The sequence below is a fragment of the Vidua chalybeata genome, chromosome Z (assembly GCF_026979565.1).
Source record: "Vidua chalybeata isolate OUT-0048 chromosome Z, bVidCha1 merged haplotype, whole genome shotgun sequence".
NCBI classification, from domain to species: domain Eukaryota; kingdom Metazoa; phylum Chordata; class Aves; order Passeriformes; family Viduidae; genus Vidua; species Vidua chalybeata.
In genome coordinates this window covers 65,681,339-65,753,279 of record NC_071570.1, presented here as the reverse complement: position 1 = coordinate 65,753,279, position 71,941 = coordinate 65,681,339, and the positions used below count along the sequence as shown (strand labels likewise).

Sequence of the window (71,941 nt, the reverse complement as noted above, 5' to 3'; positions counted from 1 at the left end):
CAAATACTGAGTTAGCTGGAGGATGGACAGCAGCTTGCATGTGCCATTTGAGAGAGCTGCTGATAACCAGATGAAGCTGCTTTTGACAAAGGGGTAGTTTTCTTGCACAAAGGCATGAGAAGAGAGCCTGTCCTGCCCGTGCAAGATTTGCTGTGAGTCTGCACACGATTTCTCTAATAAGTTGAGACTGAGAAACAAAGAATCAGAGAGGTGCTTCTGAGAGCTGACCATACATAAGACAGGCATATGGCTATTTTATGGCTGTGGGTGAGCACCTGAGGCTTCAAAACATGCAGGAGAAAAAGATCTTTTTCACAGATAAATTAGGGAGGAAAAGAACTATTAGAACCTATCATAATTAACAGAACTTGAGCTACCTGCTGAAGTAGCAGAGAAGGCCTTTTAGTTGTCATTTACTGTCTGCAGTGGGCATAGAGACAATGACACCTGACTGAAGCTTGCCTCCTAAGCACAGTTACAGTCCTGCTCACTGCCTCCACGACAAAGAAAGAAGCTGAGGACACCAGTACAAGTGATCCTCACCTCTGTTTGACCCTCCCTACCGTTCCACTGACTTTGATAATGGCAGAGAAAGAGCCTGCAGACAAAATGTGCTCACAAACCCAGTTTTTTCTCCTGCCAGCAGAACTGGCGATCTGGATATTACCAGCCTCAATTTCCTAAAAAATCGAACCTCTGTTCGAGATTCATCTGAGCAGGAATTCTGAACAATAGACAACTCCTTGTTATTTGTACTGGAGCAGCACTGGGGGTTTGGATGGAGCTCTCTGACCATTCTCAGCTGCTGGAACCTGTGTCCTGGAAAAGCAGTGAGTGGCGAGCTGAGGAGCTGCCCAGCCAGAGTCACACAACACTTGGAGCTCCATGGTTTCACACAGATCACTGCCCACTGGCAGTGAATCCAAGCACTGAGACCTTCCCCACCAGCCTGAATCAAAACCTGGTACAGACAGATTCCTCCCACCTGCCATTCCTTCTTTTTCACAGATGCCTTTTGTTCTGAGAGCAAACTTTGTCTTCTGGTAGCAGAATACAGAATCAGCCACATGACCAATTAACCTGGCAGTCTCAGTACTTATTCAATATTTAACAAGCATCATTTCACATTATGTTTTCTACAGTTCTTATTTTTGTTTACTGCAATGGTGTAGTAGCAATTAAATTATTATGTCTGTTAAGTGATTAAATAAATAAAATTAAATATTTTGAAGCATCATTCAAGAATGAGTATTATTTGTCTTCTTGGGAATGTTACGCAAGTGTGCAACCATGCAGATATGCATTAAATTAATCTTATTAACTACCAACATATTATTTATTTACTAAGAATGTGATAAATTCTGTCATATTACATATCTGAAAAAACTATCGTTAACTAGCACAGATCACCTCAGTGAAACAGAATTAAGAATAGAATATTAGCATAGTTTTTAAGAGTAGAGTCAATTATAGTAGAATTAGAATTAATATGAGCTGTAATTTTTAATGATACGGAAAACAATCACAGAGGAAGACACTTGAATGTCCTGTATAACCTAAAAAATCTACTAAGTAAAACTTCAAAAGATGTTTAACAAATACATTTATGACAGAATCCATGCCACTGAGGGATGTAAAAAGTTGTTGATCCAGATGTTGCTGTTTTCCCAACACCGGTAACTGAATTTACAATGGATAAATTGAGAACAGGCAAAAATTACTCATCCAATGTCTACATACATCTTGAGCAATCCATGATTCTGAAAGTCAGGAGAAATCCTACCACCAGAAATGGTTAGCTTCCTATCTTATTTAATGCCAAATGGACTTCACTTTTTTAACTTCTCTTATCTATTTTATTGTTCATATCAGGGAGACATAGAAAGATATTTGAGTACCACAAATGATAAGGGATGAGCTACAACTATTTAATCCATAAATATTTTAATCAGATAAATGGCTTTTTTTTTTTTTTTTTAACCTAAAGGACTGTTTTTTGGATTTCTGAAGAAAAATATTCTACCATACATAAATTCTGTTGAACTAAGAGAATTATTTGGGCTCCCCCCTTCAAATGTTATTTAATATCCCTGTTGTTGACAGTGTCAAAATGGTTTTGTTAAAAAGAAGAACAACAGGGAAAAAAACCCTACTAATGGAATACTTTTTCTTATTCTGTTTGCACCTGTGGAAAGTGCTTCCCAGGAGAGAAACTGGCACAAAACACTTTCCATGAAGACTAGTGTGTATGGGATTAGACACGGTCAGCTATCTTTTGCCATCCTGGAAAGGAAACAGCAAATAGGTTATACTTTACTTTTCATAAGAACTGAAGTGATAATTACAAATTTCTTTCTTCTAATAAAGTATAGAATTCAGAGTCAACTTTGCAACTGAATTAATTAGATCTTATATATTTACAATGGGCTTTTTGTATTAGTTTTTTTAAGACGTGAGCAGCAGTTTTGCACTGAGTATTCATAAGTTATTGAATGCTATACATAAACTGTGAAGTCTAACATCAGGAAGCAATACCATTTAGAAATAATATTACTTTAATACATCTGGTTATCATCTGCTCTTTTACCCAAGTCAGCATTAATAATAACCAAACTTTTGAAGAACAGATATTATTTTTTAAAATTAATTTAATAAATCAGACTTAAAATGAGATATAAAATGAATCCTCACTTAAAACCATTATAAGAGAAAATCTTAAATTTCCTCTAAGTACCCTGAATGAGAAAAGTAAGTTAAGCTTCAGGAGAAAGATCACCAGATTTTAAAAATGTGTACATATACTACTATCAAAAGGTTCTTTTAAGTTAACAGCAGGCCAAATGGAAGCCTATTGAAATAATAATGTTTGCACCAAGATGTCGAAGCCAAAAAAGAACCTGGTCAGGGTCTGAGACAGCAGTGACGTTTCTGGAGCTTCGATGCCATCTGCTGTCCGGGTAAAAAGGGTGCAGTGATCCCGACATCCACACAGCACTTTTCCATTCCCACATGGAAAACTGACCACGGGCTGGCCCTGCAACTGCCGATTCCTAACAAAGTGACAGCAGAATTAGAGAAAAAAAAAAAAAAAAAAAAAACAACCCCAAAAAACACCCCCAAAAGCTTCTTGGAACTGGGCAGCTCTCCAGGGAATAAAAAAAAAAAAAAAAAAAAAAAAGGAAGAAAGTAGGATGTAAAACAATAAAGTAACATCTCAATTCCATGCAAAGAGGGAATAACTATTTCAAGAAAGAAGGAAGTGGGCACCAACTTCACAACTTTCAAAAAGGTTTCTCCAGTAAGATTCCTTTCAACACAGTAGCCTCTCTGCTTGGGTCCTAAAGTTAGGACAGAAGTCTTATCTTTAAACAAGACTTACACTTCAAAGATGAGAGACATGAGAAGAAGCTACAACAAAATTGCAAGTACAGATGGTCTAAGATTTACATCTTAGTTGTAAATGGCAGGAGACTGACAAATAAAACTCCAGGGATAAAAGATTCCAAAGGACTTTTTCTCATTTGAAGGCTCACAAAAGTGAGATTTCTAGTCTATTTTGTCTATTTACCAGTTTTGTGCTGTGCAAGTTTGGACTGTTATGTGACATTCACAAAGCGGTAAGGTTTCTGTGATACTCCCATTCAGAGAGCAAATGGCAACGACACTTGGCAGAGAAAAATGAGGCAGTGCAGTAAGTGAGCAGTAAGATTTGGGAATCTCCTACCTGAAGCAGCTGTCAGATACTTGAGAAGTGCATGTTGATGCATGAGCTAACTATTTTTCCCAACCCAATACAGTCAATATGTGCATAAACATGTGCATAAATATGTGCATAAACATGTGTGACAAAAACAGCACTTATCATATTACAATTAAATTTTTACTATAGGCATGAACAACATAATTGTTTTCCTTGGGGCATGCAGACCTGAATCTTCATTTTAAGCCAAATAATCTTCACTGAGTCTTGGCTGTGGAGTTTCCTGCTCTTTTGGAGGGTCCTTTGCCCTTTCTTTCTTTTTTTTTTTTTTTTCCTCCAGCAGGATGTTGGGAGTGTGTTCTGCAAAGCTGGAAGTCTCTGATGAGATCCCAGAATGGCCTGAACCATGGCTACCAGCTGAAGCAATTGTGCATGGCTGCTGTGCTAAATAGCTGGGGCTAATATCACTTGGGTTTCCATGCACAGGACACGTCCTCTGTCCTATTCTCAGCAGGTAGAAGAGGTTTAATCCATCCTGAGTACATTGGGTGGCATTTGTACATGGATAAGCATGTAATTCACATGAGCTGCCTGTCTCTTGTGCTTCAGCTGGAAACATGAAAGCCCCATCCTTTATAAGAAGCAGCACACTGCTGAGGGTTGTGGTTATTTGGGCCTTTTGCCTCTCAATGTGAAGTGCTATTGAATATGTACTGGTATTGCTCCACTGCCAGGTTTTTTTCTGTTTTCCCCATTATTTTTTTCTGCTCCTTTTTAAAGTGTGCACTTCTATGGAAGCAGGGTCCTTTCAGTCTTTCACAGCAACCATGCAACAGTGATGCTCAGGAGAAAGAAAAATGTATAACTCCTGATAACGCTAACTTTAATTTCTCTTCTCAGTGCTAGTTAACTTGGACAACATAACCTCTCCACTAGGTCTCACCAAAGCTTGGTTAAAGTCTGCTTGCTTTGCCTACTCTGATGTTTACCCTTTATACCCAACTTGAATGTCTTTATGCTTAGGTTTTTTTTAAGTTCTTACCTCAGCAAATTATCCCTTTCAGGCCTCTTGCACTTCCAATAATCTTATTTGTATGTGACAATTGTAGCAGAAATTAAGTGCCACTGTAACTACCAACATTTGTAACCTGACATGCAAGTGAACTCTGCATAAATCCTGAAACAGAATTGCTGTTGTTTGGTTCTCTTCTTCATCTCAGAAGACACCATTTAGCCAAGAAAGTATGAAGACAAACCCAGCAATACCGATCAAGTTTGATTTTCCCCTTCACTGAACCTGTTTTCTGACAAACAATTAGTGAATGACTGTTACTTCTCGTTCTCACTGGCAGTAATTTAATTTACTCTTTCATTTTAATTTAAAAAAAATATTGTGAAGCTAATTTTCAAGTCATTGCACTTTGCAGAGTCTGCCCAATGGGAGAGGATTGAGCCACATACAGCTAAAATCAAAACCATTAGCTGATCATTTATTTTGGGCAGGATTAGCAGGCAGGCCTCTTTACCCCCAGTCAGGCATCCTACCCACCCCTCTGAACCACTTCTTAAGTTTGCAGTTGGAAACTGCAGAAAAAGAAAAAAAAAAGATTTTAGCCAGTTGGGAGTAAAGAGGAAAAAAAAAAGCTACTAAATCCTGAGGAAATCAGCCCTCTGTTTTATTCATATTTGATTTCACTGGTAACCATGGGAAACTGGAGCCAAACCTGGTACCCTCTTGTGTACTGCAATCCCTCACTACAGTGCAGACAGAGACAGAACAGCTGCAATGGAAAAGGTCATATCAGCGAAAGGTGGCTCAGTTAGCACTAGAAAAAGCTTTACCTGAGAGGTTCAGTAGGGATCTAACCCTAAATAAGAAATGGCCAGGTGGACTTGAGAGACTCTGCAGTGCTGATTAGGAACAGCACCCTTGGACATGGTATTTTGCAGGGAACTGGTATGTGCAGCCTGAGCACATGAGTCCTGTGATAAGCTGGGTGTCAGAAACACACAATACACTAACTGAAGATGAGACACTGCTGTGTGCAATGCAGCCTAAAGCATGATTCTGGGCTTTGGGAGAGAGGGAAGGCTCCTCTGAGCTAAGAGACCACCGCTACCTAGAAGCTGAATATTTTTTCCCCATCAAGGTTGACATGTAGAGGGAACAATCTGTTCATCTGTTTTACATTTCAGCCTTTCACAACTCTGTAACTATTCTGTCTGCCCTAGCTCAATTGTTTGCTGAACCTTGAAATCTGGCTGGTAAGTAGTGCTCAACTGGAATGCGTACTGCAGCCAACTAAGAATCTGTGCAGATCTCTATTAAAGATAGCACCCAGCACGCTTCTCAGCCACCTAATGAAGCAAAGCAGTGCTTCCCTGTGAGCCTGCTGCCCCATTAGCATTCAAGCACTTGCTGTGGCAGTTGTGTGTAAATGTTTGTGGATTCCTTCCTAAAAAATGACATTGACAACGTAAAAGGGAAGTACAGAACAGGGATATATGTGTGTGTGTGTGTGTCTAGGTGTGTGTATCCACTTGAGTCTTAGGAGTGTGTAGGCACAACAGCATTATTCAGCCCAAGTCATCTGAAGCAATCCAAAACATAGTCTTGAGTACCAAGAGCCATCAAAAAATACTGGATATTCTGCTGATGCCCTTTGCACAGACAAAACATTACCCACATAACTCAAGGTCATCTGAGAAATAATTAGCATTACTGGCATGAACGGTGATCAGTGCCATCAAGGTACAGCAGGTTAGGAGCTGACTTCAGAATAGGGAAGAATAGGGAAAGCAGGTGCAGAGACAGTACCTTATTTCAGGAGTAAGATCTTTGAGAAATTCTCTGGGGACTCACTGTGAATTTCCTTAAATGACAGTGTTGCAAAATGTGGAAACACCTTGCAGAAACTTAGGTGTATTAGCTCAAATTTAAAGACATTATCTATGTGGAAAAAGATGTGCCTCTGAAAAGTGGAAGAAAGTATATAAATGTAAGCAGCATAGACTCCAAACCCTTGTTTGGCAACAATAGTAAGAATTTCTGTGAGATCAGTAGTTGAAAACTGCTGAAAGAGACAGGAAAGTGTGTGTAACTGTGTCCTAAATGTATCAACATGTCACTAAGAAGACAAAGCTGTGAGAAACTCAAGCGGTTCCATAGGGCAGGTGCAAAGCAAGATCCAGAAGCACAAACCACACCAGCGAGATGCTGCATAGGCTCCAGCTCAAGTTCAAGAAAGACTGAATCAACTCAGAAGAACTGCAGAGAATGGCAACTAAAATATTTGTGAGAAAGAAGGCAAAACTACAGAAGTTTGGCATATATAGTCTCACAAAATGCAAGCTGAGAGTAGTACAATTACTGTACATGAATACAAATGAATGCTGAAAACCTGAGTGGTCGTGCTGGCTCAAGACTAAACAGGTTTAAACTGATCACAAACACATTATACAGGAGACATGAAGACATTCAGTTACAGGAGAAGCAGTTTCTGACTCATCATAATTAATTGGGAGAATCATATGGAGTAAAATACCTTGAACAAAACAACAACACAAAACCAACAACAAAATCCCTGATTTTATTATGTTTTAAGATATTTCTAGGAAACGGAGTCATATTTGATATGCTGACCCTGTCTCATATTCCTGCATTCTACATTTGAGATAGAGCACAGTGTGGGGGACAGAACTACAGTGCTTCGGGCCATGGTTGAGTTTCTGGTCCCTAGAATTGTTTCTCCTGGAGAGATTCATCATCCCTGGCACCTGCAGCAAGGGAAAGACCATTAGGGAGATTCCTAGAAGATGTCAGGGATGACACAGATGTTAGATGTACCAGCTGGGATTATGGTTGTCTGAATGTGCTTCCTTAAAAATAAGGAAGAACTGGTCAAGGCATAACTGTAATGATCCAGACAGGGGATTTCAAGATCTTGGGCCAGGGTGAGGAATAGGAAGGCCAATAGCCTTGAACCTCACTACAGAAATCTGTGACTTACTCAGGGAAGAGGTAGGTGTGAAGCAGCTCTTATGGGAGCCAGGTCTTGTGGGGCTTGAATGGCAAAGGACCTCAAAAGAAGTCCTTGCTGACACTCAAGGATAAAACACAACAGATATTTTAGGCGGCTGACCTGGCTAAAAAGAGAATTCATGGCAGAGCAATGCCAAAAACAAAAAAAAAAAAAAGTAGGAATTAGGAGAGGTTATGCAGAGGTGCAGAGGTGTAATCAGGAAAACCAAAGCTAAGCCAGGGTTCAAGAAATGCTTCTGCTGCTATGTAAGAAGTAAATCAGGTAAATAAATTATGACAAATTTGACAGCAAATGCAGGCAAAAATGAGGTACTTGGTGCCTTCTTCCTCTCAGTTTCCACTGACACTGCTCACAGGTGTTTTAACCCAAAGGCAGGGATGAAGAGGAATAGAGTACACTCAGCTCAGGGGTCTCCTAGAAAATCTTGTCTTATACAATTCCATTGTCCTGAGTGGGATTCGTCTGAAGGGGGTTGAGTGAGGTGGCTGATGACAGTGTGAGGCCGCTCTCTGCCATTCTTGAAAGGTTGTGGAGCCTGAGAGAGGTCCTTGATGATTTATGTGCACCTAGAAGGCACCTAATGATCCTATGATTCCCACGGCTCCATCAGGTCACTCTGTCTGGGGCAATGAACTCCAGGCACGTGAGATAAGAAGGTTCATGGGGTAGTACCTCGTGTCTCCCTGGGAGGCTGCAGTGCAAAGTTCCACAGGTTTTTCCCACATCTCAGCACTTCTGGCCAGCCCTCTGGGCTCCCCCAATTCCTCCCACAAGGAGCTTTTCATAGACTCTTGGAAAGGTTTGGGTTGGAAGAGACCCCTAAAATAACCTAATTCCATCCCTCCCCTCCATCCCCAAGAGCAGGGATGCCCTCCACTAGATCAGGTAGCTCTGGGCCCCATATAGCCTGGCCTTGAATGCTTTCATACAGAGCACTCACAGCTTCTCTGGTCAAGTCTGTGTCAGGACCTCACTATCACCTGAACTAAGATTTTCCTCCAAATATCTGCCCTCATTCAGCTTAAAGCTATTCCCCTTTTATCATTACATGCCCTTGTAAAAAAAAATCTCTCTTCAGGTCTCTCGTAGCTCCTTTAGGTACTGGAAAGTGCTCTAAGGTTTCCTTTCACTTCTCCAGGCTGAACAACCTCAACTCTCAGCCTGTCTCTCCTTACCACAGGTGCTCCAGCCTTCTGAGCATCTTCGTGGCCTCCTTTGGACCAGCTCTAAGAGGTCCACATCTTTCTTGTGCTGGGAAATCCAAAGCTGGATGCAGCTCTCCAGGCAGAGTCTCAAGAAGGTAGGGTAGAGGGGAATAATCACTTCCTTTGACATATTGCCTCCATTGCTTTTGGTGCAGCCCAGGGGGTAGTTGGCCTTCTGGGCTGCCAGCCCACATCACCAGCTCATGTCCACCTTTATATTCCACCAGAAGAACTCCAAAGTCCTTCTCCACAGGGCTTCTCTAAAAGAATTCTTCTCCCAGTCTGTACTCATGTCTGGGATTGCCTCAGGTGAAGCACGTGGCACTTGGACTTGTTGAACCTTACTGGGTTCTTTGGGCCCCATTCTTGAGCTTGTCCAGGTACCCCTGGCTGGCCCCATCCTTCAGGGGTGTCACCAGCACCCTCAGCTTGGTGTCAGCTGCTAGCCTGTTGAGCTGCTCTCCCTGTCTGTGTCACTTCTGAAGGTATTGAAGACCCCCAGTCCCAGGACACAGCCCTGAGGGACACCACTCATCACCAGCCTCCAGCTGGACATGGAACCATTGACCACAATTCCCTGTCTGTGTCCATCCAGCCAAATCCTCCTCTATTCAATCCTACACCATTCAAACTCAGGTCTCTTTAAAAGCCTCGCAGAAATACAGGTGGATGACATTGGTCAGTCTTCCCTTACTGACCATTGCAGTCATTCCATCACAGAGGGACACGAGATGGGCAGGGACAATTTTCCCTTAGAGAAGCCATGCTGGATATCTTAGAACACCTCCTTGTCTTCCATGTGCCCTAACATTGCTTCAAAAGGATCTGGTCCATGATCTTCCCAGGCACAGAAGTGAGGCTTACTGGTCTGCAGCTCCCTGTGTCTTCCTTTCTCCCAGTTTTAAAAACAGGAGTAATGCTTCCTTTTTTCCAGGCTCCAGGGAATTACCCTCACAGCCATGACTTTTCAAATGTGATAGAGAGTGGCTTGGCAACATCAGCCAATTCCCTCAGGACTCTGGGATCTATCTCATCGGGCCTCACACATTTGAGTGTATTTTCTCTCCTATCCAGGGCGTGGGGAGGTGGGCCAGGGTGATCCCCTCTGCTCAGCACCCACCAGGCTTCACTGGGGCACTGTGTCCTGTTTGGTGTCCCAGGTAGAACTGACAAACCAGAAGGACTCAGGGGAGGCCACTGGAACTGTGAGACTGAAATAATCACCCTGAGATGAGGGTCTGTGGGGCTAGGGCTGGTTCAACATGGAACAGAGAATAGTTTGGGGCAGTTCACAGCACACCCTTGTGCCTGTGGGGATGAGATCAAGCGGATGGGGCTAGGGTCTTCCCAGGGAAGAACACTCCCTGGCAGGAGGGCAAAAGACAGTGACATCAGCAGAACCTAGAGAAGTTCAGCATACGGTTAGAAGGGGAAAAAATGAGAATAATTATGCACTATAGCAGGAGCCAGAGGAGGCTGTGGGGTCTTTGGAGGTTTTCAAAGTCTGGCTGGACAAAGCTCTGAGCTTCAGGGTCTGAATTAATTCCGAAATCTATTCTTCTCCTCCAAGTAAAAGTTTGGGGTAGAAGCTACTCATATCTGTGCCAACTACAATGCTTTTGTGGTCTGTGACCTACAAGTTGGTGTTATTTTACACAAGGCTTTATGTAGACAGAATAACTACACATCCAAGTGAATTCCTGTTGAATCCAGAGGGCTCACACTCCCCAGCTGTCAGGTTACACATATGCTAGGAAAGCAATGTACTGTAGCATCAACATTACTCCACAGCAGATGGCCTGTAAAAGCTATGAACACTGTGACAAAAGCTTCAGAGCACAGTGTATTGTTCTCTTTTATATGCAGTCAGTACAGAAAGCAACATGTTGGAAAGTGCATGCTCAAAATCAAGTAATGTAAAAATCTATAGTCAGGTCACTGTAGGAAGATCTGTTTTGGTGTTTAATTCCTCACATCACACTGGAAAAGATTGTTTTGTGTGTGGCTGTTCAGTTTAGGCCAAATTTGTTTATATGAGTTTTAACTGCATTTTGATTAAATTAAAACACTTTCAGATAACCACAGTGATGACTGCAATATGATTAATGACTCACACAAAAATAAACTGATCTAATTTACTCATAGTAGGCCCAGTTAGACCTGTAGAATTTGATTCACTATTTTTCAGATAAATATTATTCTTGGAATCGATGTTCCAGACTAATTGCTGACGATTCCTGACGTCATTTTCCTAGAAGCTTTTTATAGAGCACTCAGCAATCCACTCTGTAACTGCTCAGTCCCATCCTGAAGCTGGGAAGATTCACCCTGTGACAACTGCCAGTAGTAATGGGCTGCCCTGGATGGCTGCAGTATGGCTCATGCAATTATTGGCCTTGCTTTGGAATATTCAGCTGTCTGGCCTTTCCACAGCAGCTCTGCAGAACCACGGGAGGACAATGTACAGCTTCCGGCTCCCATTTGTCCTTGTTATTACAGGACAGACAGAGACACAGACAGACAGAGACACAAACAAAGCCTAAATATTAGAATAGTTGGCAAAGAGTCTCACTATGAAACCCTGTAACCCCCACCAGAGCCACAGCAGCCCCTCCTGGTAACAGACACAGACATCAGATAACTGTCTTCAGAGGCATTTGTCAAATCCCAATCATTTTTATTCCCTTCCCTTTTAGCTGTCTGGCTGTCTGAGATTGAAAAGCAGGATGTTTTCCATTACCATCTGTGTAGCAGTTGTCTTCTGGGCAGTTTTCCTTATCTCCTGTTAATGGGCCCCTCAATGTCTTGCCACATGACTCAGAGGTAACTCCCTCCAGGAGCCGTTTCTGTTTAACAGGTGATCAAGGACCCACCTCATGACTCAGAATGACATCAGCCCACTGTGAGATGCTCTGCCCAGGGGGGAGGAGCTACGCATTCCCACCTAGATATATTCTGGGATTTTTGGGCAGAGAGGCAGCCTTCCCACAGGTTTCCAAGAGGATACAGCTGGGGTTTCTACTGGATGACTACACCTTTTCTACAGGACCACTGCTCCAACAGAAATGACATCTGCCACTCCAAGAGGACTGCAGCCACTCCGATTTGGACTGCTACCAATATGCTGGCCAAAGGGGTGTCAGGTTGTATTCTGACTTTGTCAGTGGTTTTCCTTTTGTATTATTGCATGTATTTTGTTTATTTTCCCTTTTCCCAATAAATTGTATTTCTGACTTGGAGTCTCTCACTGGTTTTGCTTTCAAACCAGAACACTGGCACTCCAAAGAAACCAGTGATAAAATAAGGAAACTTTACATGAGTAAAAATATTTTTTCACTCCCAGATAAACACTTCTGAAACATAGAGAATTCAATACCTCCCTCTCCTAGGTAGTTTCTGCACACAGAGATTTAAAGAGTTTGATTCCAATGCTAGTCAATAATATGTTCAGGGCACTGACACTGCTGGGATAAGCTTCCAGAGTCACTAGCCATGGCTGTTACAAGCCTGGAAGAGGGCCTCTTCTCTGAAATGCTTGGGGCAAGAAGCACTATGCAACCTGGTACTCAACTTCAAGTCCCATTTGGCCTTTCTTGGCAAACCTCATTTCCTGCAGTTGCAAAATGACACTGACCAGACGGTAAGGGAGCATATAAACAAACAAACAGATACATAAAGTGGTTAGATTCCAGCTTCAAGCCCAGTGCTGTTGTGAAGCTGGACTATGCTGTAGGAATAGCTCCTGGAGGCAGCATGCCTTGCAGACATGCCCTGAATTGAGATTCCCCTCCTCACCCCTTGTCCCTCACTTCCTTAATAAATGGTATAAAATAACAGTGATTTCAAATTAAGAAGTTCATATACTTACTATAGCTATTGCTCCTAAATCTCAGAATAGATGAAATAAAAAGCTTTGCACGTGAAAGGGAACTTTTATTACATGTTTAAGGAAAATTTGCAGATTAGAGTCAGCTGATAAATCTTTTGCGGGTTTCCCCATACTTGGTACTGATTTTACTGATGGAAAATATCTAAATATTCCTAATACAATTACTACACCCATATATTTAGCATAATAAATATATAAGCTTGTCAAGTTGATAGTCTAATGCACTTGCCATGCTGTTCTTTTATAGTGAATTCCAAGTATTCTTGGCAGCTGTTTGAGTGTCAATCAGGCTAAAAAACTAACAACAGAAAAGCAATTGCTCTCAAAATAAAAGACCTCAAGTATGAACCCTGCATAAAAGAAATTTTAGTCCCTTTTATTGGTAAAGACTGGATTTAATTTTGATTTCATACTAACATTCCACCAGTATGTGCAATAAAACTGAACTGTAGGTTCTTGTCTTCAGACTCCAGTGCTAACATCCATGGTGTCCAAGGACTGACAGGAACTCTAATGGAATTTTCCATGCTTCTGAGTGTGCTGCTGAAAATGCACCCAATGATTTCCTTCATCCAAGGCAGTACCACTGCTTCAAAGTGAGATGTCTCTAAATCTGAAGGATCCAGCCCCTTTTGTTAACCATTTTTTTTTTCAGACCATGAGGCATGGAGACATGAGAGATTACAGATAAATCCAAAGAAAAGCAAGATCGAGACCCTCTTTCCCTGCAGCTGGTAGTGGCTGAAGTGGTTACAACCACCTTGCTGCATGTAACCACTGTCACCATGATCACTGCCTAATACCTCACTGTCTAATTAGCTGATTAACCTGCACAGCTGATCTTTACTATCGTGAACAAACTGTGTGAAGCTGCCTCAGTGTTAGTCCTGCACAATAAATGAGGATGATTGAGAAGCATGGTAGCAGTTTCACAGCACAAGTAAACCCCCAAATTATTTCTGTACCAAAAGAAAAAAATGCTGCCAACAGGAGGCAGATAAAGCTCCAGAGTGCCTGTAGAATAAGATTAAGGATGAATTAATGAGTTACTGCAAACTGGAATCTAAGTAGAAGTTCACCTGCTCCAGAGATGTGCCTGCAGTTGGTTCAGCCTTCACAAAAAGACCACTGGTGTTCTCAACTAATTTGTGATACAGGGAAAGCCAGTGGGAGATCTGCATGGAGAAGTGTGGAATGGCAGAGACCAGTCAACTCAATGGAAAATCTCACCCTAATGGCAAATAAACACTACAGCCTAGGATACCTTGCATTAATTAATTTTTATTTCATGTCCACAACCAGTCGGAAAAGACTGCTTTTGAAGCATTTTTCAGGGATAGGTCACTTATTGTGAAATAAGTGTGAAATGCTTCCTTTCATTAAGGATAAGGTCATATTACTGCCTGTCAATGGCAGTGCTAACTTCCCTCACCTCTCCATTACCAGCAGGTGCTCTATTTGATCCCAAGCCCCTCCAGGCAGTGCTGCCCTTCTGGAGCTCTTCTAGGTCTACCTTTGTAACAACTCTTCCTAACCACCACCAGCAGCTCAAAACCTTGCCTCTCCCTTCCATTACCTCTGTTATCCAGACTGACAAGCATCTGCCTGGAGTACTGCCCTCTGCACGCCTCCTCCCAGTTCAACGCAGACAAAAAAAATTGCTTTCTACACCTTCAGGGCCTGTTCAGGCCACTTCTGTCAGTGCTCTTGTTTTTGAAAAGCCCACCTCAAAAGGTCTGAAATGGAATGTGCTGCTTTCTTGCAAGCACCATTTCACACCTTGCTTTCCTAAAGTAGTTCTTTGGGGTGAGAGTCACCTTCATATCCTTTATTTGCCATCACTCCTAGAATCTGGGTAGGACTTGTAAAAAATATGGCAATGATAAAAATTATGGCCTTAGTAGCTGTCTTGGTTTGAAAAGACAGGAGTCTGTGGAGGAAGGCAAGGGCCTCCTGTGAAATGGAAAAGGTAAACCCCTCCCTCCGAATTACCACAATTTCAAAATAAAAAGGCTCTCGGGAAAAGATATGGGAATGGGAATAACAGTTCTTTACTAGGAAAAAAAAACTAAATTAAAAAAAAATGTAATTAGTACAAACAAAACTACTGATAGAGTCAGAAACCTGACACCCTGAGGAGTCAGGGTGTTGGTGATAGTCCAGTTAAATGGTGGCTGCTCCTCCTGCTCCTGGAGTGGCAGATGAAGTGCTGCTGAAGTGATGATCCCGTAAGAAGGGTGTAGTTTTCTCTGAAGGTCTGGTGGTAGAGTAGATGGGCCTGGTCTTCCTCTGGGAATCCAGTGAAGAGGCTGAGCTGCTGTCTCCAGAAATGCTGATTTTATGCAGGTAGGGATGCTTGGCTCCTCCCTCTGGGTGGAGCATCTCACAATGGGATGATGTAATTTTCTCAGTCATGCAGTGAGCCGTTCAATGGCACATTAACAGAAGATATCTCCCCAGAGGGAGACCTTGTTCTTGGAAGAGATAAGAAAACTGCCCAACAGAATATACCTGCCCCACCTCCGACAGATGGCAAATAGAATATATGCTGATCTTCCAAGCCAGGACAGTAGCATACCGACACCTAAGACAGTGGGATAACCCAGGTAACAAAGAGGGTGTGTGTACTTACTGCATGTTAGTTGCTGCAGAGGTTGAATTGGCTTCCCAAGAGCACTGACTCGAGTCTTTGCCTCAGTCTTTGCCACTGAAAATCACAGAAATTCTTCCCAAGATAAGTAGACAAACTCAAGTATCATGCAACAGGGAGTTCTTTTGTGGCTAGAGAGGTGACGTGCACATAACCTGAGATGACAACATGCAGACATGTGCACACTGATACTGTTACAACAGGTTCTGTAACAATCAGGGTCCTTGAACCTAGGAGTGTGCTCACAGCTGTGAACAGGTTTGGGTAAAGAGCAGCTCCTGGGGAATCATGGACAACCAAAAGGAGCTGAGAGGGGCAAAGCCATGGCAGCAGACAGCTGGTGTAAGTGCACCAGGGAAATCAAGTTACTTAGAAGCAAGAATCCAAAAGTAATCATTGTATGCATCTGCCACCAAAACATCTTTCTAAGTCTTTGGCTTCATTTCACATCTCTCTCCAATCAATCCAAGTTTTTTTTCTCTTTGCACAGAAGAGGTTTGTATGCTGACTGAGTCAGCATATAAACTGTTGTAAATGAAGTTAGCTAACTGTGAGGCTTCAGTCTGTACACGGCGATTACCCAAAATACTTCAGACACAGAAAGAAAAAAAAAAAAAAACACCAAGTACTGGCTGTCAATGAGAAGCACTATGAAACTAAATGATGAGAGTGCTCTGGGGGAGAAATTCCAACCCTCAATTCTGCAACTGCAAGAAAGAATTGGAGAGCCAAACCCTGCCAGATTTTATGGCGCTGAATCGGCTGAGCTAGAGGAAATACCAAGATTCTATTTATTTATTATATTCCCCATGCAGTAAGTTGTCATAAGTTCTTGAACCACTCAGAGGGGAAAAAAAAAAAAAAGCCTCTTTTTTTTCTCTCATTCTATTTCAAAATTCAAATAAATGGTCAGAAAAAAACCTTCATCCTTAGCCGTCCACAGCCTCTAGAGTTATTTCCCAGTTATTCTGGGGCTTTTACAAGCAGAGCTAAACAGCCACTCTTCAAATGAAACCTTAGCCCTGGGCAGAACTGCTTCACACACTAACCAGCAAACACAGAAGTCAGAATGAGTAGTTTAGCACAATCTGAGCAGAAAAGGGTAGTGAAACTGACACAGCCCCTCAGCATGAGGTATTTTAGTTTGCATGTGAAGCTCAGCACTTACATATCTGGACTGCTGAATGAAAAGTTAAAAAAAAAATCCCTTTTATCTTCAAAGTATAGACTTGTATATCAGGCCAGAGTGAAAATGAACAAGCAGCATATTTTAAGTTGTAACCACCCAAGCAAAAAATAGCAAGTGATATTTTCTCTCTCTCTCTTTTTTTTTTTTTTTTTTTTTTAATGGTTCTCCATGCAGAGCAAGCAAGTAATTCTGTGCTGTCAAGAATGCTGGATTCCTACTAACAAAAGTCAGTGGTTTCTTTTTAGTTGTGAAAGCTGCAGGAGGCTCTGGCTGTCTGGAAGTTGTGTGACAGAGCATGAGCAGGATGCTGGCAGAAGCAGCACCTCCAGCCCTGTGTGTACGTGTAGCATGTCCCCATTCCCTCACTCCTACAGGGAAAGGGGTCTCCCTCTTTCCCTCTGCCTGGCAATGCTGTCTGCTGGCTGTGCTGCTGGGAGGAAATGGTGAGGAAGCCAAGCCTATTGTAAAAAATTAGTTAGAAGATGGTTCTCATCACAAACATTAAGCTGACAATGTGGCAGGCTAGAAACTCTCTGGCCATTGCACAATACTGGGAAACTTGGAGTTTAACTGCAATTATCTGACACAAGTATCCCCTTTTGCAGAAAGACAGCCTTTATACAAAGAAGATGCCTCGGGAGATCCCACACCTGCTGATGGAAGAGGTTACAAGGTGCAGGAGAAAGTGTCTCTTTTACCAACACAGCTAGCTCAACTTTAAAGTTTACTTGTAGTAGCTCTCCTCCTATATTACCTAAGGAGCACCAGGGCAAACACAGGTTAATAACCCATCAAAGGTATGCATCAACTACTCAAACATTAAACTGCAAACTACTAAACTCACTGTGAGCCAGCAGTGTGCACTCACAGCCCAGAAAGCCAAATGAATGCTGGGCTGCATCCAAAGCAGCGTGTGCAGCAGGTCAAAGGAGGCAATTCTGCCTCTCTTCTCCTCTTGTGAGAACCTCACCTGCAGTGCTGCATCCAGCTCTGGAGTCCTCAAAGTGAGAAGGACATGGAACTGCTGGAGCAAGTCCAGAGGAGTCCACCAAGTTCACCAGGAACACCTTCCCTGTGAAGTCAGGTTGAGAAAGCTAGGGCTGTTCACCCTGGAAGGAAGGGTAGGTACAAACTGAAAGAGGGGAGGTTTAAGGAATCTCCCCTATTTATCCCCAATTTAAGTTGGATATAGGGAAGAAATTCTTTACTGTGAGGATGGTGAGACACTGAACAGCTTGCCTGGGGAGGTTGTGGATGCCCTAACACCTGGTGTTGTTCAAGGATGGGTTGGATAAAGCAACCTTGAGCAATGTGGTTTAGTTGGAGGTGTCCCTGCCCATGGCACAGGGGTTGGGACTAGATGGTCTTTTATATTCTATGAAACCAGCACTGGCGGAACTGAGGTGCTATAAACCCACAAGTGTGTATTAACAAACTTGTGTAACAACTTACAAGTGGTAAGTCCTGTGCCACTCATTTCTAGAAGGACATTGAGAGGTTGGAGCATGTCCAGAGAAGGGAACGGAGCTGGGGAAGGGTCTGGAGCCCCAGGAGAGGCTGAGGGAGCTGGGAAGGGGCTCAGCCTGGAGAAAAGGAGGCTCAGGGGCTCTGCACAACTCCTGACAGGAGGGGACAGCCAGGGGAGGCTCTGCTCCAGGGAACAGGGACAGGAGGAGAGGAAATGGCCTCAGGCTGGGCCAGGGGAGGCTTAGTTGTATATTAGGAAGAATTTCTTCAAAAAGCATGGCTGGACATTGGAATGGGGTGCCCAGGGAGACTGCAGAGTCACTACCCCGGAGGTGTTCAAGCAACGACTGGACGCGTCACTCAGTGCCACGGTCTGGCTGACACGGTGCTGTCAGGCCTGTGACCGGACTCGCAAACCTTTTTCCCCCTCTCTCTCTTTCCCTCGCCCTCCCTCTCTCTTTCTATTTGTATTTCTGCGTCTCTGCCCGCGCCCCTCCTCCCGCTCTCCCCGCCCTCAGGCGCGTCCGCGCCTGCGCCGTGCCGGGCGCCTCAAGTGGCGCATGCGCATCCCCCCCTCCCGCCGAGCCCGACACCGCCTCCCTCCTCCTCCTCCCTTTCCCGGCCTCTTCCCCGCCACCTCTTCCCGGGGAAGGGACGAGGGCGGCCGGAGCGCGGCACGTACCCGCCGCCATGCAGATCACGCTGAAGACGCTGCAGCAGCAAACCTTCCGCATCGACATCGACCCCGAGGAGACGGTGCGGCCATTCCCGGGCTCCCTCCCCGTCCCCCGCCCGCCCCCCCCCACCATCCCCAGGACGCGGCCGCGGAGAGGGCTGCAGGGATCTGTGCCCTCGCCCCCGGGAAAGGGGGGGACGGACTCCTCCGGTGGAGGTGGCCGGAGATTAAGTGAGGGGTTAGGGTTGCGGGGGTGATGCAGTGTCCGCCCGGGATGATTTTACGGGATTCGGGGCCGGGGGTGGGGTTGAGCTCAGCTGGGAGTGATGAGGGACCCCTTTTCCTCGAGATGCTGGTAGGCAAGGGTGACTTCCCATCGCCTAAGGAAAGGGGCTGCCGTGGCCAAACCTCCGGCGGAAGGACTTTCCCCCCCCTCTTGTTTGTGAGGAGAACGCCCCGGAGGTGGGAGGGGGAATAGCTCGGGAGATGGAAAGGGGGAATAGCTCTGAGGTGGAAAGGGGAAACAGCCCGGGAGATGGGAGGGGGAATAAATATCTCATGTAGTCCTGGGGAGGAGAGGAGCGCTACAGGAAAGGGAAGTTTTTCCTTTCGGGACGCGGGGTGCCGTGGGTTGGCAGTCAGTAGGGCACAGATCGCTGCTGGCTTATAATGGGAGCACTGGGGGAGAGGATATTGCGAAAGCTTCTCTCTCCCGGGGTGGGGCTGGGGGTCCAGCAGAAGGAGAACGTGGTGGTCCTTCCCCTCCTTCCATGGATTCCCACAAGCGAAACGCTGGGAGAGTTGTGGGGCTTTTGTGCCGGGGCAGGAGCATGATCTGAAGAGGGGCTGGTGTTTGCTGCCAGGTGCATCGCTGTGTGCCCGGGTAGGTGTGTGCTGTGGAGGAGGGAGGGTTTATTGTTTGGCCTCACAGGGCGAGCTGCAGTGATTAATCAGTTTGCACTTAGGAGGGGAGGGAGTGTGTGGGAGAGACTGCTGACCCCGGTGGAGCTGGTGTTGGAGTGTGTGATTGGGCTCACAGCAGCCTCATCCCCCCTCTCGGTGCCTTTGGATGTGTCTGATGATGCTGTGAGCGAGGAGGAGACATGTTTTGCTTCCAGGTGAATGTTTTATTCTGGCACACAGGAGCCCGCTGGAAAATCCTCGGGGAAATGCAGTGTTGTGAGATGAGAGGAAGGGCCCTAAGTGAGTTGGCAGGGTTGGAAGTTGCCTTGTCACTTGCCTGAGCAGAGATGGTTGTTTTGATAGCCAAGTCCAGACGCACTTGTGGCCTTGGTTTGAAAGATCTGGGGAGGCTGGCAGCTTTCCTTTCCTGCAGTCTTTCCTGTGACAGGTGGGCAGTGAAGCTCTAGAAGCTATGGAACATTGTATCTGCTTTTATAAAGTCTGTTGGTTTACCCTCTTCTATCTTAGGAAAAATAAAGGATGGCAGTTGAAAGTTGGTCTAAGAGCTCATTCGGGTTACCATTGTGACTGAGAGACATGGCAAATGCCTAGGAGAAGCAGGGGTCAGAAACCTTCAAATATTTAAAACATAAGTCTTTGCTGTTAGTGAGAAAACTCTCTTTTTTTTTTTTTTTCTTTTTTTTTTTTTTTTCTCTTGCTCTCTGCATTCAGTAAGGTCCTGGGAAGTAAATTCAAAGAGAGGACTGAAGGAATGTTGCCAGTCAAAGTCTTCACTGGTTTATGAGACAGCAGAATGCAATGACTAAGTTGGATTGTGGGAAAATGAGACTGCACCCTCTGTTTATAAATGTAGCCGCTACAGTGGCTCAAAATAAAAATGCTCCTCATGAGCATAACTTCAGGTTTTGGCCAGGAATGGGTGGTAAGACAGAGGAAATCTGGTAGAATTTGAGAAGAACATTGTTTTAAAAAGAGCAGGATAAAGACTTGGTCTTATTAACTGTAGAGATGAAAAATGTGTTTAAATTTCCGTGGTACACTTTTTGGAAAGTACTGTTGGAAATACTAAAAATCACAGACCTTAGTAAAGAGAAGTTCAGCTTTGAGCCTTCTGTTACAAACTGAGTTTTAAAATCAGAAAATGCTTTGAAATATGCTATGTTGAGGAGGTGCCTCACAAGTGTGTGCTTTGAAGTTCTCAGTCAGACTTTTTGTAATACACAAATTTTAGCTAAGTGTGCTGGTTTCTTAGATTAATTTCCTGAGACCTTGAACATGTTTCATGGAGTTTGGGAAAAATTACTTTTAGTCTTTGGACCATGTGTGTGTTTCTCAGAGGTAGGCTTGTTTACTTGGATTTCTGCCCTATGCTGTGACAAGGCCAAAAATCATGTAGTTGCGATAGGCACAGGAAACCTGTTGCTCTGAAGCTGGGTTCTAGTTCTGTAAAATTGCTTTTGTGTTCCTAGCAATTTCTCCCCTTACTCTCAGTACCCAGTTAATCTGGAGATACTTGATCTTACTGTGCAAGGTAGAATTCTGAATAGTTTTAATGCTTGTAACTGAGAGCTGTTGTTTATAGGAATATTTAAACCACCCTCTAGTGAGAATTTGAAGCAACATACTTCCCAATAATAAATTATCCTTGCTAATTAGCTTTTTGCACAAGTAACTGTTTTTGTTTTTTTTCCCTATTAAATCACACAGTTGAATTTTAAACTTGCCTTCAGTGATGAGACTCCAATTTTGTTTTGGTTGTGTTTTAAAACATTGGCTAACTGAGTATTTTGAATGAGTGAAAGTTATACTTGAAGCTATTATCTTGCTTGCCAAAGCACTGGGTGAAGACTCTCAGGTACCCTGACTGACTAAAGAAGATGAAAAGATTTAGCCTCAGGCCCTATTATTGGGGAAGGCCTGTTATCAAATTAAATTCTTGCAAGCCTGACTGTTTTTCCTTAAGTTTTGTGATGTGCCCATCAAGCTCCACACGGGGGTGGATTTACCACTTGTCATTCTGGTGTTCCAAGTGGGGCCACTCAGGGCCTGAGCATTTAGACTTAACCAGGGTAAATGAAGGCATGTATCCATCTGCACGAGCTGCTGCTTCTTTTTGTTGTCTCTCTGTGAGAAAGTAAATCTGTTAAACATTGTGTGAGGAGCAAATAATAAGCATGGTCTGACACTGATGCAGACCTGTGTAGCCACATCTCTTGTCTGAGATGATACTGTAGGTCTAAATTTGGCACTTCTATTGTAGTTATCACTATGTAGACACAAAGCAGGGTTTTAAAAATCTTCAACAAACATTCTTAACTTTGAAAGTGAAACACCAGGCAAAAGTTAAGTCTGTCCTGTTTTGTTTTCAGCTCCTCCTGTGCTGTTAACCTAAAAACCTGATTGTCAAAATGCAGAGAAGTGCAAGGAATATTCAGGATGTCAGCAGTCTTTTGGCTTCAGTCTCTGTCACATAATATGGGCTTTCACATTTCGCTGTTCCACCACAGCACTTGAACACCCAGGAAAAGTCAGCTTGTTTAACACCATGTCAGCAGAACACTTGGCTGTGGAAGTTTGAGCTTCTGCTGTGTTCTGTTGTGTCCTTAGTATGTGTGTGCTTTATGTGGCGATTTCTGGATGCTAACGTTACTGTTTCAGAAGAATTAACTTTGTAACAGTTCTGGAAGAATCAGGGACTGCTTCTGAGTGAAATGGTGAAAGCTGACTCCGGGTTTGTAACTTGTGAATGGAATGAACGTGCTCTTAAAAACCTCCTTCCTACATATGTTTGAGTGTATTTCCCCATGAGTTTATCGTTTTATGGTTAGAGGAAAAGTGCTCAGTTCAAAATCCAGAAGTACCCTTCTAGGTTAAAGGTGTTTTTGTCTTTCAGGTCTTGGTATTCTTTTTTAATTACTCTTTGAGTTGTACAGTAGGTGTCTTTCTCCTCTTCTGGAGGATCGTTTTGTTGTTCTTGCCTCTTTTTAGGATTTTATTATTTTGTGTCTGTGTGCTTGCACAAGCAGAGGACGTGTGAATTTAAAGGGCTTGTACTTACTGCTTGTGGTTTGATACATGACTTTGCAAAATTGTAACTTCAGAGATCACTAGAATAAGAGTAGCTACATTTCTTTTTTTCATTGTTTTCTTATTTTCTTCACAGGCTGTAGAATTTTGGAATTTTGGTCTGTTTCAATTTATAGTTGTTTAATTAACCCTCTAGGGGCTTTTTGCTACTGCTTTCCTTTGGTGGGTAGTCCTTTTTTTTTTTTTTTTTTTTTCCTGATTAGAGTTAGGATTTTCAAGCAAAGGAGGTTGTTCTGATTCTTGGCTGAAGAAGGCTAGGCTTTCGCATGTTCAGGAATATTTTCCTGAAATTCTAGTGAGTGTTTTAAATATAATTTCCAAAGAAGTTTGGGCAGGATGACACATTTAAAAAAAAAAAATTAATAAAGGAAAGGATAAGATAGCATAAATTACTTAATACAACTAAAGTTATTTTATTCATATTGGAATATGTTTTTACATGTTGCTCATTTTTCAAAAGCTGTGGCTCTGCCCATAATTTTTCAACTACTTTATTGAGAATGTTCTTACCCAATTTAGGTGTCAGCAAAGAAAAACTAGCTTTGTACTTTTAATGATTTGGCAGTATTATGTGCTGTATTTCTCAAAATCTAAACTTTCTTGGGCCGGCATTGCCAACGTGGCCAGTACACTGAGAAGTCAAATACAGAGCTTGTACACACTTAAGGATGGTTCTGTACATATATTTAAGGTCTGTTTTGCAGGTATGATTAGAAAGCAGCAGTGTCTGTCCTTGGTATGAATAACAACAGGTTGGAAGGTGTTCCCTTTGAAAGTTGGTAAAAGTGGAGAGTACATTTTAATTTAAAAGATTTAATAAGAGCAGATGATCCTGCTGCTGTTTGGAGTCTCATTGCTGCCCTTGTATGTAGATGGCTGTATTTACTCACAAACCTTTCAAAAACATTTTCTTTGAATTCCTGAAACACGGAAAAGGTCATCTGTAGGTGTGAGGTAGGGGGATGTAAACTTAAAGCACTGAAAGGTATAACTGGCAGTGTTTTCTCCCACCAAGGTTTGACAGAGTTCCTGTGGGTGGAGTGGACTCTGTGAAACAAATCTCTCTTTATTTCACAGGACATGGTGATGTGCAGCATGTCTTACCTAGAGCCTTTAAGGATGTAAGGATGGCTGTCCTCTGCGTGCTGCCCTGCAGGGAGCACCAAAGGAACGGAAAAAGAAGAGGGAAGGGCTTGCCATGGCTGTGAGCACAGGGTGTTATCTACACACTGACTCTGGATCTCTCTCTCCTTGTCTTTCCCTGTGTTTTTGTGTCAGAGGCACCCCTCCAACTGTCTGGTCAGCATGCAGTGTTGGAAAAGTGGTTTTTAGGTGCCTTTTTAGCATTGCTGGAAATAGCTTGTCAGTTTTCTTCACACTCAAACAACTGTGTCACTTTTATAATTGTAAATCAGTTTGTGGGGAATATGCCTGCTGTAAAAATTGTCTGCCCAAAGCTACAGGAGGATTTTCTGTGCTAATCAATAACACCATGCAAGAGTCACCACTCAGAATGTGAGCTTTCTTCCTAAAACAAGCCTTTGTGCCTTCAGAGGCAGGACTGTCCCTCTTGCTACTTTTCTTCAAGCTGCAGATAGCTGAAAGCTCTTCTTTAGGTTGACATTTGTGTTCCTGTGTTAGTACAAAGCTGCTTTTAGTCACCTTTTTGCATCAGAAGACTGGCCCCGGTGTCTTCTCTTTCAGGCAGGGCATACATCAATTTTGAAAAACAGGGCAGAAGTGTGTGGAGGCCTGGAGGCCAGCTTTGAGATCAGAAATTATTTCTGTTGATCTCTGGTCAGTGCAGAACAACTACTACACTTACAAATTTCACTTCTGTGTAGATGAGCTCAATTTTTTAGAGGAAATTAGAAAGGTAGAGGTAATTGCAGAGGAAGTAAATGTCAGGGCTAAATTTGGATTTTTACCTTGACAATTCCGTTGGTTTTTTTTTTTCCCAGAGAATGCTGCTTCTTTCTTTGTATGCAAATTTCAGCAGCAGCAAATACAGCAAGTAAATAAAGGAGTTTATGAATGCTTTATCCTGTCTGTTTTTAAATGCTGGAGTAATTCTAGATGCCTTGTTTATTTGAGTACAACTGATTTTTTTTTTTTCCAGGCTCTTAGTAAGCTCATAAACCTGACTGGATTCATAAGGCTCTTCCTCTCCTGTGGTTCTTCCCAATTACTGTATCTGTTATGCCTTTGAGGCCTGAAGTAGGGCAGTGATCTGTTCATGTAACCACCATTATTATTGCCTTCTGAGTGTCCTGTTTAGAAAGACAGTATAAGAGAACACTGTAAATGGAGTTTTGTGCCAGAAAAAGTTGATTTTATAATTTGTAGAAAGAAGCAGCTGGAACCAAATACATTCTTAACAGAAAAAGTACGTAAAGCATTCACTTATGAGCTTAGTAGTTTCTTATCCTCTGTGTGTTTTCAGTAGTAGGCACAATATTTGTCATTAATCAGTTGCTGATCATGGAGTTTGATAAGGGGTAGTAAAACCTGTTGCACTGGTCATTTTGTTGCTTCATTAGCAGGTTTATTCTCTGATGCAGCTGCATTGTCCTCGCCTGACTTTGAGCAGTGTCTATTGTAGTAGTATAACATGTGGTAAATATTTTTGCAAGGGAAGTGGGAGGAGAAAACTCAGGAATATTAAGCCTAAATTCTAAACAAGTTTTCAGACTATGATGCCCTCCCTCAGGGAGGAGGAAAAGAGCAAAGCCCTTTGGAGTAAAAGCTTTTGTCCTTGTCTAACTGTGACTTTTCCCAAAGCCTGGGAGAAACCCATTAGCTTACTACAGAAAAAGATGAAAAGTGGTAGAGAATTATAATGTAGATTAGAAAAAAAAAACAAAACAAAAAAACAACAACAAAAAAAAAAACCCAAAAAAACCAAAAGAACAACCCCTTGTGCAGCATTTATTCTCAAAGAGAAGCAGTTCAGCAGAGCTAGGCTGGTAGTGAGGGTCTTTCAGAGTTGTCTTGGGATCCATCTCTTCACAGTCCTTTAATTAATTTGATAAGAATTTGAGTACAAATCAACAGAAGCATGACAACATTGGCAAACCCCAAGTTCAGCATTAGTCCCTGTCAGCCTAACTGAGGGTCAGACTTTGGTAAACGGCTCTCAAATGAGCAGCATGAATTGATTGGAATCGGGTTCATTAAAAGTGAAGCCCTGAAGATCATAGATCCTGAAACATCCAGGGAGAGTAGTGATGCTGTTCTGCTGAACATGTGCTGGCCATGTGTTCCCAAGGGCAATGAATTTCTACCTTTGGAAGGAGGTGCCTGGAGCCTGTGGAAAACTGAGACTCTGACATGAAAGCAAACTAAAGAGACCTTCTTGGCTTAGCTCACAAGTTTTGGTGAAATTATGTAAATGTTTTACACTGGCAAGCACCAGTGTATGTGAGAAGGCTACTCATGCTTGAGTGATAACATCAGCATAAGAACAATAGTCTGCTAATTAACTTGGGCTGGAATCTAGGAGATTTCCAATATCAAAGTAAACTTCGTAGCAGCCTCCTGGTAGAAGTAGCAAACAATCTTGTCTGTGGGTGCATCAGATTTCTGATGAAGATCGTGGTGTGGAAGATGGGTTTGTGGCTTGATGTCAGAAGAGATCCTTTCCAGATTTGTATTCAGTTTCTCCCAACATCTCAAGAAATTCAGAAATTTGTCTTGATTATGTAATTATACATTAAAACTGATGAAAGTACACTGTTCACTTTTTCATTAGGATTTATGAAATGAGTCTCTGAATTAACTGACAATTCTTGCCTCTTTTGTGTTAGCATTTATATGAGGTAGGAGAAATGAAAATTAGTGTGTGAGAGGGAAGGGTGAGGGTGTTTGATCAATGGGAACTGCATGCCTGGATGGAACCCAGCATGCCCTGCTTGCTTAACTGGCAAAAAGTGACTGCAAGGAACAACTGTGAAACTCGTCACTGGTGATTTCATGAAACCCATTTTTAGATGCCTGTCTGGGATGCAGTTGATTACTGGTATTTCTTTGGAAGATCTCAGTCTTTCAGTTAGGAGTCGATCAGCTCTAGCTCTTTATTAAACAGATTGCAGGGCACATATTCTCGATGACACTGCATTCAGTTTCTGAGTAGTAGGGAGAGTTTAATGTCTAAATTCACAGGGGACAGAAGAAAGTCATCTTGACTTGCAAGTGTGCTGTTTCTGAATCTTTAGTGTAAAGTGTTTGTAGATGAATTGGTGCTCATTCTGGAAGTTATTGCCATAAAGTATAGGCTCTGTTTATTGTGCTGTGAAATTTTATAAGGGCAGAGGGAAAATGGGATTTGGTGAGGTCTGAAATACATTTTGAACCCTAATCAGGTTGAATAAAGCTAGGAAGCCTGAAGGTCTGGTTTATGGATCTGTATTTATGAGTAAAATAAATAATAATCTATGAATGGTTTCTCAGTTTGATGGATCAGTGTGCTGGGTGTGCTTCCCCAAAATTAATTTTCACTTAATAACCAATGGCAGTGCTGATGTTAGGTTCTTAACAACCTAATTTGCAAGAGGCAAAGTTTAGGATGTTGCTTTTTTCAGCCGTTCGCTGCACCAGCAGCTGGAAGATGCAGCTGTCTTTTCTGAAAAGAATTGAGAGGGCTTCTCTCTCTCTCTCTCTCTCTCTCTTTGTTTTTTTAATTCCTCCTTGAAAATGGAACATCTGTGGTTTAAATCTAAATGAAAGTGGATCATACTACTGTCTGATATACAGGTTGTTGCACCATTATGCATTTTCTTCTCTTAGCAGAATTAATTGCACAATTTTTTCTCACTATGCCTTCAGTCACTCCAGCTGGAACTACAAGAGGAAATTCTATGCCACTGGAATGTTACTGCTAAAATTGATGTATCTGATCTTATCTATTCCTTTTTTATTCTGAGAATTAGTATTGTATCCTCTGCAAATGATGTGTTTCTGGCCTAGGCTAGGCAGTGATGAAAGCCAGAAGAATAGGCAGGCACTTTTTATTTTAGCCTGAGTGTTTCTTGAACATCTCTCTCTAATACAAAAATGATGAAGTCTGCAGCTGACTGCATTTTCTTGCAGGTTCAAGCTCTAGTAGTTAAGAGTTGGTCTGAATCCTTTTGTTTGTTCCTTTGAATAGGTGTGATCCAATCAGTTCATTGTATTCATTTGAGATAGGACAGATTCCCTTATCTAAAATCACTATTCTTTATAAAGCAGTTGAGCAATGCTCTGGAATATTCTTGAATGTAAGCTGGAAATTACTCGACTATTTGGTGTATTTTCAGTTTTAAAGGAACAACTTGAATGACATGACAGAATTTTAAGTTTATGATTGGGACCCTATGGTGCATTACTGTCAGTCACCATAACATATAGGGTGTCTTTGGATGGCAAAAGTTCAGGGTAGAGTGAATGTCCATTTAAATGACAGACCTATATAAATGATCTTCCCATTTGCAAATGGCGATGTCCCTGGGCATAGATAGCAAAATACTGTAAATTGGCTCAGTCATGTTAAGCTTAAATTTCTTCTAGATTTCTGTAAGCTGTCAGCCAGAGAACTGAAGTAATTTGTGTTCCAATTTAGGATATAATCTGTTCTTAAACTGATTGATGTATGTGGCAAGAATACAGGCAGAGAATAAAGACTAGCACTGAAAACTGTAATGGCCTTTTCTCCTCAGGATTTCCAGTCTTTTCAAGAATTAAGAAGTGAATGGTGGCCTCTTTATTGGCAAGCTTTAGCTAAAGATTGTCTCTGTTCTTTAGGAGAAAACCTGTAGTTTGTTCTTATGTTCAGAACCACCATGGTTCTGTGACCTCATGGTGTTATTTGCATTGATAACTATTTCACTGAGGCAATAAATACCAAACTCCTTCATGTGGATCCAGTTACTGCACAGTAATTAGTATGTCTTTAGTCTGTCCTGACCTAGACCACCACAATAATAAAAATTATGTCAATATTAGTATGCAGAGAGGGTTTTTGGATTGTGGAAGGGGCCTGTACAGCTGAAGCACAGCCACCTGAATGTTCAACAAGGCTGAAACTATCTGTGGCCACCAAGTTAGTTTTCCTAGGTGTGATCCTGTGGAATATGGGGCTGCCTGCTCTTGCTGGTCCTCAACATGTGAAAGATGTGGACCTTTTGGAGCTGGTCCAGAGGAGGCCATGAAGATGTTCAGAGGGTGGAGCACCTCTCCTATGGAGACAGGCTGAGAGAGCTGGGGTTGTTCATGCTGGAGAAGAGAAAGCTCTGGGGAGGTCTTGGAGAACCTTCTAGTGCCAAATAGGGGCTTATAAGAAAGATGGGGACAGACTTCTTAGCAGGTCTGTTAAGAGTAGATGGAAGGAAGGGATTTTGTACACTGAGGATGGTGAAACACTGGAACAGATTCCCAGAAAACATTTTTTTCTCATTTCCCTTGGCTGCCTGGAGTAAATGGAAGTTTGCTTATGTCTGGAGATGAATGCCACCTGCCAAAGGGATGAAAGCATAGTCCTGTTTGTCGCAGGCTTATGGAAGGGGGAACATTTTGGAAGGTTTTGGAAGATGGCAGTACCTCGGGTCACCTGGAGTACATCAATCACAGCACAGTAATAAAAAGGGGAAATGCTACACACAGGTGGTCAGCAAAGGCAAATGAATTGTTGGATCCTCCTACAGCAAATATCTTAATTCCTTTCCATGGATCCAATTATTGTGTAGTAAATCAACATGTGTGTTCAGTGTTTCCTGACCTAGACTTTTAGCTGTTCAAACATTTATGTTTGAAAGAACACATCTTGGTTTTGTTCCTTGTGGGAAAAAGACTGTTGTCTGGAATAAAACAATAGAAAATAAAGGAGACTAAGTAGACATTTGAAGCCAGTACCCTGATTAATGCAGTGGACACGAAACAAACTTTAATTTTCTCCCTCAAAACAGATTATGCACGTTAGTCATATTGCAATATTTGTTACAAATCTATGACAAACATGGTACCTGGGTATAAAAGAAGCAGCCTGGAGTAATTATCTTTGAGTGATTGGTACAAATGCATAAGTATAAGAATACATAAGGAGAGTGTTAAAAAGCAGACATTTGCAAACATAACAGGCTTTTAACATGATTCAAGAGATTTGCCCTAGTGCATGCAGGCCTTTAGCTTTAAAGTTGTGTGAAGTATTAGACAGTATTATTATTAATGTTTAGAAAAAAAATCCTTGATGGCTTATCTGTGGTGAAGGAGATTGTTCAGTAGCAACGTGAGTTACTTCCATCCTTAAAACTGGGGAGGAACGAACAAGTTAACATTTTTAATTTTCAAGAAAATATGCTTTAAAAATAAATGTAAATCCAAGGATAGGACAGATTGTTGTAAAGTAAGTGCATGAGAATAATGATGCTTTCAGCAAACTACTGTCAAATTTGACTATCCTCTGGACTTATGGGTGGCAGTGAGCTGCTCTTAGTTTTGCTGTGAGAAAGCAGCTGCCTCATTGGAGACTAATTCCAAAGCATTTGGCAGGTGCTGGGATGGCATGTATAGTACAAAATACCAAAAGCATCCTTTCCTCATCTGCTGGGGAAAAAGAGCTGGCTCCCTATTTTCTTTTTTTTTTTTTTTTTAGTTCCACAGAGGGAAGCAATATGTTGCATTCTGTATCCTTGCAGAGTTTTATGAAGAATATTTTTTGAATATCCAAGAAAAAGAAAAACAACCTTTAGAAGGTGGTGTTAGCTTGTAGTAATATGCTCATAGCAGACTGGTTGTCTTTGTTTTCTGTATACTGGAAGTGTCTGCAGGAAAGCAAGAAGAACTGACTGTGTTTGCAGGCAGTTTGTCTTAAAACATGACTGCAGATATGTCAGTGCAGGAATGCTTTTACAGGAGCTTGCTTTACCTCCTCAGGGTAGCATTACAGAGTCTTCCTGGAGAACTGAGAGCATTCTTGCACATGACAACTAGCAGTGATGCTTGAGCTATTGGTGCTCTGAAAGTGTGGGTGATGCATCAGTGCAAGCAAGTAAATTTATAGGCTTAGAATTGCTGTGTGAGGCTCCAGAAATTGTGGTGGAGAGGGAGTTGAAAACAATTTATATAAGATAAGCAGCTGAACATTTTGCCCAAGTCTTTGCATATGGGACTTCAAGGTTGAATGTCATGGTGATCTTACCCGGGTATTCCCTGAAAAGTGGTTATGATGATGAAAACCTTCTATTCTGTTTATAGCAGGTGTACCCTCTACATTCAGAGAAAGAACAGGGCAAACGGGTCAAGAGATGAAAACATTTTTGCTCCCCAAATTCTTTAATTTATTTTTTCACTCTGTTGTACACTCATACTAATAACTTCTCATGAAAAAATTAATTATCTAATTTGATTCAGCACAGGATACGATTTGGGAAAGGGACATGTTGCTCTGCAAAGTGGTTTCAATGACATATTCAGAAGACTGATAAACTAGACATAATCAAGGCATGACTGAAACTACTCTCCAGTATTTAAAACTTAAAGTATACTTAATTGGGTTTGTACTGTGAACTTTGTTTTCATTAAGACTGTTTTTGTGCTTTAGGTGAAGGCACTGAAAGAGAAGATTGAATCAGAAAGGGGGAAAGATGCCTTTCCAGTAGCTGGCCAAAAACTAATTTATGCAGGTAATGAATATTCTGAAGATAACTGAACCTGCTTTATTTTATGTTATTTGACTTGGATGTGAATGTTAAGTCTTCTAAGATATCTAAGAACTGAAGTACAGACAGGATAAAACCCCCTACAAACACAGAAACTAACTCAGTGTCAAAGGGAACTCTTAATTTTGAATTAGAATTCTTTAAGTTTTAAAACATGTGTGTTTGTCATCTTTCCTCTTGTAACATGATGTCTTAGGGATATGCCGGGTGAAGAAGAAATAGCTTTTTTTACAAGAATTCAGGATTTAAGCACGTCAAAGCTGCTGTTCTGGCTTAATTCTTTTCTTGTTCAATTTATGCTGTGTATAGCTGAAGCATTACTGTATATACTTCAGAGAATTAAAAATCAGATTATTTATTTTGGATTGACAAAAGAAACCCACCACCAAAGGTGTACAAAGGTACTTTCAATACTTTTAAGCTCTGTTGCTAGAAACGTGCATTATGTACTAGCAAAAAGCAGCCTAATGTCAGTTAGAAACATGAAATTAACTTTATTTGAGCTTTATTTTACTTGCCGTGTGCATTCTGGCATTAATACAGAAATCCATTTCTTTGTTCTCACTTCATGTCAGAACTTTGGTGCTATTCCAGTACTCCCTCTCATATTTTTTTTTTCCTCTAAAACTGACCTTGAAAGAAACTTTGGTGGACTTTTCACTTTTGTCATGTACTGCTTTGTAACAAGTATTGTCCCTTTCACTTGTAATAAGCCAAAACCACTGTTAATAGTGGAGAGATACTAATGGGAGAGAAGTTTTGAGTCTCTGTGTTTGTACAGCTCCTCAGGAGTACATCTCATAGCAAGTTTTATGTCCCTGGTACTTCAGTGGAGGGAATGCATGTCAAGAACGTGAAGGTGGAAGTCTCATGCATAACCAAGAAATTTAAACCAGGCAGAAGGCTTTGTGCAATGTGTGTAACTGCCTGGCACTCTTAATATTGTGTTTCTGTGATTGCAAAAATCAAAGACTGCATAAGATTCTGTGACGTGACTTCAGTGTTTTGTGAAGCCAGAATGTATCTGCAGTATTGAATAATCCTCACAAACAGTAGGAAATGTAGGAAATAAGATTGAGAATATAATATTATCCAAAGATGTATTATCTTTTTTTTTTTTTTTTCCCTTGGACAAGAGATATGAGGGTATATTGATGACATTTTTACTTGTATTAAAATGAGCTGTAGAATTTTCGTAGTTTGGCAAACCAAAGTGATACCCCCAGCTGACTTTCAGTAAGAGGCAGATCCATTGTATTGACATCTGTATTAGGGTGAGTTCTAGAAACCCTGAGAGTGGTGGGTTCTGAAAAGACAGGATGTCTGTATATGTACTTTCAAAAAGTATATATTATATTGCATACACATTCATTAAAGCCTTCCTCGAAGTGCCTGTAAAAATTGTAGGTAAACCCACATAGGTTCTGAGTCAGATGCTACAGGTATTGCTATTACTGCACTACTTGTAATACTTCCTTGAATGTTTGACCTGCAAGACTGGTGGAACCAGTCTTTTGTGTTCTGAGTGCCATGAAGTGTATGTGTTGCTTGATTTCCTTGCAATCATCAGGGTAAGGATGTGTCCTTCTGGTTGCAGTCCACTAGAGAGGTTGTGAAATGGAAGCTGTCTGTGGCACATCTTCAGAAAATTAATCTGTTTAATTTGTAAAATATTCCCTGAAAATTCTGTAGTAGAAATCAGTGCTATAAAACTCACTGAAATACAGACTTGTTTTTCTGATTTATGGTGCTACCTCTAAGTCAGCTTATTCTAAGAAAAGGCAAAAAGTATGTGGTTTACTGTGTTCCTAAATTCTTTTAGAAGCGATGCAAATCCATTTTGTCACAGTACCACCTCTGCTTATGAAACATCAAAAGTCATAGTATAACAGATGTTTTTGGCTTTTGCTGATAGTTTTTTTCATCCTTCTGTCAAGGTGGCAAGTTATGGAATAGTTCTAGCTTTTTCTAATGTTTTAGCCTTGCAAATTGTTGAAGTCGCAAGGTCACACACTTGTAATTGCAGGTAATCTCTTATCTGAAGAACAAATGGAAGATAAGTAGAAAAGAATTTCCCTTGCTGTGTAAGCAGACATAAGTTACTTGATTAAGCTTTTTGTGTGTTAATGCCTTTCCTCTGTATTACATGTATCTTTGTTAAGGATCTTTCCAGATTCCAGTGAATCTTTCCAGATTTCATGCTTTTATTTTAAATGGTTTTAAAACATCTTCAACGCTTAGGGCAGCAGCCCTCAAGCTATCCACTACTCTGTACATCATACAAGAAAAATTCTAGCTCTACTGCCAAAGCTTAATGGCCACACTGCTTTTTGTTGCGTTGTTTAACGTTTATTTATAAGTCTGCATCAAACATGTTTTTGTGAGGAAATCCCAGGATAGTTTATTGATTTGTTAAACAGCTTCTTAACTTTTGCCTGTTTAATTTCCCAGGTAAAATCCTTAATGATGAAACTGCTCTTAAAGAATACAAGATAGATGAGAAGAACTTTGTGGTGGTTATGGTGACAAAAGTGAGTAATCGTTTCTTTTGAGAAGGAAGCTTATTTAATTCTATTTTTTTCTTATGATGAGTGATTGTATATGCCCATCCTTAAAACCAGTGGAATTTCATCATATGCAAGTTCAGGTCAACAGTAAAAAGCTAGTGTGAATAGATAAAAAATATTGCTTCACAGTCTTGGTTTGCCTAGTCTGATTTTTGATTTTGCTCTGTGCTGAATGTTTGTATCAAAGAAAAAAAATTGCTAATGGCTGATTTTACTGTTTATTCTTCCTAGTCTCTCTGTTATTATTTCCCTTTTATTATTAAAAAGAAGAAGGCAACCTAGGTAGTTTGTGGTTAAATCCTCTATATGGAACTCTTCCAGCCTTGCCATGTTGCTTTTCATAGTTCATGGACTTTTCTTCTGTCAAACTCAACAGCATAAACCAGTAGAGACAGGATACATCTGGCAGTAAACAAACCTGTGGGTTTTGAAAGACTGCAAGTGCAATTTATAGGGAATGACCGTGACATGTGTTTGAAGTATTTCTTCTCTGAACCACTTGTCAGGCTGCTTCCAGGAATCAAGCCACTGATTTTCCAGGCATTCCAGACCATTGCGATCTGAACAAAACTGGCTTCATCTGTCTTTTGGAATATGAAATTAATTTTGAAGCTAAAGTTCCTCCTCCTGACAAAGAAAACAGATATTCCCTTTATTCCCAGATATGCCCTTTATTTCTATCTGGTAATAGTAAACATAATTAAACATGTGGGCTTGTTAAAGATAACTGTTGTTGCTGTCTTCCTGAAGCTTCCTAGTCTGTGGCTTGCCACAGGGGCATTTATCAGTACAAGAAAACAGGTGCAGATGAGATGTCAGAGTCCAGTTTTTCATTTTGTTGATAGCAGAAGACTCCAGAGAAGTTGTGCAATTGCCACTCCTGGAAATTCAAGAAATGTGTGTCTGTGGCACTTAGGGACACTGTTTAGTGGTGTGTGTGGCAGTGCTGGGTTAGAGTTAATAATTTTAGAGGTCTTCTCAACAATTCTATGATTCTAAAGGCAGATCTCCATGAAGAACTGCTAAATTCAGTCTATTCTGATAATAAAGGACTTGTTCTTTGGGCATTTCTTCAGTCTTACAATCTTTTTGCTAGTCTTGGAACTCAATTGCCCTTTCCTCATTCTATTGTGGATAAGACATGCCCAGCCATGTAGGCACATAGACTGCTAACTTTGATGCTCAGACATTGTTGCATTAAGGGTTTAGGAATCCAGCAGAAAATAACCCCCCTTGCATTCCAACTGTGTCAGTGTTTTTCTTTGAGTGCTTATTAAAATGTTATTTGCTGTGCCCATCATGTTGGAAGCTATTCACTCTTAGCTTTACCTCTCCTTGCAGACAAAAGGAGGAAGTAAATGTTTTCTTCTTCAAGCAGGCAACTACTTCTGAAAGTGGTGCACCATGAATAAGTAGTTTTGTTAAAGTTCAGCTGTTTCTCTTGGAAAGGCAAAGATTGGGGTCAGCTTTATCAGGCCTTGGGGCTATTTCTATGTAACTGGATTAATACTACATCGAAGAAAAATTAAAGTTTCCATTAGACATGTGAAGATTATTTCACAATTGCATAAAAGTATTATTCACTCTAAATATTCTGCTGTAAATTTGGTAGTCCTTCATTCTGCTGTGTCCATGGTGCTTACTTCATGTACTGAAGTATTTGAGATATTATTATAGTGCTCTGAATGCAAAGATTGCATAACTGAAACATGTTGCAGGTGAAGTTTAATTTTTTTTCGCATCTTGTGTTCCAGCAAACACCATTTATAATGAAATATGATTTCTGTCTTAATCACTTTTTTCCAGATCTGAGTAGTGAGAAAAGCTTGTGCTTGTTCTGCAGATGTTTTTTGGCAACTCTCTTGGTTTCTTCTGGAAAATGTGCTTTTGTAAAACACGGGATTGTTTTCATATTTAGAATATTGTGGTCTGTAAATATTTAGATATTTGCATTTCACTTTATCCTCAGAGTGTGAGCGCTCAAGTGTGTGAGTACTTCAGTGATGCTCTCAGTTGCTTGTTTAAACACAGTGAAGGGTGTTAGAGAGTTAATGTTGAGGCAGTGATAACAAACACAAATGGTCTTAACAGAACTTAGAGAACCGTGGATTTATGATCTTTGTTCTGTGCCTGAACTCTCTTGTCCTCCTGTAGCCCAAAGCAGCAGCTGGAGCGACTCAGCCATCAAATACCACTTCTACTGTTGGCTCAACAACTGCAGCTCCCACAGCAGTTGCTGCACCAATCCCTGTTCCTACCCCTGTGGCAGCTCCTGTCCCTCCACCACCAGCACCAGATGCAGTGGCATGTGAACCAGCACCTGTGAGTACTCCGAAAGAGGAGAAGCCAGAAGAAAAACCACCTGAGGCACCAGCTGCTGTCAGTCCATCATCAACTGACAGGTATGAATAAGCCTCCAAAAATGGGTTCCCGTTTCTGTTGCTTTTAGTTTTGATTTTAAGTTTTTATTACAGTGTTAGGCAAATCACTCTCTCCATTCTATATAATTTTTCTTCTTTCTTAACTGTAATTTCAGTGTCTGACTCAAGTATGATATTACTGATTGTAAGAAGCACCTCTCCTTGCTTATGCCTTCTCCTGTGGGAAGTCTGGTCTTGGGAACAAACCTTGTGGAGGGGAGAGTTAAATGACAATAGGCTTGAGCTCCCGTTAGGCATTTCAGAGTTGCTATCCTGCAAGTTTTTTTTCAGACTGAGGATATTCACCTGCAGTGGGGATCTGCTGTTCACAAAGCTCTTGAAGTCTGAAAAAGAATGTGTCTTGTCCTGCTCATAACCCTCTGATTGTACTTTTGATAGTGTTGGACAGATTCAAACCATAAATTCCTTTTTGTTGTATGAGTCTCTTAATTTCTGGAAAGAGCTTTTCTTCCAAAATGTAGGATGTCATATTGTTCTTAATCATGTAATGCTTTAAAGCTACAAGGTTTGTTTTTTGTTTTTTTTTTTTGTTTGTTTGTTAGGGTTTTTTTGTTTTGTTTGTTTTTTGGTTTTTTGTTGGGTTTTTTTTTTTTTTTTTTTGTTGGTTTTTTTTTTTTTTTTTTTTTTTTTTTTTTTGTTTTTTGGTTTTTTTTTGGTTTTTTTTTTCTGAATGTTCCTTGACCCATGTGCAGGTAATTAATCGTGAGACCTGGGAAAACTTTTCACCTCAATTTTCTACAATTGAGAAAATCAAGTGGAAGTTTGAGGTTTCATACCTGATGTGTGCTGTTGCCTTTTTTTGCTTAAGTTGCTTAAGTACTGCATGGCACTAGAATGTTGTTAACTGGAATTTAATGGCCCCTGATGTGCTGCATAGCGTCAAATTTTCATTTTTCATACTCTGGGTTTTAATTATTTGTGTATTATTTCTGGGAATACTGGTGCACAAGACAGTATTTTTAAAGTGATTGTATTTAAACAGCATAGAATACTGATTTGATGATAATGAAGCAAAACTTGCAATTGCCTAATGTATTGAAAAACTCACCACAAATTTCTTGCACTAAATACACAAATTGATGATTTAATTTTGCAGTTCTGAGAAATGAGTATCTCTCAGAAATGGAGTGCAAATGATGTTTCATTTATCAGTCAAATTCACTTAGTTGTTAAAAAATACTAATGAATGGGGTTATTTTTTTTTTCCCTGCTCACTTTGTCCAGTGGGTTCAAAGATCAATCTGTCATACTGAAATAGTGATTTTCATGTACAGATTGCAGTTTTGTAAAACTGCTGTAAGGGACCTTCAGTGTACACATTTGAGAGGGAAGAACAATATAATTTAACATATACATCAAAGTTATCACCTGCCTTGATTTCAGTGAATACTGTTTGCTTCTGATTTGTTTTAGAAGCTAAAATTACTAAGGCAAGATTTATTGACCCAAGCCCAGGCCAGCTGGCATCCTGCTTTGTCTTTGATCTTTTTTTGATTGTAAATCTTAACTACTGGCAGATTCTAATGAAGCATTCTTGTTTGAACAAATTATTTCTTGCATAGATCTTACAGAGATCTCTGCAAGTGCCTTGTTGGATTTTTAGTGGCATCTTCTGAAAACATTCAGATCGATCTGATGATCTTTCACTGGCTGCCAGGAGTTGCCAACTCTGGTAGCCTGATAAATGTGAGGCTTCAGCAGCTCCATGTCCTCAAGTCTGTCATGTTATCAAGACTATGTATTCCCAAAATATGCACACAATATGGATATACCTTTAAATATATGTCTGGCTGCTTAGGTCAGCTCAGGCAGGGAAAATCCCAGCAGTCATGCAAGATACATACATTTCAGCCACATCTGCTTCCCTTCTGGCTATTTAGGGCAAAGCCCACTCCTGCAAAATGAATACATACAAAACACAAATGAAAAGTAGGAATTTCTGTTTTGATAGCTAGTTCCTTAGAGTTTGCCAAGTTTTTGGTACCAGGGCATGGGGTCTGCCTGAGCCCTGCCACCCTGCTCCAGGCCCTGATACTCAGATTCCCATTGCCTGCACACGCACACACACACACACACACAGAGAAGGCTCACCCAGGAACTGGCTGCAGTCCTTGGCCTTCAGACTTCCACAGTGTCTGGTCTCAGCAGTTGCTGGTTCCACAGGTATCTGGATCCCCCTAACTCACAATTCTCTGTCCCTGTGAACACTTGGAATTCCACAAACACACGTGCATGTAGAACAGAGACACATAGACACCCTGCGTTATGAAGAATGTTTAGATGTAGAATTTAATAGAGAGGATGGATGGGTGGTGAGGTGCAGGGCACAGCCAGGCAAGTGTTTCTTATGTATGACTGGCCCCTTTTCTCCTCTTTTTCCTCTCTAAATCCGTGCTTTTCTTCGTGAATGGTGCCTTCAGCTTTCCTTTCCCTGCTTTTGGTTCTTCCTCTAGATTTTACCCCAACACTTTTTCCTGGCACTCCACAGTGAGTTGCACCACCCTGTAGGCTGTAATGCCCTTGAAGGAATCCTGTTGACCCACCCTGGGTGTCACTCTGAAACCAGGGGGCTGATGCTCTAATTTTGCAGCCCTGGGAACTGGGCAGCCCTTGGCTGTGGCTGATTAAAACTGGTATTCCTCTGCCTAGTGTTGTGCCTCTGTGTTCCTTGCTGTTCATGGAGGTGAGCCTTTAATCCTGTAATTTAACAACTTTGATAACTTGAGATAGAGTAATTGCAAATGTTAGCAGTTTATATTCCTGGGAAAGTAGTATACTGAGATTTTAATAAGTGCTTGCCACCGACCTCCTTGGGTCCTCATTGAGGTCAAACTGGTGACTCTGGGGAAGTAGTTAGTGAGACTGCTGTGTGCTTTTGAAAATCCACCTTGTTCTCCCACCCTTCAAAGCATTCAAGCAAGCAGATGGCTAATCCCTGAGCAGATGGGCAAGAGCCAAACTTCTGGGGGGTAGTGGGGGAAGGTTGGCCTTGTTTTAAAAGTGTTAGCATTGTAAGTTTGTAAAATCTATTCTCACTATAGGACCAAAAGAAAGCTCTTTGGAAAGCTTTGTTGGTTTTTTAGAAACAAAACGGTCTATTAGAGTTACAGCTGCTGCTGCCTAGTTTTCCAAAGTTTTGTAATTACCATTGCACTTGTCTTCATCTTACAGTACAACAGGTGATACATCTCGATCAAATCTTTTTGAGGATGCTATAAGTGCACTTGGTAAGTGGAGAGTTTTTTAATGTAGACATTATTCTGGTGCAGCAGAAACATGACGGATTAGCAGATGTTGACATTTTTTTCTGTATCTGTCATTGCTAAAGTTATAATCAAATTGCTCTTCTCTAAGACCTGAAGTTGATATCTTGGAACCAGCTTCAAGAACTACTTTATTAAAGAATATTTGCCTTTATATATTTTTATTGTGTAAAAGGAAGATCCTTGCACTCTTGGCTTTTTTTTCCCCATTTGCTTTAATTTCTCTTCTAACTATTCACTTTGAATAGAATAGTAGCTTGAAAGAAGACTAGATGTAAATGTGTGTGTTTTTTACTTTTGCACCCCAGAGTGCAGAGCTGGTAAAATCGCTGCCTTTATTATTCACTTATTCTAGCTTTGAAAGTACTTTGCTTTTTGGCACATTGAAATTAGATAAATTCACCAGATCTGGGCTAAGAAATGAATGCCTCCATGTATTTACAATCAACTTACTTTTATTTTGACAGTTTAAATAATCTTTGTTTCTCAGTGGAATAGACAGAATAAAGACAACAGGAAGCTCTGCCCATCATTTATGCTGATTTGGGTAGCTAGGAAATTATTAGGCAAACCCACAACTCCTTACTCCGACTGAAATTTTTAGGTTGTTTTGGAGTGTAACAAATTCAGGTACAGAAATAAGGAGGAGGTGGGGTTTTTATTCTGTCTTTTGTCTTTAAATATGAAGCAGCAATTTGATACAAAGAGCAAAACCAAGTAAAGAGTTTCATTTACATTTTCATGTGGATATATTGGAGGCAGGTGCGGTGATTAAGCAGCTCAGGGTGATTTAGAAGCAGCAGTAATATTTTACATGAGTTAGTAGTAGCTACTACTAGATTTAGTCTGTCCAGCTGCAGCTTATATCTTAGGTGTGACATTCTGTTTTAAATTTTATGATCCAAAATAGCTGATAGAGACTGATAGCAGGAGACAAAAATGTAACACTGAAACTAAACTTGCTGAAGTGATTGCTGTTACCAAAAGTGTTTCCTTAACCATTCATAATATCTTAGTGGCCAAAATGAGGTCATCACCAACACTTGTGTTCACAGTATTGATCAGCAAGTTAAATGAAGCTGGTAGTCTTGATTCAAGTCTCTTCAAAATTGGGGAAAAAACTCCAAAATCTTTCAGAGCATCACTTCACGATCCATTTTGTGTGGGAGTTCTTTAGCTGGTGTCTGATGGGGTAAACCCATGTGTCCCTAACGTGTTTGGAAATAAGAGGTATTGACTGTGATTTTCTGGGTAAGCATATTGCAAGTGTTGCCAGCCAATAAATTTTCAAGGGCAATAGGCATGAACTCCGTGGTTCTTTTTCTTTAAAAACTGTCCTGAAGGGAATTTGCTTGCACAAATTGATGGAGTATGTTTTCACATCCTAAGTTGGATCAGACACATACTCTAACTGTGGCTTCTCAATTACATTGTCTGAAATTAATTGACTTTGCTTTAAAAACAGGAATTGTTTTATATGTTTTGCTGTTGTTTTTTGTTAAATGCTGAAAAGTGATGTGGCTTTGTGTGCTACGTGAAGATCACATCTTGCAGTCTATGTGCAGCCACATATTTCGCAGGAGCAGCCTAAGATTTCTTTAGGGCATAGGTTGAGAATTTTTGTGGGGAATGTGATGAACTGGATTTGAGAGTAAATCCAGCTTTAAAATGTTACTTGGAAGATAAAAGCAAAGAGCAGAATCAATTCAGCATTGACCTCAAACATTTCCACTAGCACTAGGGACATATAGGCCTGAATATGGATCATCACATTGCTGGTGTGCAACTTCTGAATTATTATTCTTGATCTCACTCTTGCACAACTTATGAAGTAGACTGTATGGAGTACATTCACCTACATTTTCAATAATTCTGTTTTCCTCCTTTGGCTTTTAATTATGCCTTATGTAGCAGCCTGTGTGGAGCAAGCTAGCCTTTTTTCATCATTTTCCCGTATCAAATCTCTCATACTGTTCTAGTGTCTACATTGCTTATATTGAAAAAGCAATATAAGCTTTGGTTCTACAACAAAGCTTGGTTTCTTGAACACAAAAGTGTTCAAGTAGTAACTAATTACATCAACAGGTGTTCTGCCTCATTAGTTTTTTAGGAGAAGTAAGGGTAAACTAGTGCTGTGTAAGGAAGAATGTGATCAGAAGTAGTAAAATGACTGTGTTGGGACAATTATTGGCTTGGCTTTTTTGCTTCCCTGAAGATATGTATAGACGTATGTATCTTTAGGACAAAATTTAGGTGACTTTTTTTTTTTTCACAATTGAAAAAATGCAGGGAGATGTGAAACAAATGATCTTGTAGTTCTGTATGAAGACATGAAGAACTTACTATTCCTTAAACTTAGGTTGGCACTATTAATTTGAAGCCCAAATAAAAACTACTTAAATTAGTCAAGGCTTTTAAATCCTTTATATATGGATAATGCACAAGTACCCTTGGGCTAGGGCTGTTTTATTGTTCTTGAGTATACTGCCCTAAGTCATACACCCACTGATTGTTCAGAAGCACATGTTAAGAAACAGGCAGTGGGGTTGTATTAATGTTGGCTTGAGTTAAACACCTTCTCCCTAAGGGAATAAAAACATCATGTTTTCTTTGGTTTTTAAATTATTACTTACTTGCATTTAACAGAGTAGCTCTTGTATTTGTTTCCTCTGTTTTTTTTTTTTAATATTATTAATCAGTTGTTTTTTATGACAACTTTTATTGTTTAACTTTCCTGTCACTAACTTGCTAGTTTCAGAGTCAGTCAGTAGTAGGATTTCACTGAGATCAGGAATACCTGTATCCATGGAAGGAGGTGGTATTTTAATGCCTGGGGTTTTTTTGTGGCTTTTTCCTCCCAAGGAAGATAGCCTTGAAGATTTGCCCAATTACAATGTATAATAGAATAGTTACCTTTTTTTGTAATTGTAATACTTACTGTCTGCATTTGAGGCAGGAAAATTAAATGGATTATGAAAAGAGATAGTAATCGTCCTTACAGTGACATTAGTATAGTGAACAGTCACCCTTAAGTAGTTCCATATATAGTGTGTACCTTTTGTCTTCATTGCTGCAGGTGTGGGACAGTTTTTGTCTATTTTTGCTGTAAGAGGTGGGGGATTTGATGTGATGGATGTCTAGTCAAATGTTAAATTGAGTGAGATAAAAATTAAAAATTAAATGAGATAACTTGGTTTCCTGAACCACCACTGAAGTCTTGAGTGACCTTCCTAGATACAACTTCTAAGTCTTCTGCATGATTTGAGTTGGTCCATATTAAGTTGATCAAATTATTTTGATCATCATCACCAGCACATAGCAATATATAGCAACATCTAATCACTAATTGTAATCTAACAACAGCATAGCAGAAAGTCTTTATTGGAAAATCCTCGATGGCTAATAATTTGACAGGCAGATTTCAAATTAATACATTTCCAAATGTAAGCTGCAGGAGACTTCTCTTGATTACATCAGGAATTGAATATTAGCTGTGAGGATGCCCTTGACCTTAAATGAAAACTTGAAGAGAGAACATTATTTCAATTAAAAGTGCAGAAGTATCACAAGTACTGCTTTTGTCAGTAGAAGTTTACATTTTCTTCATTACCCTTCACTATTTCCAATCAAATTAATAATGAAACCGCTGAATAGATTTGGAATTAAAGCCACAGAACCACGACATGTTTAATATTAAATATTCTTTTCAATGAATGACTGAAATTCATGTGGAAATTACACTTATCCATTGAAACTTTTTTTGTGTGTGTGTGATTATTTTCATCTTATTCCCTTAAAATGGTGGTCCTGTGACTTCTAGTGACCGGTCAGTCCTATGAGAACATGGTGACTGAGATCATGTCCATGGGCTACGAGCGGGAGCAGGTGATTGCAGCACTGAGGGCCAGCTTCAACAATCCTGACAGAGCTGTGGAATACCTTCTGATGGTGAGCACTTACCTTACCTGCACCTTTGTTTTCCACTTAATACCTTTCACTTTGGTTTTGGTGTTATTTTCAATGTTACTCAGTCACTGAGAGTGACATGTGCCATCTGGAAAGATGAGATCGAAATTTTGCCAGACATGGTGTATTATAGAAAACACTGAATGAATCCCTAACCACATCCACCACTTCTTGGCTTTCATTTTTTGTTGACTGATATGGATATGTCTGTAAAGTATGTCCAGTTAAAGTGATAGCTTTAACTGCCAATGGTTGGCTCAGTGGTTTTGTGTTACCTCTTAGTGACAGCATTAGTTGATTAGTTGTACTTTTGTATCTATGTCATCACCATTCCTTAGATTCCAGCTCACTGTTTTTGCTAATAATGAGGTGTTCTTAATATACTTCACAAACAGAAAGGTTTGAGGTTTTTTTTTTTTCAACTGTGCTTAATTTAACTGGTGTTTTCATTTCAGCAGTGTTTTAAAAAATAAACTATTCTCATTTGATAAATAAAGCTTGAAGGGTTAAACAAACTTCATTGGCATAAGAGGAAATAGAATAATAGTTTCACTTCAATGAAAACCCTGGGCTTTTTGGATTTTTTCTTGTTATATACCTTAATCTGACAGGTGAATTGTAACCATGTAGAATCTGTCTGATTTTGTTACTTAATCAGTATTTTCAGGACATTTAATTTTTGCTCTGGCATACCATTTTTCCCCTGATGAGGTTTTTCCTTTTAGCAGATCTGATCTTTATTAAAATCTGGCAACCAGATATCTTGACCCAATCCTTGCAAAATACATGTGGATTGAATTTCTGATTGATTGATTGATTGATAAGAAATCTGGCATCTTTACCCTCCAGTTATAAAACTTCAATTTTATTAATGGAGTTTTCCTTCAGTAGTTACAACTTCAAGTGTCTGGCATGCTTCTTAGTTACATTAATGTTCCCAAGACTGTAATCTTCAGACAACAAATGTTTTGAGTACAAAACAACAAATGTTTTGAGTACAAGAATATGAAAGGTTTAACTCCCAACTAGCATTAGGCCAAACAAGGGTGAATGCAGTAGCTCCCAGCTCTCTGTCATAAGTCCACAAGTTCAAACATTTGTTTTTCATGTTGTAAAAATATTTGGTTTACTGTTCATCTAGTCTGTAAATACACCATGAATTTGGTGCCTCCCCTAAGTGTTTGGTCCGCTGTGTGTGTGGCAGTCCTACACAGCGTGCAATTCTTGTGTACTCAATTTCTCTCATTTCTCTCTAGCTTATTTCTGTTCAGGAACTCCAGAACAGGGATAGAGTATCCCAGTGATGGAGCCACATGTCACATCTGCCAAATGCATTGACTGCTATGAGCAGTTAATTTCTAGTCCTTCAGTAGGTCCTGTATATAAAATGGGTCCTTCTGTTATATAAGATGTCCCTTTATATTTCATGTTATCCTTCACTGGAAAATACCTTTTCTTTTTTCTTCCTTTTCTTCCTGCTGGAAAAGGGAGTAGGGAGGAATAGCCTTGTTCTTAGAGACCATATTAGATGGCAGACTTTTTGCTGTCCTTCTAGAAGAATCCTTTTGCTCTAAATGGTCTTTATAACTGCTCTGGATCTGCTGGTGTCTGAAGATATTCCTTCCTCTCCCGCTGCATCACAAAAAGGTTCTTTTTAGTTACTGTTGATCTGATCTGTTGATGATACTGTTCTTTGACCCTCTCTCTACATTACTTGTCTCCAAATTATCATCAGCACTATCTCTTATATAATCTGCAAACTAGGATTAAGACATTGAGATCTATAAGTGTAACAACACTGTCCAGGTTTAAAGAACCTGGGTACAGCAAGCTAAAGGTGTTGCAAAGGACTTAAATTGTAATTAAAGCACAGCTGCTCCTCAAGTGAGCCCTGTAGATTCTACTTGTCCATGGTTTAGGTGGCAAGTTCTTCAGTTTTCATGGCATGATCATTGAGGATTATAGGTGTAATCCTGTGTCTGAGTTGCAAAAGATGATCTTTATTTTTCTATGCCCCACAGTCATCTTCGGAGGCATTTACATTCAGATCTCTCTTTCAAGGATTTCCTAACCCCTAGTTAAGGAGTTTCGCCATCTCTTCAGTAACCAGCCTATTAGTTTGGATATTTTTAGGGAACATTTCTTTAGTGTGACTATAGTCAAATACTGAACATAATTCCTAGAGACGTGGTCAAAGTCCTGTGCCTGTCAGTGTTTCAGAGGCATTTGGATAATGCCCTTTACAGGCTTTAACTTTTGGTTAGCCATGAATTGGTCAGTCACTGGGACTAGATGACCATTATAAGTACCTCCCAGCTGGAACTATTTTGTTCTCTATTCTGTACAGAAGCGGGACCTGATATGATTATTGCCCTGCAGAGAGCAATGTCAGCTAAAAACCACTGTACTGCTCTGTTAAAGAGTAAACAATTGTTTCATCCACCATAAGGCAACAGTGGCCTTTTTTGCTTTCCAAGCAGTGTTTGCATTCAGAGTGGCTTGTGTGTGGTTTAATACCATGCTTTGTTCTGTTGTGTGCCTGTGTGAGCAAGGTCCATACGCCTCACGGGCATTGTCTGATTACAACTGTACACAGTCTCTGTTATTTAGAGAGTGATACTTAAAGCTTGTGCTCAAGAGTTAAGATGATGTTCAAGATGACAAATAATTTCTAAGTAAATTTGTTTGAACTAGTTTACACAGTCCTTCCATTCGAGAGCAAACGGAGAAGTTTAAACAAGCACAAGTTGTTTGATCTGGACACAGCTTGCAGTGATGACGTATGCTTTGTGAATAGGTGAAATCAACTAGTAATTTCATAAGATTAACTCAAATTGTTACATTATACTTGGATTGCCAGAAATGACTGATTTGATGGAAAAGGTATTTAATCAGTGCTCTGTAAGCCACTGATAAGGGAGAGTTACATCAGAATTATACCATGAATGGAATCCTCCTCCCCCTCAGCAGAGGGAGGGATGTGTAGCAAGCTTACTGAGCCATGTGAAGGTAATGAAGTGTGTGACAGGAAAATCTTGCATTTATTCCCCTGAGTGGCTTAAATGTGCACTTGATGATCAGGTGATTTATACATTGATGTCCTTCTTAATTAACAGGTAAGGCAAAGAGTATTGCTTGGAGCACTGTCCAGTTCTCCCTTTCTAGATGTGCTGTATATTTGTCCTTTTTGTTCAGGTATAATGATGAACATACCATGTGAAGATCATGTTACAGCAGGACTTTTAATCTACATTACCTACCAGTGATTTTTATGGTAGTCTTGACAAACCTCTTAATTGTCTGGTTACCCTGTAGTTCTGTAATATTTTCACACAGCCAGTTCCTTACATTTTGTGGTTCCCCAGCACAAGGGTGACCCTCATTTGGGAAACTTCTCTGGGCTGTTCCAACAGGGTTTGATGTAATATTCTTTATGTCTCTCCCATGAGTAAGTTTCCAGGCTTCAGAAAAGTAGACTAAAAGGACAGACTTGGTGCAGGAATTCAGTGACAGTGAGGAAAGCAGGTTTAGGGTAGGAAGCTTGAAGGATTTCCATGGAGGAGAAAAGCAGTAGAGTGACGTATCGTTGTAGAACCAGCATTCTAGTTTATTGTAATATTGCGTTTTAGCTTTGTCCACTTCAGCCCTCTGAGCAGTCAGTTAGTATATAAAGTTGCTTGCGCGTAAAAAATAAACAAAAAGCAAAAGTTATCTAATTTTTTTTAAACTTGCTAAAGCTGGGTGACATACAGACCTTTTCACTTTTAAGATACAGTGAATGACAGCTTTTCATTGAGGAAAAAGATCCCAAGAGCTGTGTTCTTGCATCTCTTCTCAGTTCCTTGCCAGTTGTATGGAATTGTTAATCTTAGTTAGCACTTCGAACTGCAATTTGTTGCTGTAATATCACTTTTGTACAACAGTATAACATAGTGTAACAGTATATTTAGTTTAACTTTTTCATTCATATCAAATATCTTTAAACAGGATTCAAAGCACTTTTTTTTTTTTTTACTGGGCAAAGTGTGTTTTAAAGTGATGCAGGGCACGCTTTACTGCCTTTTTATACAAACCACACATTTTTCCTGCCAAAAAATAAAATTAATTTTTTCACGGTCTTCTCTGTCAGTTATAAATGCATAACTCACAGGATCTTGCCTTGTATTTACAGAGAAATCATTAAGTTTTTTATTTTTCCCCTTCATTCTGAAACCCAAACACTGAATGCAGTTGAAACATGTCTGTTACCATTCTGTGGGTAATGATGTGAACTGTGGCTTTAGGGTATACCTGGAGATAATCAGGCTGTGGCTGACCCCCCTCAACCACCAAGTACCGGTGCATCTCAGTCTTCAGCAGTGGCAGCAGCAGTAGCAACTATACCCACGACTACTAGTTCACTAGGAGGTAAGAAAGGCTGTGTTGGAGAAGATGTGATAAACAGTATGCCCTTAATCAATCTATTTTTCAGTCAATTTTAAGTTCCAGGTGCTTGTGAGTCATTCAGAGGGAATTGGGTAAGAGCTGTTAACATGGAAGTTCCAGGTGTGGTACTTTCCTGGGACAAGTGGCTTGTTGTATATCATGTGCAAAGTTTTCAAAAAATGCAGTGAACATGCACAATTTCTTTAATTCAGTATTCTGGATTCTTGAGTGCAAGACCGTGGATGTGGGGTGGATTGTGTTTTCTCTCAGTTAAACTCTGTTTTTCTACTCTGTGACTGACTGGGCCCTGTCCACGGTGACTATATTAATATATTTACCACACAGAAGCTGGGATATCAAGGGAGAAACCTGAAATTAAGCCATGAAGTGTAGCACTGGAGAGACCTATAAATGACCTAGGACTCCTCATTCAGCAGTGCAGCACTTTTACAGTGGTTGGTGCCTGCTGAAGAGAAGGGTATTTATTATTTATTTATCTCCCTCTTAAAGGGGGATAGATAAATACATGAAAGGAGCCTAATGAAGGGGTAGGAAAGGTCTGTCTAGAAATGGTGCTCAAGAGACGAGACAGTGGATTGGGTAGATGTGTCTAATTGAGATTAACCAGAGATGAGAGGAGATCCAGAGGAAAGTGTTGGAGATAAGGACAAGGTTGTTAAGAGAAGACTGGGTGAAAAGGAAATGCATTGTTTAATCTTAGAATAAAGAAGTTTTGCTTAAAGCTAGAGTGAGGAAGCAAATTCTTTTATTCTTCAGTGAGTGGTGTATTATCCACTTTCATGTCCTGTTTCTATCTAAAATTGCAGTGCAGGTATGCATTTTATTAAGATTCTCAGTAACTTCTTAAAAAACATGTTATTTCACTGATTTTTTTTTTCAGGACATCCACTTGAGTTTTTACGAAATCAGCCTCAATTCCAGCAGATGAGACAAATTATCCAGCAAAATCCTTCTCTGTTGCCAGCATTGCTACAGCAAATTGGACGGGAAAACCCCCAACTACTGCAGGTGGATCTTAAAACAAGGAAATAATGCTTACTAATTCTGATTTAGCTTTGCAAGACAGTCATTTGTTGATGTTGTCTGGGATAATATATTACTAACAGTTATAACATTCTATTGCTGGCTTTTCAGCAGTTGCTGCTGTACAGAATGTATTTTCTGTGACATTGGACACACAAATTTGAGGCTTCATAAGAGGTGCAGAGGGGGTGAGGAAGCAGGAAGGACTGAAGCATAAAAATTGCATTTGTTATAGTTAGATATAACAATTTTTCTCTGTGCACTTTTTGCATGTCCCTTTGACTTCTTAATTCTCTGAAAATAAATATTTTTACTTGTCTGTTGGCATGATTAAACTTCAGTTTCTTAAATATATGTATTTCTTTTACTCTTCTGTGCATCACAGCAAATAAGCCAGCACCAGGAACATTTTATTTATATGTTGAATGAGCCAGTTCTTGAGTCTCGCCAAGGTTTAAGTGGCAGTGATGATGGTGCCAGCACTGGAGGAATAGGAGATGCTGGGAATGCTCATATGAACTACATTCAAGTAACACCTCAGGAAAAAGAAGCTATAGAAAGGGTGAGCCTTTCTTCTTTGACATTCATGCTGCTGTTGGGTGTTGACTCCAGTGCATGCTTAAGACCTACCTAACTTAAACTTTGTTTAGCTCAGTAGTTCTTGCATCATATTTGGGATTTTCATACTTGGCATTTCATAGCTGTTGTAGCCTTGTTTCAAATCATATCTCTTCTTGCTTTATAGTAGTTGAGTCTAAAATATCTTAAATCTGTCTTACTGAGAAGAGGCAGAGCACTTTAAGTGATCAGAGACCATCCTGTGATAATTGATGATGGAATGGGTTTCCATCAGGAATTATTTAGGAAGTAATTCCTCTTGCAGAAGCCTCAGCCACTACTGTTCTAGATTGTGCCATGACAGGTCTCCAGGTACAAAGATCTGGCTGCTTGAGCACTGTTTGCAAAGTACTTGGAAAGTAAGAACACTCCTAGTTAACTAGATTAGTTGAAGTCAAAACTTTACCCAGTTATTTATCTGTTCATGACATTTAGTTAATTATAGTTTTCTAAAAGTACTGGAAAGCATGAAAATATACTCTGAGGTGGTATATTGCATCCATAAATTCTGTGTAACTCACTAAATATGGTTTTGCATAGATGGCAATGGTTCTGAGATTTTTCTCAGGACAAATTGCAGGACTTTTGTCACTCTGTGGTAGTGGTTTGATACCCCAAAGACAATGTTTTTTCATCTGGCAAAACCAAAGTTCAAATAAGGATCATTAGAAGATACCTATTTGAATATAGGTGTTAGTTCTTTAGATCTTGAGGAAATTGACAATTAATAAAATTAGTCTAATAAAATTATTTGTTTATGCACTTCTTGAGAAATTCTTCTAGTCTGTTGCATTTCCTTTTAAAGCCATTTTATGCAGTAGAGCTCTATTACCTCTATTGCCTCTACTGCTGGGTTCTGGAACCCTGCAGAGATCCATATGCTTCTTTTTCTTTCCATGAAAGACAAACCTCAAAATTTAAGTGTCTTAGTATTGTAGCTGATGCCTTCCTGCTGTCTGTGGGCTAGAAATAAAATCTAAGAATGGCTGGTGAGGGATAATAGGACACAGTTTTTCTCATATTTGGTCTGTCCCATACATGAAATGCCTTGCAGGTACTGTGAGGATTTTAAGAATATCTCCAAATAGTAGAGTGTACTTGCCTTTGGCTAAAACAAGAATTCATTTGCTGAGTGCCCCTAATGACTGGCTAAGCCCTTGGCACAGTAATAAGTTCTTCTCTGATGTTCTCATGCTGTGTTGTCACTGTGTTCCAGACATTAATTAATTGATTCCTTGACTTCTGAAAACCAGATTGCTCTCTGTTTACTTGTCTTGGCTGCAGTGCGTAGTTAATTTTTAAAGATAAACAATTAAAAATATGTCTTAATATGATGTGCTGGACAGCCTACTAAAGATCATAGGCTGGGAGCTTTTCTTCCAGGCAATTTTTTCTTGAAAGTGCTTTGGAGCTTTGTATAATTGTTTAAAATGAGCATTGTTTGAATTTGGGTTTTTCCCCTGCAGCAGTGCAATGTGCCATTACTTCATGACAGTACTGTGACCCAAGTCTGTTTTAGACTTACTATGTCACTAAAGAAGTGACAAGTTTTCATGGGGTTTCATTAGACTTAATCCAGTCACTTTTTCAAGTGAGGATCCTCTCTACTAAAGGCAGAGGCAGCACCTTATTTTTTACTCACTAAAGTCTGCATTGAGCTAGGCAGCAGTGTTATTTTCAAGAAGGCAGTAATTGCTTAAGTGACGTCTCAAGACACTAGACATACAAAGAAGTTTAACATGCAAAATGCACTTCCTAAATGTGTTTCTTTTCTTCAGTTAAAGGCATTAGGATTTCCTGAAGGACTTGTGATACAGGCATATTTCGCTTGCGAGAAGAACGAAAACCTGGCTGCCAACTTTCTTCTACAGCAGAACTTCGATGAAGACTGAGAGAATTTTTTTTTTCTATGTCACACCTCACACCAGTGCATTACACTAACTCTGTTCACTGGATTGTCTAGGATATTTGGGCTTATATTCATAATGCTTGGTGTATGGAATATAGGGGGTGGGTAGAAGGGAGAACATAGGAAACAAAGCAAAGAAAGCAACAAGTTTTAAATGTCTGTTTTAAATTAGCAGATGCAGAAAATCACACAGTGTAAAAAAAAAAGATATATATACAACCAAAAAATCAGCTTCTGCAGATAATTAGTTCCTTCTGTAAACTGTAGGTTAACTTTTTCTAGGTTTTCACTCTTACTGTACTAGTTCCAGAAATGTAGTGTAATGCACTGCTTCATGTTCCTTTCCACTTAGTATTGACATTGGAAGTAGCCTGTGCTACATAGATTCTGCAGTCTGTATTTCATGGCAACACTGGATAAGCAGCTTTTTGAAATCTAAAAGATCTGAGCAAATGTAATCCTGAATGCCAAAATAGGGGTATTCGGATTTTTTTCTTCAGCTGTGTTAAAGTAGTGCAAGAAACACAGTATTTTTGTCTCATGCTGAATTAGAACAGTGTTGGCTTTTTAATTTTTTTCCAATGAAAACCCATTACAGTTAAAAGTGTCCTGATTATTGAGAAACACCACCCCCTCCTTTGTCCCCCTGAAATGATCTGAGAAATTATATACATACAGAAAAAAAAAATTATTATCCTGTTTACATATTTTCTCTTTGGGGGAAAAAATATAGATACCTAATTACTGTTCTCTTAATGTTATCTTGCAGTAAAAGTTTTAAAAGCAATAGATTGCATGTTTGGTTTTGTTATATGCACTCTAGTGAGTTGAATATTCTTTTTCTGCCAGCAAACAAAATGCAAGCTTCATTTTTGTCTGCTGCAATGAGACTTTATCAAATCAAATTTCACCTTCCCAACTTTGTTGAACCAGCTTTTATAGTACAGCTGTAAGTGTTCTGTTGCTCTTGAGTAGATTGTAGTGTTCAAGATATTTCTGTTAAGTAAGGACTTTTGGGGATTTATTCACTTTATAAGGATGAGAAGTTCAAAACTTGAGATATCAAGCAAACTATCAATTTATTCCAATGTAAAAAAAATTGACACTCAAAACCTTCTATAGAAAATAAACTCTGGTTACAGAGTTTTGAATCTTACTTGTTCATACCTACTTATCATTTATTTTGTTTAGTCATCATAAAATGTTAGCAATCTTCTTTTTTTTTAATACATGTTTACTTTTAGAGGTAATTTTGCCCATCATTGCAATACTATGAATAAAAACAAATGTAAATTTAATCTAAAGCTGTTCTGTGCAACGTTACCTGAACACAACATGGGGATAGTTTGATTTTTCTACTGTTGTAGTCCAATTACCTGGATTACAAATTTACCTCTACAGTAACCAGGAAAAAATATTATTAGTGGTACAGCACTGAATTCCTGTACTACTAATGATATTAATGATTTTAATGATATAGTGGTACAACTAAAAAAAAAAAAAATTCTGCTGAGTTTGTTTATCAGTGGATTAACTACTTAGCTACAACTTAAGCTCAGAGTACAAGTCAAGTGTCTTGAAAATCGAGCTAAAAAGACTGAAACATTTCTATTTCATTTCTTCATTGATTGGCCATAGTCTGTAAAAAATATCTGCACAAAACAATGAAATGTATTAAAGCCTTTTACTTTTTTTTTCTATTCTTATACATCTGTGATATTTTCCAGATAGTGTGTATTTTAATTATTCAGATTTTATTCTTTTAAAATTTCTTAGGTGAATGTTGTCTAAGTGATCAGTAGCACAACCCAAATCTATGAATAGGAGATGTGATACTGCTAAATAGGAAATAAGTCTTTCATAATGTTTTCATTTTAGAGAAGTTAACATTAATACCTGAGTCAGCTAGTAAACTTCATCTAAATAGGATTCTCAGTTTATCTGTGAACTGGGAGAGGTGGATTTTGATTTAACACTGCACACCAAAAGGAGCTGTTTGTTATCTGTAAAAGGACCAGCTGTCAGGTACTTGAAAAACACCAAATTGATACAAGGACTTCTTGAATGTACTTTTACTACATAGCTAATACCTAACTAAGACAAAAGCTTTTAGTTTGTGGGAGTCTTCTGTACTGATCAAACTGCTATGAGAAATAACCATTCCTTCTCTAGGAGGGTGGAGAGTAAAGCAAGAATGTCTGGGTGTTTCAGTCCACTCCCTCCAATTTTGATTTTGAAATGTTTACTTATTATAAATGTATTTGAATTAAAGTCTGTTGAGCTTGTTCTTTGTAAAAAAAAAAAAAAAAAAAAAAAGAAGAAGAAGAAAAAAAAGCAAAAAAAAAAAAAAAGCTAGTAGCTTTGTTCATTTGTACCTTTGTATGCTGAGTGACTGAGGGATTTATGGCTGCTGTGTTTGAAGCCTTACTAGTCATGCTGTTCCCGTTTTTTCCAGCAGTGAAACAGTGTTTTTGTGACTTCTGATGAACAACAGGTGTCTGACCTTACATGCTAGCAAAAACTGTTACCTGTCCAATAGCGGGATACTTGCCAGAGAGAATCATGTCTCTCTTTGTAGTAGCTGCCAAAAGGGAAGAATACATGGAATTCATGTGGTGTTGAGGAGGTGTGACCTGAGCAAGCTGCCTAGGTATGTTGTGCCTCGTTTTCTACCAAGTACTACCGGGAGTTGTCTGCACAGAGTGCTTCTCAGCTTCTCAGCTGCAGATCTCTTAGGGATTTGGGGATCAGTTTCCTCAGGGCTTTCTGAACAGTAGCTGAGAAAATAAAGTATTTCTTCCTAAGCTTTGGTACTGTAGTCCTTACCTTTGTTGTAAAACTTCTGAATATCTGCTTAGACTAAAGCTATTTATGATGCACTTTTAATTGGGATTAAAAAGTTACTCTGAAGTCATATTAATTCTGTAGTTGTCTGTTCTTAAGTCCTCTCTACAGCTGCATTTTAATGCTATGGTTCATTTACCTCGTCCAGAGTTGCCTGATCAATCCAGCTAAAACCCAAACAATTTTACTGGTTAAATGCCCTGTTCCTACCCCACACTAACAGAACTTTTTAGGAATGTGAGATAATCACTCCTGAAGCCAGATTGTGACTGATTTTGGAGTGCTGGGTTGAGCTTCACTTCTGGAATGTGCATGAATGAATCAGAGACACAAAGCCAAGTCCTCAAAAAATGTATGCAGATCTGTCACCCATGGTTTCATTGGATATTTTCATTTGGTTTTATAGAGTTTTGGAGGCAGCCATATCTTTCTCTTTTTTTTCCGATTTCTCTTAATTTCATCTCTGTGCACCAAAACTAAGCTAGAATTTCTGCACTTGATGAAAATACTCTGTAGTTCAATGGAAACAATAAGGTGGGAGTGGGGAGAACAGCTTTGTCAGTAACCTTTTTAATTCTTCTTCCCTGCCTGGTTTGGGATGCCAACAGTGTTCAACACGCCATCCTTTGAAAACATTATTTTGACACAGCTACAACCACCACTATGTGGTTATGAAGCCACAATTTACAAAATTTTGTGTCTTCATTAAACCATCCAGAAAAGTAGGCTTATTTCACCTGTGATAAAGTGATGTGCGGGAAAAATTTAAGTATTCAGTTACCACTGAATACATGACTGATAAGTGCTGCAGATGCCTGTAACTGCAGACTGCAGCTGATGTTGCTGACTTCTAATTGTCAAGTGCCAGTTCTGTATTGATATATTTCTTCATAGAATATAGGACCTGTGAGGAGGAGAAAAAAAAGGTTGTGAAACTTCTTGGTTTCTGTCAGGACTCAACTTCTTTCCTTCTGTGCAAGATAAATAAATGTTAAACACACACAATTTAACTCCAGTTCTAATCAAAGCACATTTTCATGAAGACACCAGCATCTCTGGCATTTCCTGTCTGAACTGCAGTGAAACTAATAAAGACAAATATGTGTTCTTCAATAATGGTAGTAGTCTGGACTAATTAATAGCGGTAGAGTCTGAAGATCTTCCCTCAACATCATCCCTTTGCTTTGGCATTTTCTTTGGTGCTTCATGAAGTTATGCCTCTGAGACCTGGAGTGCAAAGTGTCTTTCAAAATAGGTGTCTCTGTTTTTATATGGCTCCACACATAAATATGACTACTCTGTGGTGCTGAGGGTGTGAGCAACATCCTTGAAATTCTTGTTGCCTGAGATAAGAGATTTTAGATGTGATAGACGAGGAGTAACCAGATACACCAGCAGGCAGCTGTTTGCTGTCCCAGGGGAAGGGTTGGTTGCTGTCCTTGTAATGTGAAGCATTTGACTTTAAAAGTGCAGCAGCCAAAGACAGAAAAAAATAAGGCAATGTCTCCTACATATCTGTGTGGCTGTACCTGTAGGATTGTTCAAAGTCTTGTCAAAGTCAGACACGTATTTTTAATTATATCTTTGAATTAAGCTCGTTTCTTCCCACCCCCACTCCCTTGTCTTTACTCTAATTTTTTTTTTTTTTTTCTTTTTCCTTTTCATTATTGAAGAAAGAATGCCAGCTGCAAAGGGAGCACTACCAGCTTCTGTTGGAGGATGGAAGAACAGGATTTCAGAATAGGAAAAGGGGCAGGAAATAGTCTTCAGGGTGGGATATGAAACAGGACAATAAAAGTGCTGAACATCTGTGCTAGAGATCTCCATAGGGAGGTTGAGGTGAGGGCTCTGGACCTGGAATTGGCAGTGTGTGTGAAAGGAGATGCCTGGGAGAGTTACCAGTGTGATGAAGGAATGGAGTGCTGTGACAGGGCCAAATAGGGAAGCAGAATGAGAAAACCTTTGTATATGTATAAATGTATAAATGAGAGATGGATGGAGTATTTGGGAACAGGACTAATATTTATCTATAAGGACACTTTAAAGACAAAGAAATTACTTGTTTCTTTTAGCTTACCCAGTAGCCTTTTGTGCAGTGCTTTGGTTCTAAAACCAGTTTGTACCTTGGCATTTACCTCACAGATGTGATACAGTACTCTTGGGTAGTCTGACTGCACTGAGGACCTCCTCCTTAAAGGTGGAGACGAAAATAAAGTAATTTAACTTTTATTTCTATGAGTCTCTGTGTTGCTTGAAGTGAGAGAAATGTTCTGCCTAAAAGCATGCATTTCTTATTAACATGCTGCTTGCTTCCCCTGTATCCATGTTAAAATATCAAATTTCCATTTGGCAAAGGGCAGGACTGTGCAGGACACTGTTGGAGCAATGTTGCAGAGTCCTTTTGGACAACTCTTCCTGATAGGATTGTGCCTTTTGAGCATGAATGTAATTCGTGATCCATGAGTGTCCTCAAATCTGAGCTGTGACCTGTGGAAAGCTGAAAAAACCTGGGAACACTCAATCTTGGAATAGCAGCAGGATTAAGAGAAGCTACTGGAATAAATTAAATATGACTCTAAGTCAAGAAAGCTGTAATTTTGTTTCAGCTGCAGTAAGAAATTGTTGCTAAATGTGTACATAGCTGTATTTTTCACATTTCACGGAATTTGCAGTAAGTGGCTCTCTGGTACACAAACAAAGGAGGCAGAATACACAAAAAGCCATTTTCTAAATCTAGTTGAAAGGTGTCGATGTTGCCTTCAAAACCTGTGGCAAATGGTCATTCCTGAAGCACTGAACCTCAGTTTGCCATGAACAAGGGTGATTTTGCTCCCAGGCAGGGTCAGCAGGATGGAGAGCTGTTACTGCTGAAATTAACTCCTTGCTGTAGGAGAGGCTTTGAATTCATCCACTGCTCTTGGCAAGAGGGAGCCTTGTGATCCCAGTTCAGGATTCCCATTGCTCCAGGGCTGTTTGGAAACTACCTGTTGCTTTTCAGATTTATCAAAGTGTGGCCTTTCTCACTTGAAAGTCCTGCCCTGCTTAAAGGGGAGGGCAGCTGGGAGCTAAGAGGAGGTGAGAAGAACAGAGAGGATCCCTGATGAAGGGGTAAGACAGTTTTTGGAAGAGTTATGTTATTTAACTATTCTGAAGCAAAATGAGGCTGGGAGTTTAAGCCATAAAATTTGATTCACATGGTGTTCAAGCTGTACGGTGGCAGATACAAACTGGTGTTTTTAGAGGAGACAAACACCCTGTTGGAATGTAGGGTGGCAGGAAAAATAGGTTTGCCTAATGGGGCTGCTTCTAGTGCAGAATTCTGCCATTTTTATATTTGGATTTTGAAAGTGAAGCCACTGATGCTGCAGTTTTGTTTCCTTGCTGCACAGCTGAAGGTTGCGGTGTCTTTAGAATGCTGTGTTATTCCCTAATAAGCCTTATCATGCCCTAATAATACCTTCTGAATGCCTCAGATGTGAGTGATTAGGCCTGTGCTTACATAAATAGGTGTCTCAGTGATAAGATGTTATTTGCATGATTGTGGTTTGTAGGTGGAGACGCTGCAAGCCTGTCATCAAATTACTTGTTCCAGCTGAGAAAAATTCGCTCTGTGTGCCTGTCACATCATCATCATCATAGCTTGCATGGAACAATTAGTGTTATTTTGCAAGGGACTGGATTTTTGTCCCTTTTCTTCTCCCTGTTTTGCTTTATGGTGAGTGTGCTGGTTTTGTCTGGGACAGAGTAGGAGGATGAAGTTTGGATTTGTGCTGCAAACAGTATTGATAATACATGCATGTTTTATTTATTGCTGAGCAGTGTTTGCACAGTGAGGCCTTTCTCTGCTCCTCTCACCACCCTGGCAGTGAGGGGCTGAGAGTGCTCAAGCATTTGGGAAGGGACATGGCCAGGACAGCCAAGTGACTCAAGGGGTACTCCAGGCTGTGTGGTATCATGGCCAGCTTAGGAAGTGGTGAGGACACAAAGGGTGGGCAAGGGACACAAACATTCAAGGCTTTTGTCTTCCCAAGTGAGGGAGCATAGCTTTCCTGGGGATGGCTGAACACCTGCCTGCCCATGGGAGGTGGTGAAAGAATTCCTTGACTTGTTTTGTTTGTGTGTGTGTATTTTACTGTCCCCTTGAGGCTGTCTTTATCCCAACCCATGAATTTTGCAGCTTTTTACCCTTCTGATTCTGTCCCCCGTTCCCCTGCTCAGGGGGGCAAACCAGTGGCTGTGTGAGGACAAGTTGCTGACTGGAGTTGAACTCTGGAAGTGAGGAGAAGACAAGACAATTAGAACACTGAGACAAATTTAAGTTTTCTGTATACTTACCTTTTCCTGGATTCTGCTAATACCCAGCTCTGTGTGTTTGTGGACACCCCTATGCTCTGGAAAGGGCTGCAAATTTTTTCTTTGCTGGGAACAGAAGCAGGGTCATCATTATACACTGGCCTCACTCGGGTGGAAATACAGGTTGCTTAGTTTTAACCCTGCTCTCCCTTCACCTCTGACCCCAGCCACAATGTTGGTTGTCCTCCTGTTTAACACTCAGATTTTGTAATCAGGAATTGATCCATGCTGGGGAGATGCAGAATGAGCAGCTCAGTTGTCAAATTAAATTAGCATGTAAAGAAGTATAGGCAGAGGTCACACAGAGTTGACCAGGCATCTTGCATGGTTGGCTGGCAAGGTAACTGGGAAAAAAAGGGGGGGAAAAGGGGGGAAAAGTGATTAATTCAGCATTTGGGGAAAGAGAAGGGGACATGTTTGCCAGTCTGGGGAGTTCTATGGGGGCTGTAGTGATGAAATCCCAGGTTTGAGAGTCTTAGCAACACACCAGTGAGGTGTCTGGAGAAGGGGGATGCCTGAAGAAACCCTGAGAGGTTTATAGATATACAAAAATGTGTGTAGCTGGCAATATTGCGGTTGGGCTTAAGTAATTTCAACTCAAACCTGTGTCCCTTAAGTCATGCAGACTTTTAGTGTGCCAGAATCTCGATGGAGACTGCTATCCCAAATCTGAATATGTAAATCTGAGGGCAAGAAACACCTCAGAGAGCTGGTGTGGGGGTGGGAAAGGCAGTCATGTGAATTTGGTCCTGTGTTTGATCACTAGCCTGCTCATCAGATATGAACAGTTTAAACAGTGTTAAGGACTAGTAATTTCACTTGGAAAAAGTCATGATTGTGAAGGGGTAGGATGAAGGTTTTGAAAAGATTTCCCATTCTGGTATTTTGTTGAACTAAACACAACCGTATTTACATCCTGTATTCTAAGATTTTCTGATCTGTTCTTTCTACATTTGCAGATTTAAATGAACTGGAAGGAAGGTTTCTATGCTTGGTGTCTGCCTGTGACTTTGTTTTGGTTTGGGGGGATTTGGAGTTATTTTTTGGTTATGGGGTTTTTTTTGTTAGGTTTTTTTTTTTTTTTTTTGGGGGGGGTTGATTCTTTGTTTTTAATGTTTCCGATAATAACTGATTTCACTGTTTCGGAAAATAAAACTGGGGGGCAAAGAGAATGCATTACTTTTTCAAATTTAAATTTTCTTTCACTGAGCAGAGGCACTAGGTATCTAGATGCTATTGAATGTGGTTCCTATGTTTCCCCACATTTGTGCATGGGACCAGGAAGATGAAAAATTATGAGGGTTGATATTTTTTTTTTTTCTCTTTGGTTTCCAGTGCTAAGTGCCCAGGCAGAGTTTCTGTGATGCTGAAAGTCTGAAAGTCTTGGCTGTATCCCTTGTGCCCATGGCAGCAAATCTGAAAGCTTCCATGTAGCAAGTTAATGATTCTGGTCTTGTGCATAAACATTTATCTGACCTGTTCTGGATATCCTAGTTTTGCTGTTCATGCACAGGACACCTGTTTATTGTAGGCATGAAAAACTGGTGTTTCTTGTCTCCTGTGACAGCTTAGAGCATGTGGAATCTGTAGGCTTGGAGTCTGGACCACTGGAAAGGAAGAGAGCACATTGAATCAGACCTTGGTTTAAAAAGGCAGTTTTTGAGCCACTTGGATTCAAACCAAAGGCAGCTGAAACTTTGTTGTGCCCCTTCAATAACTTCCATTTACAAGTTTGTTAAACTCAAGCTCTCCATTGGTGCCATTTTTAATAATTTCATTTTTTCCTCACTTTTTGCTGATGTATTTTTTTTTTTTTTTAAGATGCCCTAATTTTGTTTGTCTCATCTCATGGTCCTGCCTGTGCAGATCACAGGGTATGAATCACCAAGCTGTGGCACATTGAACTCTGGAAACAGATACTCAGAATCTGGAGCATCGTGTCCTCTACTGTTAGCAAGTGCCTGTGAAGGCTCCTAACAGGGTTTGTGTCATCTTGTTTCTATTCTGCTTGAAGGACAATGTCCTGTCAGAATTATTGGCTGCTGCTTTAGATGGATTGGAAAGATTGTATGGCTTTGACCATCACCTGTGAACCACAAAGGGGTGGAATCTGATTAGGTTTTTCATATGGGCAGCCTTGACTTCATGGTCAGCTTGGCAGGGGGATGCACTGTTCACACAGAATTTTTTTCAGGTTTCAGTGGTGTCTAAGCTTTTCTGAGTAATAGAGGACATCATCATTAATATAATTAAATAAGATTTGAGTCACATATTGGAGCAGGTTGTGCTGTCTCTACCTTTGGAGGTTTCCAAGTCCAGCCTGGTTGAAGTCCTGAAGCTCTGATATAATCCTGTGGGTCACCAAGGATGACTGAAGATCTCCAGAGGTCCCTGGCTGATCCAGGTCCTCAAAATTAATTATTTTTGTCATGCAGCCTTACCATTCCAGTGGGGATTTATCTTCTGTGAAAGCTTAGCCTCAATTTCCATATCCCGCCCTTTCTTTTTTTTTTTTTTTCTTTTTTTGAAATGTAGAAGCTGCCTAAACACCATTTGAATATTGAATTCTGCCACCTTTTCTTCATTTTTTAAGCAGACCTATAGAAATTAACAAAACAAGCTTGTCTGACATTGTTAGTTCTTTAAAAATCCATCAGTGGTGTCATGACAAATTAGATTAGGCCTAAATTTATTTCTTTCTTAGGTTCTGATAGGGAAAAAAAAAAAGAATTTGCAGAATCAGAGCTAGGTGATTTATCCAATGATGAATTGGAAAGAAGGATTTTCTGAGCTGGCATATAAAATAAATGCCCAGGATTATTTGCTGTGAAATTTTCTGATGCCCTTTGTTGTTGTGGAAGCAGCTGCCCATTTGTTTGTTTCAAAAACATTGCTTCCACAGTGGGCTTATTTCCCCACCTCACCCTCTCCAGATACAAGCATCTATTAGTGCTTGTGAAAATTCTTCAAGAGGCAAAAGTCGCCCTCAAAAAAAACTGCAATTGCATGGCTTTTTTTTTTTTTTTATTATTTTAAACATTTTTAAATGTTTTTAAAAGTGTAGACTGAATAGAAAACGTGATTGAAAAGCCCTTAATTTTTTCATGTCAACCATACAGCTCAGGGATCCTGTTCAACCTTCCAGGGTTGGGAAGAAGTGAGTAGAATAAATCATAAATGCCAAACAGATTTCAGTGACCTGGGCTCCCAGGCTTGCCTTGAAGAGAAAACCAGTTGAGGTCCCTTGGGTGAGTTGCTAGAGAAAAGTCACAATGAACTCCCAGCAGACTGTGACAGGGAGCACCTGAAAATCGTGTGCTGAACTCCCCCTGCTGGGAGAAGCAGGGAAATCTCTTTTTTCCTCAGTGTGTTGGGTTTTCCAGCCATCCTGGTGGGCGTGGAACAAAGCAGATGCACAAGGCAGTGCTTTCTCTTCCTGCCTTCTGTTTGGGGTTGGTTTCCTGCTATCTGCTATTTCCTTTCACTTTGGGACAGCTGTGATGGATCTATAGGATGGCTTTGTTTACTTTGTTGGGGTACCTAAGTTCAGCTATTAACATTGGTGATTAAGGGGGAAGTAGCACCCTGGCATTGCTAAACAGAACTAATTTTCTTTGTTATGAAGTTTTATCTTTGGCTGGAAGTTAGCAAGAGGTGGAAATCTCTCCCACTACTTTTAACAGCTGGTACTGAAAATTTTGCAACAAAATTAGTCTTTCACCACTAATAAATGTGCAGTGACTCTTTATGTTGCATCTTCTTGGGATTTTATGCTTTATAACTTCCTTATTCCAGCTGTCTGAAAAGGAGAATGAGGCTCTTGTTATCCTGAGCCAGTCAGTCACACCACAAGGTGTAAAGCAGTCGTGTTTATCAAGACTTTTAGGAGACAGAAGGTCAAAGCTGATTTTCATCCATGAAAATAATGCATTTATCTTCTTGGGACATGCTTGCTAAAATTATATCCCCCTGATCCTTCAAGGCAGAGCTACTTTGGTCTCCATGCCACTAAAGCACTTTGTTCACTGATAAATGACAACGCGAAAAGGAACGTCCACGTAAAAGCTTCTCTGAGGATTTGTCACCTTGTAATGTCTGAGCTCTTAAGAGCAGGTTGGGGGTGGGAGGAGGAATTCCCATTCTGGAGTGACAGGGCAGGCCACAGCACCGAGTGAGGCACCCAAAACTGTTTCACTTCAAAGGACCCTCCTCACCATCAGCCCTGAAGTAACCAGTGCACCTTTTTATTAGAGAGAAAACTGAGGACTTGAAAGGAGCAGGTCCTTCTCAGTCCTGCCTCCCTTCTAGTGGCACAGACTGGGCTGTCTCAAGCCTGCACAGCCCTGAGCTCATTTCAGAGTGCTAAAAGGGCCTTGACAAACCCAAAGTGAACGATGCATACTGCAGTGGATGTGGAAAGAAATATTCTGGCCAAGAGGGCACTTTGCTGTGCTTGGATTTTGAGTGCCTGCTTGCCCACTCTCTGTCCAAATCTGAGCCTGAGCAGACTGAAAACAATCCTTTTGATGCTTGAAAATACCTTGAGAGACTGAAAATTAACTTGCCTTCTTTTTAGACTTTTGTACACTATAATGTAGTGGCTTGTTTCCATGGTGCCTGTTTTCTGCATGGCTCTCTGATTTGTATTAGCAACTTAAAAACCTTGGATCTGCTTTCTTCTCTTCCATCCCAGACCCAGTGTTGAAGATCACCTTTGAAGCAGTCACTCTGATAATAAATGGAGTCTCCATGGTGACTTGCAGGTGTAAGTGATGTAATGAGGCAAGAGGGATGTTTTTCTCAAACTCCCTGCTCAAAATAACCCAGGTGCCCCCCAGATCACCTCTCTGTTTCATTGTGGTCTAGCCTTGTGAAAGAGAAAGTAAAAATGGGGGTATGATTCACATCAGCTGGCCCAAGACAGTGTAAAGGGCATTGTTACCTTAGGCCTCCTCTCATCCCTGCAAGTCTCCTGTGATCATAATGGAAATCTTGTCCACATGATGAACAATCTGCTCTCCCACCTGAAAGAGGAGCCATCACCTGCCAAAGTGGGGCTTTCTGTGAGACTCCTCAGCTTAAATGTGAGTTTTGAGCATTATGTTTCATACAGAGCTGGAGGGCTTTCTGTGCCCAAACAGCAGCAGAGTCTTCGTGGGATCTTGGTGAGGGGTTTGGTTTCTTCAGAAGTTTTCAGTTCTCTGGAAAACTTTTTTTGATAGTGGGATGCTCAAACAGAATTTTTGGGTGATTTGTCACTAGCTCAGCACTGGTGGCTTTAGTCACCAATGGCAAGACAAAATATGGAAAAAAATGTAGGAATTGGCTTTACGGGAGTTTTGACTGACAATACCTGCCAGGTATTCCCTTGTGTGACAGAAATAATAAAAGCCTGGTTTACATGTGGGTTTGTGGCTCTTAGTGTACATTGAGCCCTCACAGAACTTTTCCCTGTGCTGAGATGCTTATAAAACATTTTTCCCCCTGCCTCTTGTGAGGTTTTTCTGATTTCTAACTGCATTTGGAGGAGTTTGCAGGACAGTTTGCTTCTCTTCACCATGACCAATCTGTCTTTGGCTGCTTAACCTCCTAGGGGTGCTAAACCTCTGTCCCAGTTAAATCTCTTGAACAGCTTTGGGGAGGGAGTGGAGGTGGCTGAAGAGATCTGTGGGATCACAACATACCTCAATTTATCAATGCCATTGATACAACTTCTTAGGAAACAAAGTTCTCTTCAAAAACTTGATGGAAAGCCTCAAACCCTTGGGTCTAAGCTCTAAATCCTCAGTGGCTTCTGTTCCCTGTGTGTTATTTTGGACACCTTCCTCCACACTGAATGCCTGAGCCCATCCAATATTCAGATTAATAGTAATTACTGAACTATTCTTTTATTTGCTGATGGATATCTCAGCTGCTGTAGTTCTCCCAAGTGCCTTTCCAAGTAGGCCTTTCCTAAGAGGCCTTTATTATTTTTTAAGTTTTAAAGACACAGTGACCTTCATGCCAAAGCAGGGAATAATTTGTACTGAATAATTTACATTTCAGATTTTTAAGATTTGTAATTTTTTTAAAGTTTTTTTTTTCCAGGTTTCCCTTAAAGGAAGGGCTGAAAAGGGACTTTACTCAAGGGCATGGAGGGACAGGAGAAGAAGGAATGGTGTTAAGGAGAAAGAGGGCAGGTTCAGGAGGCACTGAAACAAAGATAGTGAGCCTTGGAAATTTCACTTCTCTTGGGCATCTTTTTCCAAAGCTAGAGCCCTGTAAGGAAGGCTGAGAGTAAATAAGATTCAATCACTGTTCAGAGTGCTGAGGGCTGACAAAAGGAGCCACTAATTTTCCTTTTGCAGTAGAAAAACAAAGGATATTGCGAGGGCCAGAGGATCTGCTGATGTAAATTACCAGAGCTTTACTGGTCATGGAGTTCATATCCTATTAACCCAGCTGGGAATGTGTCCCTGGGAGATAGTTTAATGATTTACACCATCAACATGGAGGCAGATGAAAAAGCAACATTAAAAAAGCAATATGCTTAGGTCGATACGTGGGGCATTAAAGGCCTACATTAAAAAAAAAAAGAAGTTAGGAGATGCTTTTATTTTGTTGCTAGTTTGGAAATGGGTTTCTAGTGGTGTGATTTTATGGTCAGGTGGCCTTTTTAAATCTGAGGGTTTTTGTTTGTAATTACTGGCTTTACAGATGAAATAAAGTTAAAAATAGCACGAACTAGTGCCCTGCTCCTGCAAATGCTCAAGTGTTCTTATAAGTAGGACCTTAGAGTTCAAAGGGTTCTAAGGTCCTTACATGAGCAATGTGAAATGCAGAATTTCTGCGTTCTAATTCTCTGTTTTCCTGATTTGTTTTCTCTTGGTGCAACTTGGGGTGCTTCATTTTGAAAACCAGACCAAGGACATCTGGAAATTCCTAGGGTAATCTAATTACCTGCTAATAAATAGCTTGGTTGTTTATTTTTTTTTTCCATCTTTTCTCCCCCACCTTCCCATTCCCCTCCCTCCTTCCCTCCACACAGTAGATTTCTTTGCTTCTTTTTTTTTTTTTTTTTTGTTTGTTTGTTTTTTTGGTGGGTGTGGTTGTTTGTGGGCTTTTTTGTTTGTTTGTTTGTTGTTGTTGTTGTTGTCACTTTTTTTTCCCCCTGAGTGTTTGTGAAAGGCTGAAATTAACTTCTGGCCAGGTGACAGGCAGCCTGGTCAGGCATCAGGTCACAGAGGTGACAGGTGTGTTGCTCATCTCCTTGTAGCTGTGTCACCGAAAACGTGGGGCTAAGTGAAACTCCCTAACGCTATTTTTTTGGGAGCTGGCATTCCCTTTTCCCAGATGGGGGAGCATTAGGGAATAGCTCCACCTAGGTGCACACGGCTTTCAAAACTTCCCACTTATTTATGCACTTTAGGCAAACAGATTACCATTCATTGGCTCTGAATTACATATTCCTTTTGTTAATTAGTGTTCTCTCTTCTGCTGGTTATTGTTTTCTCATTTCTCATGCTAACTTATCCACATTTTTCTGTGTCTTTTCATTATCTTTTTTTCACAGGCAGGGAGTTTCCAGCATATGTTGAATTGCCTTTGATAGTCTTTTCTTTATCTTCTGGTAACTCCACCATCTCTTTGGAGGGCTATAAATTCTGCATTCCAGGTGTCCGGGGTTTAGCTCCCCCAGGCTTTCTTCATCAAAACTTATCAGGGTTTACCAAAACTTAAAGCGTTTCGGTGATATCATAAACTCACTCTAAAAATAATCTGTGAAAAAAACTACATTCTGCCTTAAGTGGAAAGTTAGACTGCTTAACTGCTTGTGGATAAAACACAGTGCTTATGATTAAGTGCAACAATTAATTAAAATTAATTTAAATCGTTAATGATAAAAAAATTAATTAGGGAAGAAATATCATTCCCAAACAGGTGCAAGGGACGTTGCTGGTGCTGGGCAGGAAACATCAAAGGCTGAAAGGGGCCGATGCCTTGTGAAGGCTGACCTAAAACAGAGGTTGGACAGACTTAAAGATTAAGTAGGGATTTATTAAAAGGTCTCAATGGATCCACCTTGGTCAGCACAAGAGCCCAGCCAGGGCTACACCGAAGATGAACCAAAACGGTCACAAAACACACGACGGCTCACGGGGTCTCACATTTTTATAAGTTCAGCTCCATTTGCATATTGCAGTTAATTGTCCAATTCCAGCTTTAGCCCATGAAGTCCCATCCTTCTTGTTTTTCTCTCTTTAGCCCACGTTGTTTATGCTCTTGGGCCTGAGATTTGGATCATTTGTCCTTGGTCCCCAGCTAGAGAAGGAATTGTTTTGTCTCCCTACTCTGTGAAGAGAGCTCACCATCCCCTAATATGAAGCCCAGACCCACACACTAAAGCAGCACAGAATGTGAAAAATAGAAAAGCTAAAACCTGAGGCAACAGGACAGCCTGTCTCCCTGCAGCAGGGCTGGACAGGGATCTCCCTCTCTCTCTGCTGGGTTCCTCTCACTGATGTTCCAGCCCAGCTCTGTGGGGCTGGGCTGGGGTCTGGAGGGAGGAAGGATCTGTGGAATTGTGCCCTGGGCTGGCAGCTGACCAAAGGTGTCCAAGCCAGGGCTGTTTGTACAGCTTTAGTCACTGCTGTGTTTTGTATTCAGAAGGACCAACACGGCTCTGAGGGTAGGTTCGCGTGACCCAGCCAAGGCACATTACAGCTTGGCTGATCCAGCCCAATTAGCCCTGAATGTCAAAAGCACCAGATTCCAGCGAAGCTGTTGTGAGAGGGGAGCTGCTTCCAGTGCTTCACACTGAAGTTTTGTGTGTGCCTTTGTGTGCTGAGCTGGGGGGTGGGGGGGGGCAGCATTTTGCTTTCTAAACTGGATTAGAAATCCTGTTCTTGCCCCTTCCATCTGCAGTGGGCTGCTCTTTCTGTTTGGTTCTGACACTCCCCAGGCCTCCCTGCAGGTTTGCATCCATGCCTCCTGCTTCACAGAGGTACACAGCAAACAAGTCCTTCATCTGACTCCCGTTTAGGCTAATGAGAATCTTTCCTCTCACTTCAATGGTAGCTGGAGAGAGTCTTTCATCTTTCCTTCTCAGAAACTGGTTGGTCAAGGTCCCTTTTTGTTCTTGTGCTGGTCTTTGTCCCTGTCATCTTCTGAGCACTTCAGTCAGCAGTGGATTGCCCTGTCTTGTTGTGGTACTCTTATTCTCTTTTGGGGAATAAGAGTGTCTAGAGTGTTCTGCATGTCCCCATTTTAACCGAGGCTAAGTGGCAAAGATGAAAGGACAGGTTTTCAAGATGTGCATGAGAGTCTGCTGTGGTTTTTCAAAGATACTTAGAAGCTTCAGAAAATACCATTTTGTTCCTGTTCCTTTAAACACCATAACTGTCCTGAGAAGACCCAGCATTAAATAGGTTGGAAGATCTGCTGCAGAAGGGGCTAGAGAAGCATCAGTTCCATATCTGCCTCTGAATGTTACCTCTTCTAAAACCTGGACACCTCCCAGCTTTGGGCTTCACCACACTGTAGCGGCTGTACAGGCAGAATGCCACCAGAGAAGGCTCCCACCTGGAAAAGCTACTCTCCTGAAGCACCTGACAGTGGGTGTGGGCTGATTTCAGCCTTCAAAGGCTTCTCTGCCTTTCCTTAGTTGCCATTTTTCATGATTTAAGGGTCCATGAGCTAAGGAGATCTAAACAGAGTAATATTTACAAGGCCCAAAACATCACAGAGCTGTGGAAACCCAGGGCACCGGGAATATTTCTCTGTCTGCTCTGGGGTGTCCTGACCCCCAGGGGAGCACTGACTTTGACCCTCATTCATGGAGAGAACTTCCAAAGCCTCAAGGTAAACTAGAAATCACGAAAGTGTGAAACAGATTGTAGAGAGTAGTGTATTATGTCACATGGGTGAGAAATTTAGGTTTTAGGATTTTTAGTATGTTATAGATGGGTTCAAGATGGAGGATATAGGGTGTTATCTTGAGTTCCCTTCTTCTTTCTTCTTCCTCTTTCTTCTTGGGTTTAGGTGGTATCTTGTAATTGGATAGAAAAATCTGCATTGCGGGTCTTTAGGGGTCAGTTATTGGGTTAGAAAGGAAAATAATCTAGGTGTCACTTCTTAATTGGGTAGTTTAGTTTTTATATTAGACTTAAAAGGCCTTGTAACAAGAGATTGTTAGCCATTTTTGTGCTGCTTTTCCTGCACGCAGAGTCTGGTGCAGACAGTGTGCTGAAGTTTTGATAAGATAACAATAAACAGAAGCTGAAGACCGAAAAGTCCAATGCATCTCTTGTTCCTGACACAGAACTGCTCCAGGAGGGTCTCCCCTGCTAAGGGAGCCCGCAGGGAGTTGCCCAACTTGGGGCCCGCAAACTCACACGGGGTGGCCACTGTGTGACTCTGACTTAAGGTTTCAGAGGCAAAGAGCAACCCAGGGACTTGTTCCTTTGATACAGGGATGTGACAGAGGCAAACAAAACAGAACAAACCAAACCACAACACATCTGCAAGCTACTGCCTTGTTGATACAACACAGCTCCATTTCAACCTAGAAAATTTTCTGCTTTTCTGGCTGCTCTGGGGTGCTCAGATATGCACACTACAGCAATTAGCTGTGCCAGCAGTTATTTGTGCCTCCAAAAAATGGAGTCCTTCATTAAGACCTGGCCCGAGATGTCAGAACCCAGCAGTTCACCTGGAATCTTTGAAGTCTTTGAATGTTGAAAGTCTGGCAGTAATAATAAGTAAACACATAAATGCTTCCCTAGGATGTCACAACCACATGAAGGGCAGACTGAAGCATGTTGGTGAGAGTGCAAGCAGCAGCAGGACAAAAGTTTGAAGCTTCTGACTGCACATCTTTGTAACAAACATCATCATTTTAATAGAAATTGTGTCCCTTTGACCGATTTTATTATTTTTTTCCCCCAGTTACTCTGGTGCACATTCATGGCACTTGGTAGAGTGACTGAGTCACTCAGATTACAGAGCAGGACTGGTGTTCCCTGGGCTGGTCATTTAATGACACCCTTTGTATTAAAGTGTTGCTGAATGATTGCTTGAAAGGCTCACAAAATTATATCCTTACCACCTTGGCTGACAGGTAGGAAGAGATCATTAAAATAATCTCTGCAGTATGGCAATGATCAGGCTTGGCTCCACAAACTGTTGTGTTAGGGAAGAGGCTGAAATTTAAAAAAAACAACCCAGGAACTGCCATTGTTCAAAGAGAGTTTGTGGCTCATAAAGCAAAGGACATTTGGAGCAAACACAGTATATAAATATATATAAATATAAATATATTTATATATAAATAGGAACACTGCCATCCTGAAGATCTTCTCCAGCTGACAGTAGATAATTAATTATTGCTGAGCCTTTAACAAAGCCACCTGCAGAAGGTGTTATGCCCTTTGTCAAATGATACTGGTGTGGCACTGACACAAGAAAAACAGTGAAGTTTTGAGTCTTCCCAAAAGTAACACTTGGGAGCTACCAGTCAGACACCCACAAGTTCTGCTTTAACAATCCTCCAAGATGGGGACAATGAGGTTGTTATACAGAGCTGAGACCAAAATGATGCTCAATGACCTGTGGCAAGCAGCTGTGGTGTGATCTCCTTTCCATGTGCTCCTTGTTTGTTGACTTTGATGGACAGGGGAGCAGAGGAGTAGGAAAGGAGAGCAGGGTCTTAATGCTAGATAATCGACTCTTTTCAGGGCAAAAGTCAAGAGCAGAAAAGGGTTTTGATCCAGAAAGGTTCTTTGTCAGTTTTCCCCTGTGAGAACTCAGAAGCAGAGGCAACAAAGTATGCATGTGAACATGGTCTTGGCTGCTCTCTCCTGTGGCTTGTGCAACACCACACAGACGCTCCAGGCTGGAGCAGCTCTGCTATAGACACAGGGTGAGAGAGGTGGGGCTGTTCAGCTGGAGAAAACAGGGCACCAGGAAGACCTCTGAGCCCCTTCCAGTGCTTGAACAGGCTCCAGGAGAGACAGAGAGGAATTTTTTACAAGGGCCTGGAGGGACAAGACAAGGGGGGAACGGCTTTAAACTGAGAGAGGGCAGGGTGTTGTGGTTTGACATGGAAGTGAATTTTTTTTTCAGGAAGTTGGGTCAAACCAATCAGTGGTCAGGTTTGGATATTGGCACCTGGAGTGACCACTGAAAGTATGGACACACCTCTGAGAACACAGGGGGTTAAAAGCAAGAACTCCCAGGAGAACTGTCTCTTTGGTTCCGGTCGTCAAAGAGTGCAGTGCAGACTCTCCCCTGCCCAGGCACGGGCTGGGTGGGGGAGGGGAAGCCACGCGGCCTTGTCCAGGTAGGCCGAGGGGGCTGAGGGTCTGGAACAGAGCCAGCTCCTGTGGATGGAAGGGTGGAGAGAAGTGGAGATGCCTTTGTCCCCCCGCTCAGAGAGAAAGAGACAGAGAACCCAATGGCACTGGGAAATTTGCCGGCAGAGGAGAAGGAGAAAGGTGGGGGATGATGCCCAGCGTGGGAGTCGAGAATGCTGGCAGAGATTTCAGCCATCCAGGGAGTCTGAACTTTTAACCCTTTCTGGGAAATGAGGGCTTTGTAAAATATTACTCCTCCTCAGTTGTAGTAGAAGAGAGACAGTCCGGGACCTGAGATGTTAGAAGAAGAAATTTTTAGGTGAGAAGAGATGATGGAGTAGCTTTTGGTTGGACTTTTCTTGTTAGCCATAGACTGAACCAAATTCTCCTGCAATAGAGACTGCATTTTAGGGGGATGCAGTGGTGAGCCAAGAGACCTGCTTCAGCAGCTGAGAGTGACAGGAGTGGAGCGAATAGAGAAAAGTTGAGGAGGATGTGGTGATGCCCTCTGTCTTCAGAGAAGAAGAAGAGGAAGATCTCTGTTCTTGGACCCTCGGCCCCAGGGGAGGAAGAAAATGGGGGGGACTGTTGTCCCAAAAAAGAGAAGCTGTTGGACCTTCAGCCCAAGGGGGAAATGGGGGGGGACTGTGGTCCCAAAA

The 71,941-nt window shown here is 40.8% G+C and overlaps 1 protein-coding gene across 1 annotated transcript; it reads left to right on the top strand.

The window, feature by feature from the left end:
- The first annotated feature begins 18,732 nt into the window (after nucleotides 1-18,732).
- Nucleotides 18,733-54,667, top strand: RAD23B (RAD23 homolog B, nucleotide excision repair protein). The gene is made up of 10 exons (XM_053932047.1): nucleotides 18,733-18,899; nucleotides 31,403-31,484; nucleotides 33,972-34,051; nucleotides 36,242-36,489; nucleotides 39,700-39,755; nucleotides 43,612-43,739; nucleotides 48,041-48,164; nucleotides 49,084-49,211; nucleotides 49,612-49,788; nucleotides 51,623-54,667. The coding sequence occupies exons 1-10, from the start codon at nucleotides 18,834-18,836 to the stop codon at nucleotides 51,734-51,736; spliced, it is 1,203 nt and encodes a 400-aa protein (XP_053788022.1). The 5' UTR covers nucleotides 18,733-18,833; the 3' UTR covers nucleotides 51,737-54,667.
- Nucleotides 54,668-71,941: the final 17,274 nt, after the last annotated feature.

What these genes read in the sequence shown, in the direction of transcription:
- RAD23B (XM_053932047.1), top strand. Translation starts at nt 18,834, where the DNA reads ATGCAGATCACGCTGAAGACGCTGCAGCAGCAAACCTTCCGCATCGAC. An exon ending in CCAAAAACTAATTTATGCAG is followed by an intron (nt 31,485 to 33,971) that starts GTAATGAATATT and finishes TTAATTTCCCAG; the next exon opens with GTAAAATCCTTAATGATGAA. An exon ending in CTGTGGAATACCTTCTGATG is followed by an intron (nt 43,740 to 48,040) that starts GTGAGCACTTAC and finishes CTGTGGCTTTAG; the next exon opens with GGTATACCTGGAGATAATCA.